Source organism: Pinus tabuliformis, chromosome 2_1 (assembly GCF_031772625.1).
Source record: "Pinus tabuliformis cultivar Carrire ecotype Pingquan chromosome 2_1, CPIR1, whole genome shotgun sequence".
Classification (NCBI taxonomy): Eukaryota; Viridiplantae; Streptophyta; class Pinopsida; order Pinales; family Pinaceae; genus Pinus; species Pinus tabuliformis.
In genome coordinates, this window is record NC_142299.1 from 782,595,905 (window position 1) to 782,667,993 (window position 72,089).

General features: G+C 39.2%; 1 protein-coding gene across 1 annotated transcript; it reads right to left on the reverse strand.

Moving 5' to 3' along the window:
- Nucleotides 1-17,313: 17,313 nt before the first annotated feature.
- On the reverse strand, nt 17,314-18,937 carry LOC149202900 (acid phosphatase 1-like). Its single transcript, XM_089401722.1, has 3 exons — nt 18,411-18,937; nt 17,843-18,052; nt 17,314-17,491 (listed from the first exon to the last, which is right to left on the reverse strand). The coding sequence occupies exons 1-3, from the start codon at nt 18,935-18,937 to the stop codon at nt 17,314-17,316; spliced, it is 915 nt and encodes a 304-aa protein (XP_089257848.1).
- Nucleotides 18,938-72,089: the final 53,152 nt, after the last annotated feature.

A 72,089-nucleotide genomic window follows, 5' to 3' on the forward strand; every position in this document is an offset into this window, starting at 1 on the left:
GTGTTGTTCCTTTAAAAAGGAACAACAACAGCGTAAAAGTGCAGAAATGTTGTTCCTTTGAAAAAGAACAACAAAAATGTGAAAGTGCAGAAGTGTTGTTCCTTTAAAAAGAAACAGCAAAAACGTGAAAATGCAGAAGTGCTATTCCTTTAAAAAGGAACAACAACAACGTGAAAGTGCAGAAATGTTGTTCCTTTGAAAAGGAACAACAAAAACGTGAAAGTGTTGTTATTTTTTTGAAAAGGAACAACAAAATGAAAAAGTGATGTTCCTTTAAAAAGGAACAACAAAAATGTGAAAATGTTGTTCCTTTTTTGAAAAGGAACAACAAAATGCAGAAGTGTTGTTCCTTTTCAGTTGTTCCTTTGAAAAGTAACATCAAAAATGCGAAAGTGTTGTTCCTTTTTTTTAAAAGGAACAACAGAATGCAGAAGTGATGTTCCTTTGAAAAAGAACAACAAAAATCAATGGTATTTCATTGGCAGCTACAAAGTACAATTTGAAATCATTTCAAACTATACTTCTAGAAGCCATGAAAATCTTGCTCAAAACATTTGTTATAAAACAAATTTTACTTGACCCAAGATCAAATTTAGCAAGATTTTGTCAAAAATTTTGATTTTAAAAAATGATAAAGATATATGCCTAGTTGGAGGGAGCACATGTAATATTCCAAAAACAAAAACTCATACTTTATATATCTAAATAAAATGAGTTCTCATTAAACAAAATGTATCTTTCGTGTTTTAGGTGCTAAAAGTATTGGTATTCAAAACATTTAAAACAAAATAAAAGAAAGTTAATATATTGAAACTGTCCTTGTAGCCCCTTTATAGAAAAAATAATTGCTAAAGTTCTATTATTGTAGCCTAAGTCATTTAAACTTGTTGGAATGTTTAGCCTTCAAAGTAGCAAACCTAGTGGGTTTAGTGAGAGCAATGCTAGTTGAGCATATATGCTCTATGTATTGTTTGCGTGACTTGAACCCACGTGCTTTCAAGTCCTTTGGCGTGATTTTGGTCATTTTAACCATAGCATCAACATTTATCTTTTTTGTTTTCTGTGGAAATTAAAAAATTATCAATAAATATCAAAATCCACATAGATATAATGAAAATATGCGGACCATGTAATGAATATGAAAAGACAATGCATTGACTAGCTATCAATAAATATCAAAATCTATATAGATATAATGAAAATATGGGGAACATGTAACGAATATGAAAAGAAAATGCATTAACTAGTCATAAAAAAATATGTCAATGTTATTATGAGCTAAGATATATAGTATATAACTTACCTCTCTTAATCTATCTTGAAGTCTAGGTGAATGTCGCAATGGTTGAGGAGAATGTGATTTTTGCTGAGTATCATGTCCTCCATCATACATGTGCAAAGGTGTTTTAGGAGATGTATATTCACTACTTTGAACATTAGAATATACATAGATATAAGTATGTGACTCAAATAGAATTAAATGTAAAAATATGATAAAATTATAAGAGTATAAATAAATATAATCTTACCTTGCATTGTGACATTGGACGTGAAGATGGTTGTAGCATTTGAACCATTTCATTTCCATTCTTCTTAAGGCTTTGACAATCTTCAGGGGTTTTCATTGATTGTGATGGTTCCAAAGGGAACACCTGCACCATAAATAATAAATAACACACACACACACACACATATAATCAAAACAAATCAAGGATAACAATATAGAATACAGAACATCCGTTTCTCATCCCATCATTATGGTAAAACATAACAATTTATATATTAATGTTTTTTGTGGAATAGGTTATATGGATTAAAAACTTACTAGCCCAATAACCCCTTGAAAACCTTGAAATCTAGGCGAGCGTTGTAATAGTTGGTGGCTTGAATTTAGGGAATTTTGTTGATTAGGCTATGCATATCAATAACAATGAGAAATCAGTATACAATTATAATAAATATAAATATTATTTAATGTTAAAATGTCTAAAAAATTAATATATGGAAAAAAATGGACTCAACTGTGTTGTCATTGTCATGATTAGTTTCATCAAAGTTTAATATATGGTTGTGCCCATCTAATCCTTCTTCCCCCACATCATCAGGAACCTCAGTCCTTACTTTCTCTTTTAAAGCAATATCTATGTGCTTCATTGTCTCCATACGTCTACGAGGTAGACTCTGATCCCAATGTTGAATTTTTTCACAATTTTTTTGCTTTGAAGTATCATTACGCTGATCAAGTGTAACAACTGACTGCGAAAACAAGTTTCAATGAATTTAGTCCACAACAATAAATTCATATTAATAAAAAACATATACAGATAGATACTAATAAATACTTACAGCTGAAAGAATTTCTTCATTGACAATATTAATAAAAAAGCATATACAAATAAATACTTACAGCTGCAAGAATTTCTTCATTGACAAATCTTTTATATGCTTGTTGTTGTGCACGACATAACCTTGCATCTAAATCATATTGCATTTTTTCATTTTGCCTTTTAATTGCACTTGTTGATTTGACTACCCATGTAGCATTTGCATCTTTCTCGACCTCTTTGACGTGGAGGAATTAGTGGGAGATTGTGCGTGGTAGCCCGATGATGATTAAGGCCAGATAGCTTAGATCGACTCAAGTTCCCCGCACATCCACCAACAAGACAAGTGAACACTTGCTTGGTGCCTTTGATAGTTACCTCCCATTCATGTCTATTTTCCTCCATTTTCTTACTTCCTTATAAATGAATATGTAAACAATAGTGTTGTTAAAAACATCATAAAAACACTTTAAAGTAAAAATCAATATTAATATCTATTTCTTTGTGGTTACCATAACTATCAAATTTTATAAATTATAGGCCAAAATATTTAAAACAACTCTTCAAGATTCTTGTTATATCAATTTTCAGGATTTGTAAATGTTACAGTTTTAAGTTCTTGTTAAATCAATTTACATGCTTGGTAAATCTAACAGTCTTAAGTGAACACAGGTTGGGATAAGTGGACTCATTGGATTGCCTCCATCAAATGGTGTCCTACCTCAATCCCTGATATATTTAAAAAGTTATATATAATATGTTACTGGACAGAAAATATATCTATTTGTTGCAACTCAACTTTTTCTGTAGATGATAAAAACTCAACACAGATCCAATATATTGAATAGAAAAAGACATAAATTTCATGCAACTCAAATCCACTGCAGACTGATTTTTATTTTTTATTTTTATTATAATATAATACAGATTGAAAAAAGAAAGTGAAAAATTTATTTATTTCTCCTCCAACAATTAAACAACAATCTTTTTAATAGCCAAAAACTGTTCTGTAAACAGTGGACTTATAGCCTGTCCATTTCACCAACACAAATTTCCGAACAATTTACAATCTGCTGCAATTTCTGTAGGTAATTTCAAGACTGAGAACTTAGAAGCATAATACAGTAATAAAATATATCTGGTTGCTTGTTTTTGGATTTTTCTGCAATGCAAGGCTTGAATTCTGGAGTAACTCAGCGCAATAGCCACTTATTGCTTTGGAGATGATTCCCCTTCCAAGTTTTCTCCATTTATAACCAAATTCAAATTCATTCCAAAACCACTTGCTAGCATACAAGAGATAGACATCGGTGACGGTTTCATGAGATGGTGGCAAGAATATAAAGAACACAATGCAATATGCATTGGTCTGAACACCATTCATATATTGTGCTCCAATTTTTTTCCACTCGCCTTTCAAAAGGAGAGTGTGAGACCGATGGCTACATGTGCTGCCATGGAGTGATAAAATCCAAAAAGAAGAGTGAGTACCCGATGCAATCTCCACATGTGTCGCCCAATTGTTTATTGTGGTATGAGTGCTTTAATAAGCAAGATCTGATATATATTCTCTAGTTGTTTGCTCAATTATTTCGTGCGTTATATCATTAAATTTTAACACAAATGAGATTTGATCCAGCCACCTATATCATGATCTTGATTTCCACCCTATTCAGAAGCAACAGTTCTACCGTATGGTGACGGGTATTCTAAAGCATCAGTTTTAACTTCTAGTCACAGGTATCCATAGATAGTATTAGGGTATCATTTTAGTTCTTTGAAGCAAATAGGACTTGTTTATTCATACTAAAATTTCCACCATACTAAAATTTTTATTATTTTCTAAACAAAAGTATAACCTTTTTAGACTACACGCTTAAAAATTCTTTTAGGCCCACAAATAACAGAATCACTTCATCGAAACAAGTCACCAAACCAAACCAACACAATAGACAGACATTTGTGAATGAAAAGACTTCTCTGTAAATGATGGCCGCGCTAACACAACTTTTCTTGTGTCGGGATATATCTGTGGGTTCTCGGTTTTTGTCACTACTGCCTGTTTCGGTATGGCGTGCTCTGTACTCTTCCCTACCGCCTGTCACCGTCATTTGGCATGACTGTTATTCGAAGGATATCACCACAGATGAAGTTTTCTATTTTTGTTAGGTGGTTTTAGATCATGAAAAAATAGGAATTTAGCAGTAAAAAATAATAAATTTTAGATTTTTATTTGATTCCAACATCTCCTTACAATAATTTCAATAAAAGGTTGTTTGCTATGCGTAGAGGTAGATCTGCAATTCAGAGTTACTGCATGTTGGTTGAAATTTCTGGAAAGTTTATAATTTCATGTTTAATTATTCTGCCCAGGTTATACTCTTTTGCGTTTTATCCCATACATAACCAGATGGCGAGAGCTATTTCCACCTCAATAATTTAAATCTTCTTCATTACAGTTTCAATAAGCTTTGAAAATTTCAAGGGCAATCTTGAATTTTGAAAATTTCTACTTAATTTACGAAGAAAAAAGGGCATTCGAAAAGATTTGTTATCTACTACACGACTACTACACGATTAACTTATTCCTGCCAGTATTGCTGGCTGGCCGGAGATGGGCATTAGGATGGTCATGGGTTCAATCCCCAAAGCATGTTTTTCATGCTTAATAACACTACGCACAGACAACAGAATGAAGAACAACTTAAAGCTCTGAGAGGCCAACTTAAGTATAAGGCTACGGTTTTTTGGCAGGTTAAGCCTATTTTGCAAACAAACAGGCAGATTAATCGAGAAATACCTGTTTCAAACTAGACGGGGAGGCAACGCTGCATGCACTGCGGGGGATCACCCTATGTAAATTATGTTCGTTAGAGCTCCTTGGGAATTTGTTCAATGGTTCGATTGCTAGTGATGTGGGGACGAGCTCCAGGATTTTGGATTTGAGCAGAATATGACGGTGGTTGGTAACACATTTAAATTCCATTAAATGCGATTAATACCCATAGACCATCGTTGTAGTGGAGGCAGGCAGCTAGATTGGTAGAAACACAGCAAACATCAGGTCGTCGGAGCTTGGTGAGATGTAACATGCGATGGATGCATGGTCGGGTCGCCAGAGCTTGGCGAGATGTAACATGTGATGATGTAAGGAGGAGCTATAAGGACGCGCAGTAATGTTTCTATATAGGTGGAAATAGCTCTCACCGTGATCAAATATGATCTTACAAAGTGGTCTTAGGGTGTCAAAGTCAAATTTTGTCATTTCAGTGAGTTTTCAAGTAAAATTTGGTTACTAGGTATTAGGTCTAGGATTTGTTTTCACTTCTTTTAAGGTTGTTCAAATGTCGGTCCATGTCACCATTCAGATGAGTGTACCATCATTCAGAGAGTTTTCATCATCATTTCAGGTTCCAATGGGTCATTTTACACCTTGTTTGTGCTTCAGTTGTACTTGGGTAAGGCTCATTTCTCTCTCCTAGGGTTTTGAAAGTAATTTCTCTTGGATAGTCAAATCATCAAAATCCCCTATCCTTAACGTACTTTCTTAAATACTTCTCATCACTGATATCCTTCAAATTCATCATTTTCCCACAAACCCTAGCTTCTTGCTACAATTTGACAATTTTTTAAGTTAGGCCTATGTTTTGCCCTTTTGGACCTCTTCCCCTCACTCAATATTTGAAATTCCACTTTCCCTTACTTCCTAACATCCCTCCCTACTTTCAAAATTTTTTTCAATAATTTAGAAGCCCCTTATCCCCTTCATTTCACTTCATTTCGACAAATCCCTTGTTCCACACATTAAGATAGGTTTTACTCAAATGATGTTTTTGAGCATGAAAAAATAAATTTGGAAAATGTGAGAGAATTTTTTGTCCATAATAGGCCAAGGAAGAAACACCTCCTTCATTTTTTACACAGGTGTCATGGTTTTAGAGAAATGTCAAAAATACAAATTGCCTCAGGAGAGTTAATGCACCTTTGCAGTGACCTTGGGAAAATCAATATTTCTCCTAGCTTGGTTGGCCAAATGACTTGTGTGATGAGTGAAATGATAACTAGACGCAAAGATCTTTCCAATGAGCTATCATGAGCTCAATTTGGAGTTGAGAACGACCTTCAAAAGTTGACTGCAACAGTGCTCTGCATTTAGGCAGCCTCATTTTGCACATTTTGACCAGTTTTGGGAGATTTCACTTTTGACATGGGCAAATGAACTCCAAATTGAAAACTTTCAAGTTGTGTTGGAAATTAGACTCAATAATATTTCCAATGAGCTATCGCATACCCAATTTGGACACTAGGAAGGCCTCCAAAAGTTGTCTGCAAAAGGCGTTGTGTACCTGGCAAAGTTTGACAATGTAAAATTACAATGGCGTTGCGCATACAAAAGGCACTGTGCACCTGTGTGAGGGCACTGCGCACCTGTCAAACTCTTCCAAATCACTCCAATTTGCCTCAATTCTCCAAATTTTCCTCTTGACAAGCAAGTAACACAATTATTCTTGTTTGAAAAATGGTTTTTTGCATCACTCTATGGTACTTGTGTTTATCAAAAACCAAACCCTAGTTTTCACCAAACCCTCTCATATACTTTAAAGCTCATTCATAGATTGTTGTCATATCTCATCCATTGGTTGTCCCCCTAAAACCCTATTCCCTCATATAAATTTCCCTAGATCTCATCTCTTCATACAAATTTCCTAAACCCTATACTTCCTCCCCAAAACCCCACATACTTTATTCACATACATCCCAAACCCTACACTATCCCTAAACCCTACTCACTCCCTAAATCTTATCCACACTCCCATTCACCCTCACCTACTTTCCTATTCAAAATCTCTTCATACTCATCATACCCTCACTCACCAATCCATCACTCCTCATTGACCATAAAGACAAACAACAGTACAATAATGGAGAGGGACAGTGAGTATGAACTTGAAGAAGAAACCCTTAGTGACAGTTCCATGGAGAGACTTGAGAAGCAAAAAGGAGCAAAACAAATTGGAAATCCTAGCTGATGCCTCATTAGCTCATCAAAGCAGTGTTTGAGGGTGTCTTGTGCCAATTTTGGGATAATTTTGATAAAATTCTGTAATTTTCAAATTTTGAAACACAGGAAATACCAATAGGTGCGCTGCGCTTTTGTTGGGGACACTTTCTTACAAAAAAGTTTATATTTTTGGAACCAACATGGAAAAGTATGGAAGCTCAAAAATGGCTGAGAATTTTGGACAAGTTTTAAGTCTCCAAAAGGACCAAAAACACCCAAAAAGTGACCTCTCTGCCACTTTTTTGCCACACAGGAAGTAGTCTTGGGAGAATCAATTTTTGGAGGGGCAAATGGACTCCAAATTCAGAAATTCAAGTTGTTCCAGAAAGTAGACTCACCAAGGTTTCCAATGAGATATCTTGCACTTGATTTGGGCTTCGTGAAGCCTTTCAAAATTGGTCTTGAAAAAGCGCTGCACATAGGATGAATTTTGCCAGTTTTGCTTGATTTTCCAGATTTTGCCTAGTTTTCTCTACAGTTGACAGTTTCTTCCTCTCTTGGTGAAATTAGCATGGTTAATGATGTAGCATGATGTAATTATGGATATAAAACACTTAATAAGGTAGATACATCAATTCAAAGGTGGTTTTGAACTAAATGAATTGGTTTCCTTGGTTTTAGAGGCAAGCTGTTCCACTGCCTATTTTTTTGTTCCTGTTATCACCCCAAGAAACTCTCATAGGTTGTATCTCAGAGATGCTTGGGAACATTACAAACTCAACAAAATGTTGGAAATGGATGAATGGAAGGAATGATTCTTGTCCAAGCCAGATAACCACTTCTACTATGCTTAACTCCAGACATGGGTGAACACCCCCAGACTACAAGGCTTTAGACCACCAATTACTCACAGTTTGAGGATTAGGTGAACATGGAGAATACTGACCACACCAAAAAATTCAAAAGACCATGTGATGGTCGGTTGCAACCAGTAAAGAGGTCTGCAAATCTATTTCCTAATGCACAGACAGGATGACCGCTCTCTGGCACTAAGTAAATAGAAACCTGCATAACACATTCAATGATACATACTAGACTTCAACACAAAGGTGGGATGATAGCACCTCTAAATGATAAATATCAAGAGCACATGAACAAATGCATGACAAGCACAGTCTAGAACAGAATAGAAGTGGAAAGTGAGCAATTAACAACAAAATAAGCTTGTATTAGCTGAAAATGAAGACCAGACGCTGCAAGTATCACAGTAGTTACAGTCTCCAGAAGTTGAACCTTACATCAAAACAACAACCATCAACCCTGATTACATCTGTTTTTTGGGTATATATAGAGTTTCTTTACAAAAATGCTCTGCTACTTTATGCGTGGAGGGGTCATAATGGACCACCAACCACCTTAACTCTTTGAAATGGACCTCTGCTATGACCTGCTGCTTCAATGAATGAATTTGACATTCTCTGGTATTCTGTTGTCCTTCTCGAACAGGTGGAGTGTAGTATAGAAGACATTCCATGACTGATAAATGCTTGTAACTGCTCGAGGCACATCCTTTTCTTCTCGGCCACTCTATTTGTTGAATGCGGTGGTTGAAGATTTGATACAAACAGTACCAGGACTGGTTATGCTCGTCCTTCAGATGCACAGAGAAATTAAGGAGCTTGGACTTCTTGGCGGGCGGACGAACTGAATGGAGGAACGAGGCTGACCGTCAGATTGCGTAATTGAACGACGGAGATTGGTTCACAAAAACTATTGGGAGACATGAGATCGGGATGGACGAGGGCCATTGGATCTCATATGGTCATATCCAACGGTGATCGGGGTAGAAGCTACATGAAGTTTATCGGGTGCGGAGAGCAGGGCTAAGCAGTAAGCGGTATTCCCCGCACCGCTTTCGGAGGATGGTGATATTCGTACAACGGGCGTGCGATCACAATCATCGCTCGACACGTGGCAGATGTGATCGACGGAAAACTGCTTTCCCTGCGAGTTAACGAGTGGTTAGGTTATGGCAGCGGGGGAAGCGGATGCCATCGGATCTGGGTGGTAGGTGATCAGATGGCAGAGAACAAACGGGCAAGTTACGCGGTAAGGGACTGTTGGATCCGGGTGGAGCGATCAACGGTTGTGATCAACCGACGATGACGGGTTACGGTGAAGGCTTATGGAGGCGTATAGAAGTGTGAGCGTGGGTTATATGGGTTTAAACTTTGCGCCCGGGGACCCGAGGGGATATGGGTTTATAAAGGATTTTGGAGGAAAACAGGGACAGCGGGAGTCAAGAGAGTATAAGGAAAATGAAGGGGAAGAAGGAAACAGACTGCTGCGAGCTCCCTTTTAGCATAATCACACGGCCAAGCTAGTATTTGGTCCTCCAAATGCTGAAGCATGTAGCAGAGCTAACACTGGCTCCTTCTGGGGATGAGATCCTCCCTGTGAGGTCTCAAGAACTGCAGACCAATGCCTTCATACAAAACAAGCTTAAAAACATTGCCTAGTATTCCATTGGGCATGGAGTCTAATTAAGTCTACGCTAAAACCTGTAAAAGAAAATGCTTACAATCATTAAGGCCTGAGAACCTTAAACAACATAAACATTCAAAAACTGGCCATCCGCAGGACCATCAAAATTGTTTCCCTTCCTCTCGGCCGGTTTATCAAAGAGCTGCAAAACTAGATTTATTTGATCATCTACCTTGAAAAGTTTAGGGAATTTGGCCTTATCAGGTATAGATGATTCAAATTTCATTCCCTCTCTGTGTGTTCTCATCCTCGGATGTTCATCATGGGAGCCTTTGTACACTTGATGAATAACAATGGTAGCTGTGTACTTGTTTGTGTCATCTGTGGCCTGCACAATTAGTATGAATGGTGAACCAATGTATTCTTGTGCGGGGGACACAGAGACCTCATCTACTCCTTCATCTTTCTTAGAACAATCCACATCCAAGGAGGAGTCCCAAGATTGTGCACCCTCTTCCTCTGTCATCTGACAAGCTGCCTTTTCAATCTGTGTGGAGGCCACCTGAGCAGGCATCAAAATATCAAGACTGAGATGATCAGTATCAGCCTTGGGCTTTGAATCATGGCCTGCCTCAGAGCCTAGGAGGCAACTAAGAGGGATTGTCACTTGAACAGACAGAGAAGCATAAGATGATGGGGAGCTTTCTCCTCCCTTTTTGATCACTGGACTGGGGATATCAGCAGGTTGGTAAATTTTCAGATCTTCATAGTCATGTGAGGATGGGTTGGCTTCAAGCTCAGGGTCTTCGAGGATGGTAGGATATGCTGTTGGTTGCTTTTGCTGATGAGCTTGTTGTTCTGCAGGTACAACAAACTCACGAGCAGTGCCTCTGGATAATGCTTCTTCATAGGCAGCTCTAGTTAAAAAAGGAGCACAACCCTTATCTCCCAAACCATGAACCTCCTCCTCTTCTTCAGACTGCTCTTCCTCCATGACTATACTCTGAAAAAGGGTTTTCACCCTTTGATCTTCGTTTGCATTTTTGCTTTTCTGCAAAATCTGCAACTGTTCCTTTGCTCCTTTATATGGATTTGAAATTGAAAGAGTAAAGGTATAAGGAGCTCCTGCTACCTCAAAGTACTGATCAGCTTCTAATCTGGAAACTTCAGTATGATAATAGAGCAGATCTCTCTTATCCCCCCAATGCTTTAGAAACAAATCATCTAAAGCCTCAATGTTTGTAATAGACCTAGGGGGTAATTCTCTGAACCATTTTCTAGCTTCCCCATCTAGGCTTTGGATAAAAACCCTCATCCACACATCCTCTTCATAGATATCCAAGTTATCAGCATAACAATAAAAATACTCTAGATGCTCTTTAACTGTTACTCCTTCTGTACCCATAAACTTAGGCATATATTCCTGATAATCTCCTGTAGGCATGGCATTTAAAGCAACAGGCAAGACAAAGGATCCATACCTATCAGCTACGATTCCTTCTATCTTTGTGAGGGCTTGTTGGCCTGCCATGACTGGAGTTAGGTGTAAGGATACTGGTAGACTGAGTGGTATGAAGCAATGCAATGGATGAGAGAAACAGAGGAATATGATGGACTGTATGGGAGGCTTTCTTTGGACTGAAATCTAAAATGGAAATGAATGACTAAGGAGCTTTATGAATCTCTAAAGGTGACTTTCACTAGCAGAGATACATGGGATTTCAAAGGCTTACCTGGTCCTGATGCTCCTTTCTACGATGCTTTCTTCTGCTTAACGATCTTCTTAGGATTAGGCACTGGGTCAGCTGGCGATTTCTGAGGATTTCTCTGAGCATACCTCACAAACTAAGCTAGGAGTGCAATGTGGAGTCGCCAAAGGTTGGTCTTCCTCTAGTGGAGTCACCAGATAGATGATTACAACCAGGAATGTGCCTAGACTTTGTCTATAATCAAAATATGGAACTGTGTCGTCTCCCAGGGAAGTTGAGATTCAATCTCCTCTCCCCGGATATGACGCCAATTAATGTTATCACCCCAAGAAACTCTCCTAGGTTGTATCTCAGAGATGCTCGGGAACATTACAAACTCAACAAAATGTTGGAAATGGATGAATGGAAGGAATGATGCTTGTCCAAGCTAGATAACCACTTCTACCATGCTTAACTCCAGACATGGGTGAACACCCCTAGACTACAAGGCTTTAGACCACCAATTACTCATAGTTTGAGGATTAGGTGAACATGGAGAATACTGACCACACCAGCAGATGCACAAGACCATGTGATGGCTGACTACAACCAGTAAAGAGGTCTGCAAATATATTTCCTAATGCACAGACATGATGACAGCTCTCTGGCACTAAGTAAACAGAAACCTGCATAACACATTCAATGATACATACTAGGCTTCAACACATAGGTGGGATGACAGCCCCTCTAAATGCTAAATATCAAGAGCACATGAACAAATGCATGACAGGCACAACCTAGAACAAAATAGAAGTGGAAAGTGAGCAATTAACAGCAAAAGAAGTTTGTATTAGCTGAAAATGAAGACCAGATGCTGCAAGTATCATAGTAGTTACAGTCTCCACAATTTGAACCTTACATCAAAACAACAACCATCAACCCTGATTACATTTGTTTTCTGGGTATATATAGAGTTTCTTTACAAAAATGCTCTGCTACTCTATGCGTGGAGGGGTCATAATGGACCACCAACCACCTTAACTCTCTGAAATGGGCCTCTGCTACGACCTACTGCTTCAATGAATGAATATGACATTTTGTGGTATTCTGTTGTCCTTCTCGAACAGGTGGAGTGTAGTATAGAAGACATTCCATGACTGATAAATGCTTGTAACTGCTCGAGGCATGTCATTTTCTTCTCGGCCACTCTGTTTGTTGAATGTCGTGGTTGAATATTTGATACAAACAGTACTGGGACTGATTATGCTCGTCCTTCAGATGCACAGAGAAATTAAGGAGCTTGGACTTCTTGGCGGGCAGATGAACTGAACGGAGGAACGAGGCTGACCGTCGGATTGCGTAATTGAACGGTGGAGATTGGTTTGCAGAATCTATCAGGAGACATGAGATCACGATGGACGAGGGCCATTGGATCTCATATGGTCAGATCCAACGGTGATCGGGGGCGGAAGCTGCACGGAGTTTATCGGGCAGGGAGAGCAGGGCTAAGCGGTAAGTGGTATTCCCCGCACCACTTTCGGAGGATGGCAATATTTGTACAACGGGCACGCGATCACAATCATCGCTCGACACGTGGCGGATGTGACCGACAGAACACCGCTTTCCCCATGAGTTAACGAGTGGTTAGGTTATGGTAGCGGGGGAAGCGGATGCCATCGGATCTAGGTGGTAGGTGATCGGATGGCGGAGAACAAATGGGCAAGTTACGCGATAAGGGATCGTTGGATCCGGGTGGAGTGATCAATGGTTGTGATCAACCGACGATTACGGGTTATGGTGAAGGCTTATGGAGGTGTATAGAAGTGTGAGTGTGGGTTATATGTGTTTAAACTTTGCACCCAGGGACTCGAGGGGATATGGGTTTATAAAGGATTTTGGAGGAAAAGAGGGATAGTGGGAGTCAAGAGAGTATAAGGAAAATGAAGGGGAAGAAGGAAACAAACTACTGCGAGCTCCCTTTTAGCAGAATCACACGGCCAAGCTAGTATTTGGTCCTCCAAATGTTGAAGAATGTAGCAGAGCTAACAGTTCCTAGTTTAGATGTTGTTGAAACAGCTCCTTGACTCATGGATTCGACCTCTGATGGCTAGCATAGGTGGTTTGATGCCTATATTATGTACTTTCTTAGTCATTTGTAAAGGTTGGACTCTTGTGGATGCTTTGAGCTTCATTGTAAATCACTTCTGCAGTTTGGCAAGGAAATGAACTAGGGTTTTGCAGCATTTTGTGGGATTCTTGTGGTAATGTGTCTTGGCATTGTTTCTTCCTTTGTTATTTAGTTTCTCTTATGTGTATACGTGTCAGCATCTATTTCTTTCTTCATAACTAAATGAATCAAGATAAATAGGTGGAATCCATTGATATTCAGTGCTCTGCCTTGATGATACATTTAGTTTTTAATGTTTTTTGTTGTTTGAGGAGGACTCATGAACTTTGCATGCCCTCCCCAACTCCTCACTGGTCTTAGACTTACCATCACACTCAATTCAAAGTGCCAAAACACCTACCTACCTCGCCCCACAGAATATCCTGCAAATCTGAGTTGATTTCCTGGACCCAAAGCTGCCTTCTTCATTTAATCTAGCAACCAACTATCAAAATCAATCAAAATCCTCTGACCTAATATACCTAGCCTAAAATCAACATTTCATTTCAATCATCTCAAGCCCTAGTTGCCATATTATAATTTAGATTGACAAGGAGAGAGCCCTCTCCCGACCTGGAAGGGCTAGCTACCAAGTTAAGCGTGGTTTGATGTTACCCGAGACCTGCCTTCCTTCAGCCTAAGGTCAATCTAGGCACTAACAAAACCCTAGGATGATGAACTTTGATATTAAATGTTATGAAACTTAGACCTTAGAAATGATAAGAAATCAATAGTTACAGTCTTGTTCAAGGGAGAAATCTCCTTCTATATTGAATACAATGTACAAGACGAGATTTGACTATCCTAAGGCTATGTCTCCTTAGTATATATTGGAGACAAAAGGTACAATTATAATAAAATGGGATCATGAGAGGCTATAACCTACATAACAATATAACAATAAGAATGAAATCACTTAATATATAGGGCTTCATAAGGGGTTTAATTTATGGTTAACATGGGGCTTATATAGGAATTAATGCATTATGTCAAACATTTTGCATGCATCCTTGACATAAATATAATCTTGGGCCAAGAGGCTTGGCATGGTTTTTCTTGTACACCTCCTTTCACCTATCCATGCCTCTTATCATTCTCACACCTGTTGATCAAAATCCATAAATCTTCTCTCTCTACTTTGAGCTTAACATTCCATTGGTGCAAAACCCATTTCCATAACAATCCATTGATCCATGTTCACCAACAAATCTTCCATTTTGAGCTTCTATGGCTCAAATATTTGGCCATTGAATATCTTGTGTTTTCATTTGCAACCTAATTTTAATAATTGGTAATTGGCATCTTAATTATTTAAATCTATCCTCATTGAGTTGGAAACCACCACCTAGAGAACCTATGTTGATTTCTTGACATGGACCAAACCATTATGTTTTCATTTGCAACCTAATTTTAATAATTGGTAATTGGCATCTTAATTATTTAAATCCATCCTCATTAAGTTGGAAACCACCACCTAGAGAACTTATGTTGATTTATTGACATGGACCAAACCAACCCTACTCTATTTGTCATTGTCTCCTTAAGATAGATTGTTATGTGCATTCTTAACTTTGTCATCACTTATGCTTATTGCTCTTCATCATGTCATGTCACATTGGATAAAAGTACGTGATATGATTAAATCATGTCAAGGTAATTACTTGCTCTTATATATTGATCTTAGTTATCACATCTCATCTTTCCTTTTCATCATCCAACACATTATGTGAGTTCCTCTTCTTCTTAGTCCATGCTTAAATTATCTTGCACCATTACATGGTTGCACTTTGGTTCAGCTACCACAATGCCCATGTGTCTTCTTGATTTTTACTCTCCATGTCACAATCGTTGTACATTGTATATAGGCCTCCTATCCCATCAATTTGATGGTACACCTTAATTGTTTGTTTCATAAATATCCACTTTAGCGATTTAATCATGTCCCTCTCTAACCTTAATGTTCCCAAACCAAAATTGCTTTGTAATCTCACTTTACCCTACATGTCTTGATAATGGCTTAACACATCTTTGTGTATCCTTTGTTCATCCTTAATAACTCACTCTTTCTCTTTGCAAAATAATTTGGTATATTAAGAATATTCTGGTATTTTATGATTCAATCCTTATAGTTATGTTTTTAACTCAATTATATTACTCCTATCTCTTTATGTGTAAATTTAATTAAATCAATGATGTTATGAATTTGTTTATATTTTTTTATAATTAAAATTGATGAATTTCTCTTTAATATTATAAATGTCATTATAACATATATATAATAGTTTTTTTCCCAAAAAATAAATTGTCATTTCTTTTAAAAAATAGAAGGCAAATTGCATTTATTATCTGCATATTATTTTTACTAAGAAAAATGACTATTTGTGTTTAAATATTAAATGTAAATTACACTTATTACCTACATGTTACACTTATTAAATATTGTAAATACTAAAAGAGCATTTGTAAAACCATACAAGTGTATACATTTTCCTCATAAATTAAAAAAATACCATTGATCTTATACACAATCTAAACATATTTATTTATTTATTTTCTTTTTTGTAAGTTTGGTAGGACTACATCTTCATCGTGTCCAACTTTACACAATCTAAAAGGATTTATTTATTTATTTATTTTCTTTTATTTAAATTTGGTAGGACTACATGTTCATCATGTCATCATGTACAACTTCTCACTGTGAGAGATAGCACAAGATTTGAACCCAAGACTTCCGATTCGTGAGACTTTATTTCCAAGATTTGAACCCAAGACTTCCGATTGGTAAGACTTTATTTCCACCACCATTACCAATTAAACTATCCAAAACAAACATTTATTTATTTATTTATTAAATTACAATATAATTTCTAATTTTATAATAAAATTTATATAGTTTATTTATTTATTTTATAAATAAATTTTTTAAAACACCTTCTAAAATTATAAATTCAATCAAATTTAAAAATAAATATACAAAAATTATTACATAATAACACATTTTCTAATAAATAAAACAAAATAACCTTATTAGAAATATTAATCATATACATGCTTCAGAATGTTATAGATTCAAAATGTCATCTTATATCACAGCCAAAACTAAATAATTGTCATGTATTTAAAAATATGTGTTTGTACAGCTATAAAGATGCCTTTTTAAAGAATGCTTATACATTCCCAAAATTTTCTTATGCATTTAAAAATACTTTTCTCGTGCAACAATATAGATGTCCCTTTAAATAATTATTATACATTCCCCAACTTTTCTTATATAAGAACAAATATATGCTTTAAAGAATGGCTATATATATATTCAAAACCTTTTGTTATGGAAGAATAATTTAATCACCGACTTAATTTTTAATACAAATCCATGTTGGCACTTTAATTGCAGAGGATCCAATGCCTTGAAGATAAATAAAGAAATTATTTTATATGAGGACAAAGTAATTCTTTTAGTTGAGGACAAAGTAACTTTTATAAAAGAAAATATTATTGGCTTTTAGCACAGAGTACCGCATATCAAAGACCATGTTATCTGAATAATAACATTCTGGGTAAAATATGGTGGACATTCCAAAAGACAAGATACATGAACACTTTCTTTTCCACGCCTCAAAACAAACAAAACAAAACAAAGCATCAAGATCAGTCCACGTAACACATGGGATTGGACAGCTTGAATGTACTCTCCCCAACAGAGCATCCAGTCAAATCACTCCACCGATCACCAGAGTTCCCTCGGATTCTGAACCCATCTTGCTCAATCTTCAATCTCTTCTCACACTTATAAACCGTAGCGCTCTTCCCATAATCTTCCAGGTCCCTGCACCACAAATTGTCCATTGACCTCATTCACACAATGCTTTTCCATGCATTATTCAGACATTTTTATTTAAATCGCAGATTTTAAAAATATCTAAAAATTTCAGTACACAAAATGCATGTTAATCAAATTAATATAGTTATTATATGTTTGATTCCAAAGTATTTTTAAAATCTATAATCAAAATAATTTCAACAACATTACTCAGTTCAACTAAAATAAAAGTAAAAATTTTAGATTTCAAAATATTCCTAAAATCTATAATCAAAATGCTTTGAACAACATTACTGAGCACAACAAAAATACGACTCGAAACTTCCCAAAAAAGACATGGATGGTCGTAGTGATCACCTCAATAAAAACGCCTTCCATGAATGATAACCAGCTCGGGCAAGATTCTTCTTAGTTGCATTCCTCTCGTAGTCATACCTGCCTATCAATAGGAAGATCTTAAACCTTAATCCAAGCAGATGGGTGTACAATCTATAACTGGTAGGCAATGGAGGGACCACTGCCAGCGCTGCCCATGCTATAAAAGAAGCATCGTCAATCCCCTCTCCTCTGCAAACCAAAGGTGAAGAGGAAGTAAAAATCATAAAAAAGTATGTTGAATTTGTAATTTGTTAGAATAATTTGGCCAAGGCTAATATTAAATCGAGGGATTATAATTGTAATATTAAGGGTAATTTAACTATCTTAAATTTAACCAGAAAATATATCCAACAGAGTATGTCTAATTAGTCTAAAGCTAAATATACCGATAATATATCCAACCATTAGTAAACCAAACATACCTAATTCATTTTAACTGATAAACTACAAAAATCAAACCTACCAATAATATATCCAACCATCCATAAATCAAATATATCAGATTCATCTTACCCAATTGATGGGCTGCGAAATAAGCCAATCTTACCCAAATTGATGGGTTGCGAAATAAGCGAGATTCGAGAGGAGTGTCTCGTCCACGTCGAAAACCCAGGCATCCTTCCCATCGCGTGAGAGTTTCAGAGTGTTAGTGTAGGCTATGGATTCGTGGGCTACCATGTGAAAGTCTTTCAAATATTGGCTTCCACTTTCGACCATATATTTTTTCACGTATTCCACACCACTTCCGACCATATATTTTTTCACGTATTCCACGTATTGAGCAGGCACCACGGTCCAGGAGCGCAGAGTGTTTGTTTCTACACCGAACCTCCAGGCTTCGAAGTCGTGTTGCAGGGTCTCTTGCTTCACCTCCCACATCTCCTCATGGTCCGTGGATTTATCTGATATTACCTCGCTATAACTCTTAGCTGTGGGGGAGTGGATATTACTAGGATATTGGTTGCCCAAGAGTGAGGGCGAGTCATTGAAGACCTGGGTGCCAGTGGTGTTGGGTTGTAGAGTGCACATGAGATTCACATAGGTGTGGTGGTGGATGAGCGGAAGAGAAGCCATGGAAGATGAGGATCAGATCCTGGCAATGCTAAAATGGCAACCCAGAATCCCAATATCCCAATGGCAACGCTAAAATGAGTTTTCTCACCAGCAGAGGCAACGATAGCCAGAACCACCGTAATCGCGATCAGCACCGAACTCGTCCGGAAGCTCATGCTGAGCAAAGAAACTATAACTGACCAAAGCTTCTTTCAATTTCAACAAAATATGGCAGCACAGGTTCTGAGATTCAAAATCCCAATCTGGAGTGCCCATTATACAATTCAAAATTTGGTGGCAATTAATATCAGATGGTAGATAACATATGATACACGACATGCCATGATACACATGCCGCTGGTTTCAATGGGAATCAATACAAACAATGAGATGGATGATGGCATCATGCATATCTCCATCACTATGGAATCAGAATCTGTTATCTGGAGAACGGAGCCGATGTCAGAACCCATCTCCCAAGATTGTCCTTAGAGTCTCTTAAGAGGGCATTAATGGAGCAATAGAGTTGGAAATAGCTCTTGCCTGCTTAAACCACATGTGACCAAACCAAAACAAATACAAACCATAAATGAATACGTGCCAACCGTTTAATGCAAAGGTTAAAGTTGGTTTATAATAACCAAAAGCACACATATATATATATATATATATATATATATATATATATATATATAGGTTTAAAAATGTTTGGTTAAAAAAAAATATCAGGAGGTTTGTAAAACAGAAGTTTTGATATTTGTGGAGGGGCAAGATTTGAACTCCTAACCTCCTCCACAATAAATTAACCATTTACCAACTATGCCAAACCAATTCTTGGGTAACTCCACCAACCAAGTTATTTAAGAACTCAGTGTTTGTAGCACTGGGAGGAGAAGGAATGCACGAATTTCGAGACAGGAATGGACACGCAAATCAAAGCAATTTAATAATTTTTAACGCAGGCACTGTGAATTTTGCAGGAGGGCAAAATTTTCAACTTCTCAGAAATTGACAAATTTTATATGGATTTTACACCTCTCGTCGCCATGAACACGATGACGCTATCTATTTTTCAATATGAGTTCTGCATCTTCCAGTCAATTCCAGAATGCATGCGGAACCATGATTTCAGCAAAAACAGGGAGCAGATCCATGAGCCATGAAAATTTCCCAAGGAGGTAAAATTTCACTTTGTCAGAATATGGTCAAGTTTATACTTGTTTTTCATGGCTTTCTGTAGGGATCCTAATGGTGAAATCAGATTTGACATCTGAGCAGCGGATTTTCAGCTCATCCCTGAAACAAAATCTTTGAGGAATCCTGAGGGAATCTAAAAGACTCCTTGAGCTCCGAAGTTTCGAATTATCAGAATTTAGATTTTGGACAGTTTGTTTCAGCACTACTTGATGCCACACATCTGATGGTGTATTCAGATTTGTCTTTCTCCAATTTCTTCTTTTAGTCACTTTTCTAAGTGCTAGTGCATATGTCCATCTTCATGTGCAAACAGTCTTCTTCTTGCGATTGATGCTGTGAGATCGATGTTTCAGCAAGCTTCAACACTTTGATAGCCTTTGCTTCAGATGGCCCTTGGTGGTGAGGTATATGATTTGTTCATGTACTTCTTCTTTCTGCATTATGTTGTACATATCCATGATTGATGTTGATGCAGGATCTTGTTTATTACATGTTGTCATGATTCCTTGCTTGATTTGATGCAGAATCTTTCTATGTGATGTACTTTTTGTCATAACTCTTTATGTTATGCTTTGATATCCCTTGTTGTATGTTGTTGGGATACTCTTGTTGTCATCATGCATGTGTTTTTCTTTGACATCCTTTTTGTGCCATGTTGGCGGGATGCGCACCATGCTTGTTTTTGTGTCATATTGATAGGAGTCTTTTGATTGAGAGTTCTAGTTGTGGAACATCTCTTAGAGCCACTCCTGCGTGAGGGCATTCTTCCTTGTATGATCGAGACACCATCTTTGTGTACATCACCTTATTGACAACACATAATGCAGCGGCCTACACCATCTTGACACCGGGGTCCAGAGACGTAGTCCCTCCTAGACGAACTCCGTTATCAACGACTTTTGTTTTCCTGTGCTGATGATTTTTATGTTCCTCTTCCTTACAGTGTACAGCTATATTTGATAATGTTCTTTTAAAAAAATAATTTTAACACATCACAAAATAAAGGTCTTGGAAGCGTCCTTCTTCACACCTGGACATGGATCAAGTGGTATCAGAGCGGTCTTTACGTGTATGTGAATTGCAGTGTGAAAAATGGAACCTGCAACGACAGAGAATGAAAGAGCAGTGTACGAGACCATGGTAAACATTTCCAAGAGAGTGGAAATCGTGTATGAAACTCTACAAAAAGAGACAGAGGAAAAGGAGCGATTGTAGCTTTAGTTGCAAGCCACAGAGAAGGGCATGGAAGAATTGAAGCAAAACAAACATAATCTTCAAATAGAGAATGATGAATTGAAGATGCGCCTACATGAAGAGAAAGAGGAAAAACAAAGTTTTCTACAACAGCTGCAAGCAAAGGACGAGGCCTTGGAAAAGTTGCAGCGTGACTCATGTGAGGTAAAAAGTAGTTCTCCATCTTCATGTATGTTTCTTGATGATGATTTCGTTGTGTTTGAAAATCACACCACAAGAATTGGCTCCAAACTGTTGAAGAGAATGGGGTATGAAGGAAAAGGCTTGGGCGTTAATGGCCAAGGCATTGTCAACCCCATCAAAGTAGAGGAATTACCCCGTCAAGCAGGACTTGGGTATGTCAGGAAAGAAGTTAGGGAATGCACTGAGATAGTTAGCGCACCAACAACGACGGATGATGAGCAGCCCTCATTAGTTCTTTCCAAATTGAAAGAGAAGGTAAAAGATGTTGATTTCATTTCGATTTCATCTTATCATAGTATGATGTCTGTTGGAGATGTGGAGAGCCCAGTTATGGGGACAAATATGAGGCTCCTTACAAAGACAAGGCACAAGGAGAAAGAACTTGGTGTTAATAACCAAGGCATCACTCAACCTTTGGAGGTTGTGCATGAGCATTGATTTGTAGGATCGAGATACACTAAAGGAGAGTGCTCAAAGGTGTCAGAGTCGTCCGAGACATCATCGAGGAAAGAGAATGATAGGAAAACATCCCCATCATCCCATGGTAGTTTCCATCACAGGGAGAGAGCCGAGGCAAGCTCTCATTGCCATGCTGACATCAGAAACAACAAAGGAAGGTATAACCATTTTCGATCTTCGAATGTTCATTTTGGTTATGATCATGTTGTTAATGATAAATGAAGATTAAGGCATCAGAAAACATGCATCTTTTGTGGTTTACCTAACCATACCTTTTCTAAGTGTTGGAAAAGAATGGCAGCCCTCATGAGGCGTGAAAGACCCTCTCAACAGCATGAAAAGAAACAGGTTAAGCAGATATGGAGGAAGAAAGCCTACTGCAGTCATTGTGATAGAAATGGCCATCAAAGAGCCACTTGTTGGAAGCTCCATCCAGAGTAGCGCCTTAAAGACAAAGCATCGGTGCGTGAAGCAGGAAGAGAAGTTGTTCAACAAGCAAAACCACCTCAAGGACGTGACCCATTCACATTGATCAGTGAAAAATGGTTTCTAGACATGTTGTCATTTCATGGTCATGCTTTTGTAAATCATTTGTTGCATTTTAAAGTGTAAAAGTGATGATGTGTTTTCCATCACTTAGTCAGCAACAATGATGTCTGATCATGTTTTGAGTCGTATTTTGAGTTGCATGTTAAAACTTTGAAAGTGATGTTATGTTTCCATCACTTGTCAAAACAATAATGTTTGGCCTTATGAATGTAAATCATGTGTTGCAATGATGATGTGTTTTCCATCACTTTTTGAAGCAACCATGATAGGTTGGCCTTATTGTCATAGCTGGGGTATTACGTCCATCTTGTTGTAAACTTGACCACCGAGTATGTGTTATAAACTCGTGGCAAGTGTCGGGACGTTTGGGTCTTTAGTTTGGTCATGTCATTCAAATCATGTCATTTGCAAGCAATGCACTACAGGTTGCAGAAGTAGCAGGTGTCAGCTCGTCGCTCTGAAGAACATAGGTGAAAGAGATAGAAGCGAGACCTTTTCAGGATGCTTGCGATGCAGACAGGGTACAGAGAAGTGACAAATTATTGTTCATGCTTTTGGAGGACCAAAAGCTCCCCAGTGGGGAGGATTGATCCAGGTGGCTCCAGAGAGACACAGGACAAAGAGGGCTTATGAATGCTCAAAAATCAAAGTCATCAGAATGACTTCAACTCAGGATTAGATCATAGATCTCGTCATCTTGATCGTGGAGGTGCGAACGATTTGTCAAACCGAGCTCGTATGTGAAAGATAGAGCTCTTCAAAGTTTGACATGACAGTGGAAAGTGGGGCCCACAGTGTGTCGCATGGCATCCCAGTGAGCGAGTGGAACCCACATGGCAGCCCATCAGCCATTGACACATGGCTGTCCGTCATTGACCTCCTAAACCTACACAAGAAACAAAAAAAATCATTATTAAAAATCATACAACAAAAAATATTTTTAATATAATTATTAAAATAACTATATATAAAAATAATTTAACAAATTCATATAAAAACAAAACTAAAATAACCAAAGTCATTTATATATTAAAAAAAAAATAAAAAGTTAATATATATAAAAAATGGTTATTGAAGTCAACGGATTGATATGGTCGTGGTCCGTGGATTTTTAACATGAAAATGGTTATAAATGGTTTGCTATTAATAGGCCTCCAACCACCATACCTTAAACGGATCGTTAAATGCGATGACCGCCACCTCCATTAAAAAGTACGCCGACAGCGCTGACAGCACAGGATTAAGGGACCGGCACGGGTCGAACCGCCGGCCCACGTGGCCGGCCCCCAAGTGGGCGGCCCCAAATACGCACAACTCCCATTTAATGCGGTGTACGCTTAACCCACATGCGACCACACCAAAACAAATACAAACCATAAATGAATACGCGCCAACCGTTTAATGCAAAGGTTAAAGTTGGTTTATAATAACCAAAAGCTATATATATATATAGGTTAATAATGTTTGGTTAAAAAAAAATATCAAGAGGTTTATAAAGCAGAATTTCGATATTTGGGGAGGGGCAAGATTTGGCAGTTAACTTCTTCCCCAATAAATTAACTATTTAGCAACTATGTCAAATCAATTCTTTGGTAATTCTACCAACCAAGTTATTTAAGAACTCAGTGTTTCACAGCGCTGGGAGGAGAAGGACTGCAAGAATTTCCAGATAGGAATGGGGACACAAATCGAGGTAGTTTAATAATTTTTTAACGCAGGAACCATGAATTTTGCTGGAGGGTAAAATTTTCAATTTCTCAGAAATTGACAAATTTTATATGGATTTTACACTTCTCGTCGCCACAAACACGATGGTGCTACCTGTTTTTCAATCTAAGTTTTGCATCTTCCAGTCAATTCCAGAATGCACGTGGAATCATGATTTCAGCGAACACAGGGCGCAGAACCATGAGCCATGAAATTTTCCCGAGGTAAAACGTCACTTTGTCAGAATATGGTCAAGTTTATACTTGTTTTTCATGGTTTTCCACAAGGATCCTAATGGTGAAATCATATTTGACATCTGAGCAGCGATTTTCAGCTCATCCCTGAAATAGAATCTTTGAGGAATCCCGAGGGAATCTAAAAGATTCCTTGAGCTCTGAATTTTCAAATTCTCAGAATTTAGATTTTGGATAGTCGTTTCAGCACTACTTGATGCCAAAAATCTGATGGTGTATTCAGATTTGTCTTTCTCTCATTTATTCTTTTAGTCACTTTTCTAAGTGCTAGTGCAGATGTCCATCTTCATGTGCAAACAGTCTTCTTCTTGCGATCGATGCTGTGAGATCGATGTTTCAGCAAGCTTCAACACTTTGACAGCCTTTGCTTCAGATGGCCCTTGGTGGTGAGGTATATGATGTGTTCATGTACTTCTTCTTTCTGCATTATGTTGTATAGATCCATGATTGATGTTGATGCAGGATCTTGTTTATTACATGTTGTCATGATTCCTTGCTTGATTTGATGCGGAATCTTTCTATGTGATGTATTTTCTGTCATAACTCTTTATGTTATGATTTGATATCCCTTGTTGTATGTTGTTGGGATACTCTTGTTGTCATCATGCATGAGTTTTGCTTTGACATCCCTTTTGTGCCATGTTGGCGGGATGCGCACCATGCTTGTTGTTGTGTCATACTGATATGAGTCTCTTTGATTGAGAGTTATAGTTGTGGAACATCTCTTAGAGCCACTCCTGAGTGAAAGCATTCTTCCTTGTATGATCGAGACACCATCTCTGTGTATATCACCTTATTGACAACACATAATGCAGCAACCTACACCATCTTGACACCGAGGCCCAGAGACGTAGTCCCTCCTGGATGAACTCCGTTATCAACAGCTTTTGTTTTCATGTCCTGATGATTTCTATGTTCCTCTTCCTTACAGTCTGTAGCTGTATTTGATAATGTTCTTTTAAAAAATCAATTTTAACACATCATGAAAGTAAAAGGTCTTGGAAGGGTCCTTCTTCACACTCGGCCCTGGATCAAGGAGAGATAGGAGGTAGTGATCACATAGAGGATATGTGTACTATAGCAGCCCACGGGCAACAAGCATTACTTCTTTGTATGTGTAGCCATATTTCCAGATAGAGAAAGACAGCAAAGCAACCTCATCTTCCAACTGGGTTTTCTCTCGAAAGGGTTTCCTAGAGAGAATATCTTGTGTCTTATGTGTGTGTGAGATTATTTTATCATTCTCTGTTTTTCTGCATAATTTCCATTTGCATGCATGCACTAATTATAGTAAAATCTACAGATCTAGAAATTAAATAAAACTGTAATAGTGTAGAATCTCAAACTTTTAATATAATATTATCAAATATGTTGTAACGAACTATCCAGTGGAATGTCCATGGAAGTTTATAGATCATTTGGTATCAGAGTGATTTTGTCTGGTTATTTTGTGGATATTGTAGGGATATAGATCAATGGGGTCGAAAATCGTAAAACCCTAATCATGGGCGACGAATCTGTAAACGAACCTGGTGATCCTACAAAGGTGAGGTTTTTGTGGCTTGAACAACAAGTCGCAAATATAAATCATAATGTAAACCTCCTCATGGTAGCCCTAAGCAATAATTTGGTGTTATTTGGAGAAGATGGGGGTTCAAATGCAGATGAAAAATCAGAACAAGGATCAATAGATAGGGGAGACACAAAGAACCAAAGAAATTGGAAAAGATCAACCCATTTCGAGTGCCCTAAATCAATCCCTGTTCAAAATGGAATCAAAAGTTGATATCAAGTCATACCATGGCGAGGTCGACACTCTGAAGCTGAACCACTAGTTGTAGCAACTAGAAGTTTATTTCAACGTTCATCAGATCGAGGAAGGGAAAAATATCTCATTCACACGACTGAAATAGAGGTCCATGCACTGACTTAGTGGGAGAGCCACACAAAAAACCTAAGGTTGGAGGGAGAACTTCCAGTGACTAAGTGGGAGGATTTCAAAACCCTCACTAAGTCACATTTTTATCCCGTTGGGTACGTGGAGGACCGGTGGATCTGGTGGCATTACTTAAGGCAATGGTCGGGCCAAAGCATTCAGGAGTACACCACAAAATTAAGAAAGATGGCTATAATTCTAGGTATCTCTCCAAAGAACCCAAATGTACTGCTCAAGTATTTGGGGGGTCTGCACCGCCATTTGTGTGAGCAAGTGATGTTGTTCAAGCCCAAATTGGTGGACGAGGCTTGTGTATAGGCACAATACCTGAAAAGAGCATAATCAAGTGGATCAAAGCAGAAGGAGAAACATGAAGCTTCGAAGGAGGGGAAGAAGAAGCAAAAAGTGGGAAAAGATAAAAATACGACAACCACAACACACCAGTGCAAAGATCCTAGAAACCACTGCAACATTGATGGCCATACAGAGGAGAAGTGTTGGAAGTTGCATCCAAAGCTAAACTCAAAGAACAAGAAGAAAGATAAAAAGAAGAAGAATCTCACGACCACTGATTTGAGCAACCGAGTTGAAAGAAACTCAGACGTGGGTGAGAAGATCGTTTGTACATCAGTGCAGAAGGAGGTGAATCTAAGTAACCTTCAACAATAGGAAGAGAAATAAATGACCAAACTCTTCCATACAAAGATACATGTTAAGAAGACAAAGATTGACGCTATGTTTGACTCAGGATCATAGGTGAATCTCACTGCAGCAGATTTGGTCAAGATGTTGGGGCTAGAAGTTTGTTATAATCCAAACCCATATCCACTGGGATAGGTAAATAAGGATTCAAAGTTGAAGGTAACAAAACAATGCAAAATTAGATTTTCTACAAGTGTTGATTTTATTGATGAAGTAGATCTGGATGTGGTTCCCCTTGATGTATGTGGAGTCGTGTTTGGGAGTCCATACATGTACACGTGTGATGCAATATTCATGAGGAGAGCTAACCAATACCTGTTACAGATCCATTTGGGCACTTCACTCCCATCATTCAGATCAGTGCTACTGGGGCTCATCAAAACCTAATCCAGTTGCTACATGCCCTAGACAAGTCATCACTTTGAATGCCTCCTTCCCTGAGACTTTCTTGGCTTGAAGCCATCCATAAATGCCTCCTTGAGGGACCATCGTTGCCTTGGTCAGGGGTAAGTGCTATAGGATAAAATGCATGGTGTATGGAGAATGAAGATACCCTTAAAGGTCTTCCTTGGACCTTCGGCAGATTGTAAGATTATCTGCAACCGTCACAAAGTTATATGCATGTTCATAAACATTAACTAACTATCAAAGTAGGAGAAGTAGATTACCTCAAGTCTCCGTGTAGATTTGCTGGAGAGCGCAATGCAGTTAGGTGGAAATCCCCTGAGCCGGATCCAGATCAAGTCCTGCACATAGAAGAGACAAGCATAATCACAACATACAACTCTAATAACTAATACATGAATACATAAATGAACATCTAGTTACACATAACTAAGCTACTCATGCTAAAAGGTATTGGACAAACAACTGAATGATAGTACCAACACCACGGAGTAGACGGTACAACTGCAGTTCTATATTAATGTTGGAAGAGTGATTACAACTATCTGTTGTATCAGCCTTCCCTTACCCCTCCAGCTTCTCTCTCTCTCTCGCTTCTTTCCAACTTCTTATGATTTGATACAATGCTCAACAGTCAAGTATGCTATCCTTTCAAATTCTCTAACCTCTATCACCATAGCCCTAGCTTTGCATATGTAGCTATTGAGTTAGGGTTGCCAAGTTCCTCCTTGAGTTCCCTAGGGAAAAAGCAATGAACTTTCCATGCTTTTCAGCACTTTCCCATTTGCCTCCTTCATTAGGATTAGAAATCCTCCAAATAGGTCGAATCTAGATGTTTCCCTACTTTTATTTGAGTAAATCTAGGAACAAATATCTAGATATTTATGAGTCAATTCATTCCTTTGACCCTTAGAACTTCACTAGGATCCACTAACGTTTTTCCCAAACTAGTAACTTGAGTTAGTTGGGTCACTAACACACCATTAGGCTTGCAGAGAAGCTTTATAAAGCAGGTTGTCAGTGCATAGCCAGCGTTAGTGTGGAAACAAGGCATGTGATCTTGGTCTTTGATTTAGCTATCATGTCTTTCCCCTCTGAGTTGATGAGGAGGTCAATTTGCTATATAACAGATGCCCCCTAAAGTATGAGATCAGAGGCTACAATGATGGCTGAAATACTTTACTTAACTATAATTTTCCTTCAAAAAGAGAGAGAGGATCGGAGCTTCGGGTGGCACAGGAAACCTGATACAATACATATATATAAAACTTCTAAAATCATGTCCTGAGTCATGCATTCCCATGCTCAATAGCTATTTCAAAGTGATCTTCTCCAAAGAGATATAACGATGCTAGGCGTCGATAAGCACAATGCGGATCCGATGTCATAATAGAATCATCCTGATAAGGTGTATCCAAAAAACAATTTACGCAACTTGGGAGAGGAAACAAGGCTGATTGATGCAAGCCTCTTCCCATGGTCTTGATTTCCGCTTCACCGAACAGCATAGATCGATACATGTGAATATATGCATTGATGTCAAACATGCACGAAATAATCTGATTACCAGTCAATAATGGAGACCGTTAACAGATGTGAGGAAGGCCACCAATAATGGTGATGGTCTCCAAGATGCACAGTACAATCTAACGAGTGTGAAAGATGTTTTTTGTCGTCAAACACCCGTAGAATCGCTTAACTAGGAGCCAATAAGGAGAACCCCTGATCAAACAAAAGGCAACCTGCCACTAGTGTCTGCAAGTACCGAGGCACTGAATGTGTTTCTGGGTTGTCTTCCTAGATAGAGTGTTGAATTCGATAGGAAGATACCTGTCGAAAGGTAGGAAATAATGTGTCCTACATCAATCGACATGAAACAGGACAAGAATGATTTGTTTTTTGAGGAATCTTTGAGCATTGGGTCTAAAAAACAGAGGGCATGATGAAAGGATATGCTTGATGGGTTGATGGAGGAAACAAAAGGTTAACCCTTGAACAATAGAAGGCATGACAACGATTTTAACCATGCAGCACTAGACTCATGAACACCAAAGAGTGTTAGGATACAAAGATGCAAGAACATCGGGGTATATAGGCTAAGACTCATAGGATGGTAGGATTCATATTGAGAGGCTGTCACAAGGAAGGTTTATCTAAGGGAGTGCCATGTTCAAGGGTACGACTGCTGCCAAACCATGCTTTCTAATATTGAATGCAGTGGTATTGTCTACTTTCTGTCTGATTATTTTAGTGAGTCCAGACGGGTAAACTCGTTGATCTTTTCATATTTTAAGAGTCTAAAAAGGACCACAAAAAGAACGACTCTATGCCCTATCTGATTAGTTTAATGAGTCCAGATAGGCAAACTTGTCGATCTTTTCATGTTTTGAGAGTCTGAAAAGGATCATAAAAAGAGCGACTCTATATCTTGTCTGTGTAGTTTAATGAGTCTAGACTAGACAAATCGGTGGTATTTTCATATTTAGAGAGTCTGAAAAGATCATAAAGAGCAACTCCATGGTGGTCCCTTTGTCATAGTTGTTAACCGGGTGCGACAAAAGGTTAATAGTATACCCGGATTGGTTACTTTTCCGTAAGTTAATCCATTGAATCTGGATAAAGAGAAACCTATGTTCAATGGATGTCGACCTCATTTTATTACGAGTACGAGGAGATGGACTAAACTCATTTTTCTTCGTGAATTTTTAATGAGTCATGCGTCGACAAACTCAATACCTTCATCAAATTTTAACGAGTCAAATGAAGAAAACTCAAGGTACCTTTTTTAGTTTAGTGAGATAAGAAAAAGAGTTAAAAGAACTGCTCATTCCTCCTTCATAGATTTAATGAGCCTGAAGGAGGGGAAAAACTCGAGGATTTTTCTATTTAAGAGCAAGAAATGGTCCCAAAAATAAAAGCGCTCTTGTTGTTGCCGTAGATTTTTAACGAGCCCGGTGACAAAAACTTGGTAATTTTCAGTTTAACGAGCGAGAAAAATACCTAAAAGAAAGCTTGGGTCATCGTTATAAATATTTAATGAGCCTAAAGACAAAATTCAGGATTTTTTTAGTGTAATAAGCGAGAAAAAAGTGCCTAAAAAGAATGCTCTAATGGTCTTTTTCAGTTTAATGAGCTAGAAAAAGAGTGAAAAATACTTGCTCAGACCATCGTCATATATGTTTTATGAGCCCAACAATGACAAACTCGGGTCATCGTTATAAATATTTAACGAGCCTAAAGACAAAACTCAGGATTTTTTTAGTTTAATGAGCGAGAAAAAAGTTCCTAAAAAGAATGCTCTAATGGTCATTTTCAGTTTAATGAGCTAGAAAAAGAGTGAAAAAGAGTTGCTCAGACCATCGTCGTATATGTTTTACGAGCCCAACGATGACAAACTCGGGGATTTTTCAATTTTTTAGAGCAAGAAAATATCCCATAAAAGAACAATGCTCTTTTGAGAATTGCATGCAGCTTTTACTGCTTTTCATTCCTGAAGGTACTTTCATCAAAAAGGCAGAAAAAGTATAAAAGGCAGCAATTCCTATCATATGGGTTCATGCATGATAAAAAATCATGGAGAATGGACTACTTCATCTTTAATGATTTAAAAAAATCATGTCTCCAAAAATAAATATAAGGAAATGTTTTGAGCTTTCACATTCACCATTTTTACTATTTGAGCTTTGTGAAGGCATTTTGGAGCTAAAGAGGAGCAGATTTTCCACGGACCATTGCAGGAGATCCGAGCGACCATTTGACGTGCCGTCAGTCCTAGGTAGTGGCTAAAACCTTGCTCTATGCATTTCTTAACCTTTCTTGACAGTTTCAGTGGTGGAATTTTGTAGATCTGAGGTGCCCTAAAGCCTTGTTTGCGCACTAACGCCCTCCAAATGGCCTGTAGGGAGTGTTAAACGCTCTGTACGAGCTACTGGAGGGCGTTAATCCTCCCTGTGTATCACTGGGGGTAGCGTTAGAGTTGAAGGGCATAGTTAAAAACCTCATGCAAGGATTCCTGAAGCTATTTTGCCCCATTTTGACTGTTTTTAGGGTTATTTTGTGCAGATTTCAGGGCACAATGACTAGCCTATGGACAGAACGGGCCCATGATAGCCAGGAATTGCTGATGTGAAACGATCCAGCATGCATACTTGCATTGTGCCACTGTAGTTTACTAAAGTATCCAAAGTTGGAGCTAATGAAAGGGCAGGAGGATTTATTGAGATGGATTATACAGCGCTGGGATGAACATGAGCAAGTGTTCAGGATTGGAGATCAGGAGTTGGTTATTGACCGTGATGACATATACTTTTTAACTAGTTTGTCGTGTCGTGGGGCATAGGAAAACCTCACCGGTGGTAGGCCAGATCCACGATCTACCCTAGAGCTGGTGCAATCCTACTGCATCCCTGAGAGCGGACTAGTCAGCAACAGAGTCCCCATAGAGAGGATAAGGTCCAGGTCTATGAGGGAAATTTTATGGTTGATTGTGCGGTTGGTGGGGTCAAAGAGTCCCCACGTTGTGACAAAGGCCCAACTGTTTCTTGCAGTTGACTGTGTCCAGCCACAGATGTTCAATTGGTGTGAAGCAGTGCTTCGCCAGTTGAAGGCAGAGTTAACGGCATGCAAGACTCGTACCCAACACAGTTTTGGGTATGGCACTATCATAGTTTCATTCTTTCTTGAGAGGGTGCCTGTTATGTGCCTAAGGATGAGCTTAGGTCCCCTTGATTCGAGGGAGCCGAGGGAGGGTTTCTGGTCATCACTTGATCCTCGCACAGGAGGAGGACCAATTCGACATTTCTTCGAGGAAGATTTCTTCCAATGGCTTCATGGCCAAATTGTGATGATAGATGACTATGTGTATGAGGGTATGGACTTTACTGGCGACCCGGACTTGATGCTACCACCCGGGATCAACTGGGGTCCTCAAGGTGAGAATGAATTTAGACAGTACTTTAAGTATTTTTTGGCTTTTGAATGTTTATGTAATGTTTTTATAGGCGAAATAAGTACTGACATGAAGTTTTTATGCTTAACACAGATGTGGTGCCATTATGACCTATAGGCAAACCCCACCATATGCGACGAGGAGGCCAACTACCTGTTGGAGGGGGTGATGTCGATAGTCTTTGCGAGGTTCTGAGGAACCTAGAGGGCTTGACCATGGGTGTCCCCCCCTTCCTATGAGGGAGATTCCCGCTCATATGTAGCGACACATAGTCGGTGTACCTGAGCAATTTCTAGTTCCTCTTCGGAGGATAACTAGAGCAGTTTTAGCATTTCAGGAGCAATAGGCTCTTTTTAGCAGGTGTTTTGGCGTAGCCAATGAGTGTTTGTAGCTGGGATTTTTAGCCATTTTGTACTTAAAACATCCAAGTTTTGGAATATTTCGATGTAAAAGACTGGATTTTGATATATATATATATATATATATATATATATATATATATATATATATATATATATATATATATATATATATATATATATATATATATATACAGATATTTTGGTATTTTGATGGCATAAATGTGTTTTAAATGTTTTTGTCAAATTTTTTAACTCAGTAAACTTTTACTTTTCATGCATGCTTCTATAAAGAATGAGAGAGATGCCAATCTAATACATAGTTATCTAATGAATCAGCAACCGCATTAAATTTTCGAGGAATGTGTTATGTGATTATTTCAAATTGACATTCCAGGAGTTGTACCCTTAGATAATGACGTAATAAGGTTGGATTACGAACGTGATAACGATTTGTCAATTGCATAACGACTAGTTGGGAGTCTAACCTTACCACTAGATTGGAGATGTCCCTTGATGATGCTTCTGTGAGAAGTGAAATTATGGACATGTACTCGGCAATATTGTTGGTGGCGGTACCAAGAAAGACTCCTCTGGAACAAAATAGTTCTGACTCAGGTGTGTAGATGACCCAAGTAGCTGATGCAATGTGCTGTGTGTGACGACTAGCACCATTCGCATATCCTATGTATGCTAAGGGTAATGAAGACATCTGCATTGCGAGAAGAATGTGTGATACAAGTACTCCAATAAATATCAAAACAATCCAATCACACCGAAAAGGGAAGCAAAACTTATGAATACATAAAATTACAAAGCACATGCCTAGTGCAATACTAGGCATAATACTTTTTCAGATAGAGCCCATTGCTGGGCTCCGTGAGCGGACTCCTTCCCAGTCCTGATTGTGGTTTGGGCGAATGAGTAATTTCCTTTACCTTATCAGGATCAACCTTAATCCTGTACCTGGAGACAATGAATCCAAGTAAGCGTCCAGACTTGATGAAGAAACCACATTTATGTGGATTCAGGCAGATGTTATGAAACTAGCACCTTAGAAATATTTCTCTTAAATGGTTTAGGTGTTGCGTTCGATGCTTGGAATAGGCTGGAAGGTCATCCAAGTAAGCTTGAAAGATATGCCTGATATCGTGAAATGCATGGTCCATGGCTCTTTGAAAAGTTGCTCCAACATTCTTTAAACTGAATGGGAGTTGTCGATAGGTAAAGATGTCCCATGGGTAGACGAAGGTGGTTTTATGCTGGTTTTTGGGTTTTATAGCAATCTGGTTGTAACCTGAGAATCCATCTAGGAATGAAAATGATTCATAACCGGCGCAGTCATCGACAAATTGGTCGATGAACAGTGTCAAATAATTATCCTTAGGACACGCAATGTTCAAGTCTCGATAGTCGACACACACACGGATGGTTCCTTGTTTTTTATCGACAGGAACCAGATTGGAAACCCATTCCGTTAAAGGAACAAGATAGAAAAAACTAGCATGTAACAATTTTTCTACTTTGTTTTTTATGGCTATTGTTTTGTGGGGATGGACCGGTCAAAGTCTTTGACAGACAGGTTTTGCATTGTTGTAAATCTTGATCTCATGCTCGACAATATATGGATCTATGCCAGCCATTTCCTCATAAGACCATGCGAATACATTACGAAATTCCTTAAATAGGCAGGTGAATCTTGCAATTTGCTTAGGATTGCAATCGGCTCCAATCTGGATGTTTTCCACGATGCCTGTCTTGACAAAAATATTGATGAGCAATGTCTTTGAAATATTGCCCATGTTTCCTTCCGCTTCCAAAGTTTGGATGGTTGTATAGGGTGAGGAAACGATTTCTGGTATGTCAAGGGACAGGATTTGAAGAGGCATTGTGTCCAAATCAGATATCGAAACACGATGACGCTAATATTCCCAACGTCGCTCTTCTAAACTCACGATTTCTCAATTAGCTTCGTCTGTAGGTAGGACTTGATTGAGAAGATTGAAAGAAGGAGTGTTTATGGAAGGGGCAGTGGTACCGTTGGTTGGAACCAACGTGACTGGAGATGTGGGTGCAGATTGAATGGCTTGGTAGGCCAATTTAGCTGGTGACAGTGACATTTGTTCTCTGTATGTGTCAAGCTCTGAAGGAGCTGGGAGGATCCATGGATGGGTCTGTTCATGAGAAATAGATGAAAGCATGTTGACCATCTGTGAATCCTTGGGCGATTGAAGAGGAAAAAACCCATGAGGGAAGAAGCCTTCAATAGACTGGTACCGAGACTGACGTAAGAGTTAGGTACACCACCTACTAGGGGTATGGAGCTGCTTGGTAATGGGGAATAATCAGGGGTGCAGAAAGATAGCTAATCTACTGTAACTACCTTTCCATCCAATGGAAATAGGATGATGTAAAAGATAATAGATACGATGGCCATCATGGCATATGTCCAACTGCGACCCAGCAAGAGATTATAGTCGAGTTTTTTTATCTACGACTTCGATGTCCACTGTTACCATTTTCCCATACAAAGTGATGGGGTAGCTAGCTAGGCAACCTTTTGGGATGAAAGTGTGGCCGTCGAAAGCTTTAAGGGAATTCGACGACGAGGATAGGGTTAGAGAACCCAGGGTGAGCCAACATGAAGCCGCCATGACGCAGGTAGAAGCACCTTCATCAATGACAGTTCGATGTATACTTTTACCTTTTGAGAAGATTTGCACTTGAAATGCAAGCTGGTGAGAAAGGGGAGGTTTACACTTTTCCATGTCGAAAATAGCAAGCATGGAATCCTGTGGGTCGATACCACCAATAGTCAAAAGAAAAGCTTTCTTTTGTGCTGGGCATGTTTGTAATACTTCGAGCGCTAACATAGTCGACGGTGCTTGCACCAAGTCTTCTACAATGCTGTAGTTTTGGGCGGCACGTGCAGATGTATTATGTGTTGTGCGTCGAAGTGCACCTTTGAGGGGGTGAATTACAAGGTCAGCAACTGGCCTTTCAATATGCAAATCATTGGGCGGTGGTGGGTTTTGACTTGAGGAAGGTTCTTCTGCATGAGCAACAGGAGCTCCATAAGATTTGGCTCTTGTTTGTAGATCTACCGTTTCAAAGGTGTAAACGGTAGAAGATCCTTCACTAGCTGAAGGATGTTGCAAACCATCGTTGCCCCCTTGTGGGGGTTGGGATTGGTTTGCAATAAGGTTTTGCTACTGCTGAGTGGGAAAAGGATTTTTAAGGATAGTGGGGGTCTTACCAGTATCCTTTTTAGCAATGTATTATGTGCATTCTTGAAGATGCAGACAACAATAGGTCATGTGGTCTTTAGCTTAGATTTTGTAGGGAAATCTAGCGGGTTTATCCTTTTCATTGCCAGGAGGCAAAACAACCTTTTGTTTTTGGTTTTTTGAGATTGCAACAAGATGATGGAGCTTAGTGAAAAGAGTTGCCTTCACTAAGTGGGCCCGCAGGCTATTTTTGGCGCAAGTCTATTTTTAGACTATGTCTATTTTTAGACATATGGATCATGTCTATGGATTGTAGGTTGCTGTTTATGGATGATTGATCAAGTTTGGAAAAAATAGATGGACTTCTATTTTTGATGAAAGTGTGAGTGATCACAGTGTGACTGATCAAAGTCAAAAATAGAAAAGTCAAATATTATTATCTCACAATAATATTTGGACTATAAACTTAATCTTATTCTCTTGGAGCACTTCAGTTTGAGCTACAGAAGTGGCACATGCAGCTGTCAGAAGGAAATACGCTTTTCTTATGAGTCAGTTGAGTTGTTGCATGCATGACTTCAGTTAGAACTCAATCAGTTGAGTTTGGTGGAGTTGATTGTGGAGTTGATGGAGTTGTGTTCAGTTTAGCTTTGTTAAACTGGTTGTATTTAGTCTAACTGACAAATAGACTAGAGATGAGTTGGGTGAATTAGTTATTAATTAATTCACAAGTTATTAACTCATAATACAACTAATGAATACATCAGTTAACTCAGTTGCATGTCAGTGCATGTTCAGTTCAACAGGGACAGGTGGTAGAGAATCAGATTGCTATCAGTTGTGACTATAGTTGTGCACCAGATCTTGCACAATCAAGGGATTGAGTATGCCAATGAGTTTGCCCACACATTTGTCCACATTATAGCTTGTTCTCATGTCCAACAAAGTGTGAGTGACTATTTTGCAAGTGAAAAACGAGTTTGGTAAGCCATTCTCATCAGTTCTTGAGCAGGTATTGAGCAGTGGAGGCAGACAAGCAGTGGAAGAGATTTGGAGATCAGATTTGAGCTGTATTGTGTGTAACAGAGGTGGAGATACTTGTGAGAAGTATTATGCTGTGTAATGTTACATGACTCAATCATTAATATACATATAGTTGGGGTTTTTAGCGAGATGCTTTCCCCGGGATACATACTGCGTTAATGTGTGAATGCTCTTGATGTTTTATTGTTATTGATGCTGCTATATTGATGATCAACGTAGAGGAGCTTATGTATTGTGTATGTATTCCGCAATAGTACATGATCAGGATAATCTCTGTGAATATGTGTTAAATTATTCAAAATTTCTACATGGTATCAGAGCTGCTTGATTTGTAGAAGAGATTTTTCAGGATATTAAGCGAGGATTGATCATCAGATCTACTATTCAGGAAGTGTTTACATTCTATTTCTTTAGGCAGAGTCTATAATTGGGCCAGGTAGCCTCTGGATTCATCCTTCATTTGGAAGGTGAGATATCTAGTGAATTCCCATACAGTCAATCTCTGTACGAGAAATATTGTGTTCTCACGAATTCTAGATCCGAAGCGGTTGAGTTGGTTGCTGGTGGAATTCGAATTTGCAGCAGTGTTGTTGAAATGTCTTTCAACGGATTGCGAATTTTATTCCAAAGCAAGAGCGACCTGGCACTCAAGGATAAACTCAATAACAATAAAGGTGAGAATGGATCTTCATCAAAGGTATCTGATGAAGAGAATTGTGCTTTGGCTGCCAAAGCAAAGAAAGGGAAGAGAAAGAAAGCTTCTCAGTCTGGTGCGAAAGGCAAGAAGCAGGATATGTCCAAGGTGAAGTGTTTTCACTGTCACCAGCACGGACACTATGCCACAAATTGTCCGCAGAAGAAGAAGAACAAGCAAGCTGCTGGATCTGCAGGGGGAGAGGCCTTAGCTTCTCAGTTTGAGCTTGATTTTTCATTGATCGCATGCTTGGTTTCAAGTGTGATGGGATCAGTGTGGTTCTTGGACAGTGGTGCGTCTTTTCACATGACGGGAGATAGAGATTTGTTCTCTGATCTGGAGGACAAGGATCTTGGAGTGTACATCGAGATGGGCGATGATGGTAGATACAGTGCGACCGGTATCGGTACCATTTCCTTTGAGAGGGAGTCTGTTAAACCCTTCGTATTGAAGGAAGTCATGCACGTTCCAGGATTGAAGAAGAATCTTATCTCAGTGGCGATGTTAGAAGACAAGGGGTATGATGTTGTTTTCAGCGAGGGAAAGGCTTTCCTGCGCAGCAAGACAACTGGTGAGACCCGGAAGATAGGGGTTTGAGTGAGGAACCTTTATCAGTTGCATGTAGATGGATGCGCAGCAATGGCAGGCAAGGCAGAAGGATTGGTGAGCCGGGATGATGGCGAGTTGTGGCACAGGAGATTGGGTCACCTTCACCATGGAGCCTTGAAGATACTGCAGCAGATCACTACAGGGCTTCCTAAAGGCACACTTGCGCAGTCAAATCAGTGCAAGGGGTGTACTTTGGGGAAGTTTGTGAAAGCCACCTTTCACGAGAAGGATAGTCGCGCCACGACGATCCTTGAGAGAATTCACACAGACGTGTGTGGACCTTTCTCAGTTGCTTCGACAACAAAACACAGGTATTATGTGATTTTTGTTGATGATTTCTCTCGTAAGTGCTGGATCTTCTTCATGCAGAAGAAGAGCGAGACATATTCAAAGTTCTGTGAATTCAAAGCACTGGTCGAGAAGGAGTCGGGGAAGAAGGTGAAGGCTCTTAGGAGCGATAATGGTGGTGAATACATCTCAGACGAGTTCAAGGATTTCTACAAGGCAGAAGGGATTCGTAGAGAGCTCATAGCTCCCCATAACCCACAGCAGAACGGGGTAGCTGAGTGGAAGAACAGAACGATCGTGGGTGCTGCACGGGCAATGTTGCATGATCAGGGCCTACCCCTTCACTTGTGGGCGGAAGCATGCAATACAGCAGTTTATGTGCAGAACCGTTGTCCTCATAGGATACTTGGCATGAGTACACCCGAGGAGGCTTATTCTGGTAAGAAGCCTGATCTTTCTCATTTGAGGATTTTTGGTGCTAACATTTACATGCATGTGACGAAGGATGCCAGGAAGAAGTTGGAGCCGACCGCAGAGGTTGGGATATTTGTGGGGTACACTGATACGCCCCACAACTATCGTGTGTATTTGCCAGACAGTGGTAAAACTGTTGTGCGACGGGATATAAAATTTCAGGAGGAGAAAGCCATGAAGTGTTCGCTTGAGAAGGAGCTACACTTGCATGCAGATGAGGAGCTATTAGTTCCTAAGGATGAGCTTCAGGACGTGGATTAGCCACAGGACGTGGATTAGCCACAGGACGAGGTTCATGGAGTGGAAGAGACCACTCATGCAGCGGCAACCATCAGAGGGCGAAAGCGCTTGACAGAAGCTGAGCGACTGGCTCAAGATGCAGAGAAAGTTGTAGGACCACCTACAGCCCAACGCAGGCAGAGACAGTCACCTGATCGGTACACTGGATACATGGCTCTTATGAGCAAGTGTGTTGTGACTGAGCCATCCTCTTTCGAGGAAGCTGTGGAGGATCCCGCATGGGTAGACGCCATGGTGGAAAAGTATGATTCTATTGTCAGAAACAGTGCATGGGAGATTGTTCCTAGACCGGAAGGGAAATCAGTGGTGGGTTCGAGATGGATCTACAAAGTTAAGCAGGCAGCTGACGGGAGTGTGGAGAAGTATAAGGCAAGATTTGTTGCCCGAGGCTTTTCACAGATTGAGGGGATCGATTATGAGGAGACCTTTGCACCTGTCGCAAGGTATTCTTCCATACTGACAATTCTTACTCTCTCAGCGCAGATGGGATGGCACATTCATCAGATGGATGTGAAGATTGCGTTCCTCAACGGAGTCATTGAGGAGGAGGTGTACATTGAGCAACCCGAAGGCTTTGAAGTCTTCAGCAGCGAGTCGCATGTGTGCAGGCTCAAGAGAGCACTGTATGGGTTGAAGCAAGCACCACGTGCTTGGTACACACGGATAGACATCTATTTCACAGGACTTGGATTCTCCAAGAGCGAGGCGGATCCTAACCTATACCAGATTGTGGTGGAGGGTAAGTTGCTTATCATTGTACTGTATGTTGATGATTTGATTCTAACGGGTGATGAGCTGTTGATACTGTCATGCAAGAAGGATCTTGCTACAGAGTTTGAGATGAAGGATTTGGGCCTCCTTCACTATTTCCTGGGATTGGAAATATGGCAGCGCAGTGGTGGACTGTTTGTTTCTCAGGGCAAGTATGCTCGGGAGATACTGGAGAAGTTCAACATGCATGGCTGCAAGCCTGTTGATACTCCTCTTCCTGGAGGTTGGAGGAAGGAGGATGCCACTTCGGGAGAAGAAGTGGATGCCACTGTTTATCGACAGTTGGTGGGGTCGCTGATGTATTTGGTCAATACACGACCTGATATATGCTATGCAGTTAACCAGCTTTCACAAGCTATGGTTAAGCCTACCAAGCTCTTTTGGAAGGTGGGCAAGCATGTATTGCACTACTTGAGAGGCACATCGGGATATGGTTTGTGGTACAGACAGGAGGATGAGGTGAAGCTATGTGGCTTCACGGATGCAGATTGGGCAGGGAGCCCAACAGACAGAAAGAGCACATCAGGAGGGGTCTTTAGTATTGGATCGACAACAGTTTCTTGGTACAGCAGGAAACAGAGATCCGTGGCACTCAGTTCAGCGGACGCCGAGTATATGGCAGCAAGTTTGGCTGCATGCGAGGCTATATGGATGAGGAAGATCCTGGTTGGTTTGTTCGGTTCTCATTTGGATCCTACTGTGATTTACTGTGATAACCAGAGTTGCATTAAACTCTCGGCTAATCCTGTATTTCATGATAGATCTAAACATATTGACATCAGGTACCATCATATCAGAGATTGTGTGCAGCAGAGGATCATGTTACTTTCGTACATTCCAACGGAGGATCAGGATGCTGATATTCTGACGAAGGCTCTCACCAGGAGAAAATTCGAGTACCACCGAGGCAGGATAGGGGTTGCTGATAATCCATATCTTGTCGAGAGGGAGTGCTGAGATTGCAACAAGATGATGGAGCTTAGTGAAAAGAGTCGCCTTCACTAAGTGGGCCCGCAGGCTATTTTTGACGCAAGTCTATTTTTAGACTATGTCTATTTTTAGACATATGGATCATGTCTATGGATTGCAGGTTACTGTTTATGGATGATTGATCAAGTTGGGAAAAAATAGATGGACTTCTATTTTTTATGAAAGTGTGAGTGATCACAGTGTGAGTGATCACAGTGTGAGTGATCAAAGTCAAAAATAGAAAAGTCAAATATTATTATTTCACAATAATATTTGGACTATAAACTTAATCTTATTCTCTTGGAGCACTTCAGTTTGAGCTACAGAAGTGGCACATGCAGCTGTTAGAAGGAAATACGCTTTTCTTATGAGTCAGTTGAGTTGTTGCATGCATGACTTCAGTTAGAACTCAATCAGTTGAGTTTGGTGGAGTTGATTGTGGAGTTGATGGAGTTGTGTTCAGTTTAGCTTTGTTAAACTGGTTGTATTTAGTCTAACTGACAAATAGACTAGAGATGAGTTGGGTGAATTAGTTATTAATTAATTCACAAGTTATTAACTCATAATACAACTAATGAATACATCAGTTAACTTAGTTGCATGTCAGTGCATGTTCAGTTCAACAGGGACAGGTGGTAGAGAATCAGATTGCTATCAGTTGTGACTATAGTTGTGCACCAGATCTTGCACAATCAAGGGATTGAGTATGCCAATGAGTTTGCCCACGTATTTGCCCACATTATAGATTGTGCTCACGTCCAAAAAAGTGTGAGTGACTATTTTGCAGGTGAAAAACGAGTTTGGTAAGCCATTCTCATCAGTTCTTGAGCAGGTATTGAGCAGTGGAGGCAGGCAAGCAGTGGAAGAGATTTGGAGATCAGATCTGAGCTGTATTGTGTGTAACAGAGGTGGAGATACTTGTGAGAAGTATTACGCTGTGTAATGTTACATGAATCAATCATTAATATACAGATAGTTGGGGTTTTTAGCGAGATGCTTTCCCCGGGATACATACTGTGTTAATGTGTGAATGCTCTTGATGTTTTATTGTTATTGATGCTGCTATATTGATGATCAACGTAGAGGAGCTTATGTATTGTGTATGTATTCCGCAATAGTACATGATCAGGATAATCTCTGTGAATATGTGTTAAATTATTCAAAATTTCTACATGGTTTGGCTGTTTTGTTGACTGCTCCTCAGAAGGAGCGGTCTTTTTCTTATTCTTCTTGTTCTTACCACCAGGTTTTTACGTAGACTACACAAAGTTTATCGTGGTAGTAGGAAGAGTAGTCGATTTGGTAGAGGGGTCCACTGTCATCTGGGCAATGTGACCGCTAAGTTGTTTTACAGCAGCCCCATAGGTTGCGCCGACAATCCCGTCGGTGTGCACCCAGGGGTGCTGAGTAGCGGAAACATTAGTGTTACGAGGGGCATTGGGGATTATGTCGTAAAGAGTGCCAGACTATGAATATATCAGATCTAAGTGCTGGGCATGACATATGGATTGGTCTTCTGTGACCACACCACCTAGAGTAACATCTTTAGTGATTTGTAGGAGTAAGGATTTGTAGAACCAGTCTACTAAGAGATAGTCTGGGAGGGGAGCTTTGACTAACCTCCGCCTACGTCTCCATTCATGTATATGATCGGAGATGTGGGTGGTAGTATCTTGACGTAACGAAGTGAGGAGCTCTGTCCCAGTCTCATAGCAGATGGGTAGCTGGACATGCTTTAGGAATTCCATCGCTAAAGCGTCGAAGGTGTTTACTGACATGCGTGGTAACTCAATGTACCATTTAGCTACTTTGCCAGTGAGGGTGTAGGGAAGAAGATGTAACTGGACACTATCATACACCATGGAGTTTGAAACACACCAAAGATGGTATAAGGTGGTGATATGGGTGCCCGGATACTTTCCCTTGCTTTCCTTCGAACTTGGGGATGTCTATTGGTATCTTATGCGGGATTGGCGACCATTGTAAGTTATGATAGATGGGGTCGTTTGTGAGTTTGTACAAGTCGGGTATATCCAACGTTGCCAAAAAAGGCAAAGAGTTTGGTGCCCCCGACTCGGACCATGGCGATGACATATGACTTGAGGAGCCTTGTGCTCCTCCCATCGTTTGAGTCCCAATATTATACATGGGTTGCGTGGTATAGTAGTTGCCTTGAGGTATGGTGTTGTAGTGTGGATTTCCATGGGGATTTTGATTCTGGGGTATAGAATTTCCCCCAGGATAAGTGGTGCCCCCTTGACTCATTTGAATTTGTGAGTAGGGTGCCCCCATGGATTGGTTGGGACCTCCTTGAGGATTCCCGCCTATCATAGAACTAACCATTTGTCCTTGATTGACATAAGGAATGCTCATGTCAATTAGTGACTGACCATGCATGCCAGAGAGTGGAGGGGGAACTGTTACGTTCCCTACCAGCATGTGCATATTGGAAATGCCCACAGATATTTGAATCTGGGGGATCGAATTGTACAATGGCGGCTGACCATATTGTTGGTGGATGGGAACTGTGCCTGTAGTGCCATATTGAGAGTTATATGGAGTGCTGTATGTAGCACTTGTCGAAGGTATGCAGTTTGACACTAAAGGGGTGGAACCCGGCATTGGCTGGGTTCCACTTGTAGAGGGTGTCATGTGAGTGGTTGTACCTAGGACAAATGGGATAGCGGGGTTTTCCATTAATGATGTTGTGGTGACTGTCGACTGGGGAAGTGGTGGAGGACCAAAAGTGTCCCTAAAGTCCCACGACCTGTTAGTCATCGACGGGATAGATGGAAATGTTCCAACTATCGAAGCAGGAAGTACAGGTACCACGGGAGCCAAGACTGGTTCCAACAGATTCATGAGTGGAGGGTTAAAGGGAGGAAGGAATCCTTTGGTAAAGAAATCCTTCGCAAACTTGAATCGTCGGTTGTCCAAACAGATCCCGTGTGAGATCTGGGAGACTGATCCCCTGAAGATGGGGAATCCAGTTCACTAGAGCTCGGTGGATCTTCCACAATGAGTGGAGGAAGTCCTAACAATCGTCTAGAGTGACGACAAGGGCTGGATGTAGCCACGGTGACCATTAATTTTTATCAATAAATTTTATCATGATATTCATTAAAGTCTCAAATGATAGCACTCAGGTACCTAAAAAATATAAAAAATACTCTAAGTTGATTAATCAGCAAACAGAGGGAAATGACCCTGTCTAATAAACACCAATCACCGGAGATGGAACCCAGTATCACAGTGAATATCAGAGAGGGCTGGCCAAATGTACAGTTACGGTTACTCTTGAGCTTCACTCGAACCTTAGATTGAGGGGCCAAGTACTCTCGTGAAGATGAGCACCCTCCCAAAAACTAAAGACAGAGTAGGTCTGTCTGTGTTAGGTACCAGGGCAGCCCACCCCAGTCACCTTGTGTAAGTCCCTAACAGCTTGGCCACTAAGGATACCTCAGATCACAGACACCACCGAGGGGGACATAGTCATAGACAACACATTGTGTGGGCAGGATACTTGAGTCCCCGACTTAGCCCCGAAATCCCTGAAGGGATCCCCAATACACAAAATACCCAAAGGAGTTGTAAGAGAAGGCAGGCTACCTTCACTTACAGTCCAATGTTGTCTCGTATTTATCTCCGCTTTTACTAGAGTGGTCCCGGTAGTATGAGTGTAGAAGGAATTTTCTCTCTTTCAATTGCACTAGTTTGGTTTTTTGATCTTGGGCAGTTTACTCACATTGCCTATCCCAAGATCCTAGCCTAAACTAATGTTCGTTTGCTCAATAAAAAGTTACTGATTGATTTTAGGTAAATTTTATGTGTACTTTTTTATTGTCTTCGGTAGGGGAGTTGACGTATGAAATGTGGTGAGACTCTGACTCAATAAATCATGCACAAGACAATGCTTTAAAATTTTTTCAATTCAATGAAAACAAGTTGTATTCTACAGGTGAGAGTCTTTCACATATTCATATTCTTTCCATGCATCCTAGTCATTTAACACATGCATAACCAAAGGACTTCTTTCCAATGTTTCTTAACAACTACTTGAAACCAAAATAGAGCAGCTTTTAACCAGCTAAACAGAAGAATGAATAAAAAAATGTGGATCTTTCTTTCAGAAAAATGCTTTTAAGAAAGAAAAACAAAACTTTTTTCCTAAAAAAAACTTTTAGGACACCTATTTTTCTAGCAAAATGCAGTAACAGATCTTCTTTCAGTCCATAAGAAGGCTTCCTATCCCTTTTGGCTTACAGACACTACTGGAAATCAAGTTATTGGGAGACTAATGCTCTGTGACAGTGGCCATAGAGAGTTAATAGGTCCACTAACGCTCCCTGTAAGCAGACACAGTGCTTTATAAAGCTCTGTGTAGTCTGCTAACCTGCGTTAGTGTGGGAAATCAGTCAAAAATAGGGCTTTCTAGATCAAATTTAGAGATGAATACATGTAGGCAAGATGCAGCAAGATTTTTGGTGGGTCAGAAAGGGAATGCAGAAGTATAGGGAGCTCTTAGAAGGAGGAGAAAATTGAGATCTGTTCGGGTAAACCGGGAACTAGATGTATAGTCCCTAGCGGAGTCGCCAATTCTGATATAGGATAAAATGCACAGTGTATGGAGAATGAAGATACCCTCAAAGGTCTTCCCGAGACCTTCGACAGACTATAAGATTATCTGCAACCATCACAAAGTTACATGCATGTTCATAAACATTAATTAACCATCAAAGTAGGAGAGTAGATTACCTCAAGCCTCCGTGTAGATTTGCTGGAGAGTGCAATGCAACTAGGTGGAAATCTCCTGATCCGGCTCCAAATCAAGTCCTACACATAGAAGAGACAAGAATAATCACAACATACAACTCCGATAACTAATACACGAATACATAAAATAACATCTAGTTACACATAACTAAGCTACTCATGCTAAAAGGTATTGGACAAACAACTGAATGAATGATAGTACCAACACCACGGAGTAGACAGTACAACTGTAGTTCTATATTAATGTTGGAAGAGTGATTACAACCATCTGTTGTATCAGCCTTCCCTTACCCCTCCAACTTCTCTCTCTCTCCCCCTTCTTCCCAACTTCTTATGATTTGAGACAATGCTCAACAGTCAAGTATGCTATCCTTTCAAATGCGTTGACCTCTATCACCATAGCCCTAGCTTTGCATATGTAGCAATTGAGTTAGGGTTGCCAAGTTCCTCCTTGAGTTACCTAGGGAAAAAGAAATGAACTTGCCATGCTTTTCAACTCTTTCCCATTTGCCTCCTTCATTAGGATTAGAAATACTCCAAATAGGTCAATTTTGGATGTTTCCCTGCTTTTCTTTGAGTAAATCTAGGAACAAATATCTAGATATTTATGAGTCAATTCATTCCTTTGACCCTTAGAAATTCACTAGGATCCACTAATGCTGTTCCCGAACTAGTAACTTGAGTTAGTTGGGTCACTAACGCACCCTTAGGCTTGTAGAGAAGCTTTAGCGTGGAAACAAGGCATGTGATCTTGGTCTTTGCTTCAGCTATCATGCCTTTCCCTTCTGAGTTGATGAGGAGGTCAATTTGCTGTATAAAAGTAAGTGCACTTCAGTGTAGGTAGGCCCATGTCAGGGTGCTTTCCAGAGCACTTACGCTCACTTTGACCTGCACTGGGCAAGATTGAGCAAAATCATCATATGGTTATGGGAATATTCTTATCTTCTGGAGCCATCTAGAAGATTCCCACACTTATCATCTCCTATGAGCTTGAAATTGGATAGGGAATGAGTTAAGTAACCTCCTATCCTCTCATCCCTTCCTCCATGGAAAATAACTCTAAGTTTGGAAGGCCATTCAATACCCTCATTTACGACCAAGCCACCATCATTTTCCTATAAATTGAGCACTCATATAAGTGATCAGGGCCTGGAATTTGAGAAATTGTAAGGAGATACTGTTGGTGTGAGGTTTGAGATTGTAAGGAATTATTGTTATGCTTCCAGAGTGTTGTGTTTTTGATGTGATGTTCGTTGGAACCCAAGTTGGAAGAGTGACAATGGATTGGACTTCATGGTTGTAATTCTTCCTTCTACTTAATAAAGTTTTTTACACATGTTCCCATATTCTTGTCCTTATGTATGATGATTATATGTGTAAATGCTTTCAATTCCATTTGCTTATAGTAGATAGATCTCTTTATTTGATTGGTTTTTGTCCTCTGTTTGTGATTGCAGGTACTTTTCGAGCGGATTAAGTTTGAGAAGGGGCAACAAGAGCCAAACAAAGGAGACAAAGGGAAGTGAAAGATAACAAGTAGGTCCCTTGTCTTATTTATCTTCTATAAAAAAGGTTAAACACTTTAAATTTGTTGTTCTAGGTGTAGCTACCGACCTAGGGAAATTGTATTTATCCGTAGATGCAAAATTACACATAGAAAATTACAACTCCGTTGGGGAACGATCATCATTCTAGGTATTTTACCTTCATCCTAGTACACACTAGTAGACTTTACTTGCTTCCATTGATCTTTTTTCAACCTTTTTTGAAGTGTTTTTTGGTAGAAATTGTGCTTGCAAGCCCCTAGGATGGCTTCTCTGGCACCAGTGCAGGTCTAGTCAACAGACTGAGCGCTGCAGAGCACCCCTGGCTTGATGATATTGCTTTGAAGCGCATTGTTTCCCACTCAAGGCTACGCTAATCCTCCTTAAGACAAAAATCCCACCTTTGACCTGATTTTTCCCAAATTTCCTTCTATTTCTGCTTGTTGAATGATCAATGATGTTTTTCTCTCTGAAATCAATTTGTGTTTCCTTTGCCAGCCCTACTTTGGCCTTGATTGTTTAGTGTTTCTTAAATGATTTCTTTATCACTATCAATTCATTGTCAAAGTTAGTTTATAGTCGATTAATCTTTGTTCAAAATAAAGTGTCGTAAAAGTCTTCATTTCTTTTGAAATGGAACTATCGTAAAGTCTTCATTCTTGCAAAAAGATTGATTGATTGTATGTGCATTAGTTTCCTTTTGTTCATCACAACATTAAGGGAATTGAAAAGAAAAACTTGCATTGTGCATTAAAAGAGTTTGTGTGTGCTCATAGGAATAGTTTAGGGAAATTGCATTAGATGTGTTGTTTGTTCTTTGATTAAAAGAATCTGACTACTCTATCCCTACTAGCTAAGGTTTTCATTGTCAAAATTGAATGAAAATAATGCTTATCATATTAGTTGCATTCTATGAATTGAAAAATACATCACGTGGTGAACCTTGAAAGGCAAATTCTTAATCAAGATCAACTTAAAATTAACATCAATTAACCTAATGGAGCATTGTCACCTAACGCAAAACATTTAGAGGTTCTAGGCTAGAGATGTGTTCCAACGTCGTAAAACATAGCAGCTGTCGCTAACTTGTATGCGATACATTTTGAGTGTGATACCTCATTCCACGTACGTGAGTATATCATAGCTCGTCCACGTACCTTCGGGTATATAGGGCAGTGTTACAGTACGTAAAGTATAACGAAATGCTCTCACTGTGCGGTTTCACATTAGACAACGCTAATACAGATTGGGCTTCCATGTAATTTTAGGTATATATGGGAAGACAACGCTAGGTTGCTATCCATCCTTAGGTAACCAAGTTGGCTACCTTGTACACTGTGATACACCGAACACAACATTTGGGGAGATTGCCTGCCCATACTTCTTGGTTCGCCAGGAGGTATTCTGCAGTTCATAGTTGCTTGGTAAACCTTTTTTCCTAGCTTACCCCTTTTTGTTTATTTATTTTTTGTAATAAAATCAATCAGAAATCGTGGAGGAAAATCAACCCTTACCCCATCGTTCGTGGAGAGCAGCGAGTAAACTGCCTTTACCGCCCGAAGCTACACCCATCCGGTCGAAGCGGTCTCATTTGACTGGATCCAATACTTCACAAACATCTAGTTCTTCATCTAAATTACCAGAAACACCTATTCTGGTAAGTATTGTGACCCCAGTTACTCCTACAGTTAATGGTACATTTGTTACTAAAGTGGAATCTCCACAATTACATGAGGAAACTAGAACTGAATCTAGTGAAATGGTAACCCAAGTTGTTCAACAACAAGTTGATTCTCAACTTGAAGTTGTTCAACAAGAAATTACTTCTGAACCTGAATTTGTTCAACCAGAAGTTAATCCTAAACTTATCACTGTTCAATTAGAAGTTACTTCTGAACCAAAATTTGTTCAAGAAGTCCAACCTGAACTTGTTCTTTTACCAAAACATTTGGATCTTGAGGTTGAACAATCAGAAGTTGTTACCTTATCAGAAGAAGATCGATTGGTACATCCTCAGACATCTGTAACTTTCGAGACTTCCTCTTTATCTTAGGAACAAATACCAGAAATCTATTACGGACTTGATGGTGAAATTATTCCACCTGGTTTGATTTCAATAGAAGAGGAACCTGAGGTAGAATCACCCAGAACTCCATTCCATTTTGGAACTATACTGTATTTGTATCCTTATACTCCTCATTTTACTGCTCCTTTTGATCTTGATTACTTTCAGACACCCATTGATTCATTAGGAAATTTATTTGGACATTTGACTATGGTAGAGTCAACACCCCTCACCGTACCATCTGTTACGGCTACGACAGAATCTTCTGTCCCAACCTCTTCAATGTTTGCTATGGCACCTGAGTCACACTTGTATGGTGTTTCATTCGTCCCATAGGGTTACCAATATTTATCGAGAACCCACTCAGGTGTTGCTTCTATCCCTTGGTCTTCACCAATGTCCTCTACTGGAATTTTATTTGGTTCTTCATTAACGGATACCAAACAGCTGGAACCATCAAGTTCATATCAAGCTGGTTCATCTGGTTACCATCCTATGTATCCGCTTTACACTGGACTACCCCCATATGGAGAACAATATGCATATTCTCCTTATCCTCCATTTTCTGGGGGGAAACCATATGTCAGTATGCTGTCGTCTTTAGGTAAGCTTGGAATGACTGTCTGTCAGTGGTAGCCAACAATGCCCGTTCAACCTAGGCTTGTGTATCCATCACAACCTATGCAATCTATCTCATCCATACCTACAACACATGTTGTTACAACTTTACCACAATCACAAGCTCAGTTATTGTATCTCAACCTGTGCAAGTTGGTCCTTTAACCTCAGACCCCCAAGTTTCAGGTGTACAGATTCAACCTTCTCAGGCAGTTTTACAACAACCTCTTGCATCTGGAGTCCAACAACTTTAGGCTAGTTTACCTTTTACTGGAATGACTTAGACTTACACTGGTTTAGTGTATTCACAACCTGGTCAACCTTACATTGGTGGGAAACAACTGTTAAATCAGCAACTATTGTATCAACAACAACAACAGTTGCTTCAATAGCCCTAGAAGCCCCAATATCAACAGTAGCAATTCCAACCATACCAACTTCAGACTTGGACTTTGTCAACAACTCCATACTGGGTTTGGTCAGCAACAAGTTTATATAGGTCTTGGTAAGCAAGCTTATGCCAGATTTGCTCAACAAACTTACCCTTATCAAGGTTACCAGCAGCAAATGCCTTATGCTGGTATGCAAAGGCTATTGCCCAGGCAATCCCATCTTACCCTGGATATGCTTAACCTGACCTCAACAGACAGTTGCCTTTCATTGCGACACTTGAATTACTAGATCTAAACTGACTCACCAATGACCCAATTCTTTATGCACCTTGGTGGCCGGTGATTCCTCATAAATTACCTGTCGATATTCCAAAATTCAATGGAAACCCTGGAGAAGACCTGCCCAACCATGTCATGAATTTTGATTTATGGTGTTCATCAAACTCCTTGAATGATGATTCAGTTAGAATATGACTTTTATAGAGAATGCTTATTCGTCCTGCTGTGAAGTGGTACATTGAGTTACCATGAGCTTCTTTTAATAACTTCACTACCTTAGCTACCATGTGTTTAACCCACTTCCAACTACCCATATGATATGAGACTGGAACGGAACTATTAACCAACTTTAAACAGATTACTGCTACTCATATCTTTGCTCATATTCATGAGTGGCGTCATCGTTGTCGAATGGTTAAAAATTATGTTCATGATTAGCTTTTGGTTGAGTGGTTTATAAAATCCTTGCTGCCATCTATCATTGAGGATGTGATGAAAGGTCGAGTTGTCATTGAAGAGCAAGTAATTGCTCGTGCCCAATATTTGGACTTGATTTATACACAGTCTAGCACACTCTATGAAAATATCCCAAATGCACCCCGACCAACTTTCACTGTTCCTCCTCCACCATCGAGTAAGGACTCTCATGTCGGTGACAGTGTGATTGGTTCTTCGAGCACACAAATGGCAGGTAGACCATTTGGTCAAACACTTGCCATTTCCAATCAAACTACAAATGCACCTGATAACACTCTTGCTTCCAAAATCAATGTCGTGTCATCTGGCAAAGGCAAGGATGAAAAGCAACCACGAAGCAAGAAGAAGGGGAAAAACAAGAAGAAACAAAATAATTCCCCTCAAGAGAAATCATCTGATTCCTCTCCTTCGGCTAGGAAACCTCATTACCCATGTTTGATCTATAACGATGAGCATTTTACGCGAGATTTTCCTCACCACTTTGAAGTCTCAAAGCTTCTGAAGACTTCTAATACATCCGCGGTATTGACTGATCCGTTTCCAAAACCAAAGACAAATATAGTTGCTACATACCATGCTTCTACTTCCCAAGTGCTTATGCTATCCGCCTCTAAGCCTAAAATTGAAGTTTTGGTGTCAACACAAAGTAAATATTATGGAAATCAATTGTCGTCATTGAATAACTAGGCTGATCAACCTAACGCTTCGACTTCAATTTCGTCTAATCTTATTCCACCACCTATTGCACTAGAGTTAACAATAAAACCACCTAAGGGAGTTGTACATAAATCGACATTTAATCCTTGAGCTCGAGTTGCACAAAATTATAACATATTAGAAGATTTGGCTTAGTCACCTTTTGCTATGTTGACACTCGAGGTGCTTCAAAATTGTCCCTCCCAAAAGAAGTCTTTGTTGTCGGCAATTAGTCGAATTGATCCAACTGATCCCAATCTTGTGGTTTTTAACCATGCGGGTTATACACCACAGTTACCAGTGCAATTAGCATTCTTGATTCAAGTAAATGCCTTGAATAAACTTATTCACTGAACCATTATTGACAAGGGGGCATCTACTTGTATTATGTCTTTGAATTGTTGGAAAACACTTGGCTCACTGCCTTTGTCACATTCACCAAGAACGTTAAAAGCTTTTGACGGTCACACATATACGCCTTGTGGAATATTGAGTAATCTGCAAATCGAACTAAGAGGCAAAAGAATTACTGTTTAAGTTGACGTTGTTGACAGACCCCTTGACTACAGCATCTTGCTAGGAAGACCATGGGTTTATGTTATGGCTGCTGTGGTTTCTACGTACTTTCCTACGATTTCATTCCCTCATAAGGGTGGAATCACAGTTATTGACCAACTCGCCTTCTTCACCTCTAGTTCATAGGCTACTGGAAGCATTCCGTTAGTACATGGACCCCCGCTATCTCTTCAAAAAATTGGTGTAGGTCTCTTCAAGGATCCTTCCCTAATGGGTACTTTTTCACTACTGTCACCATCCAATTTAGCGGAAGTGGCAAAATTTGAGACTTGCAACATGATATCTTCCTTCATCTGACTTAAGGGAGATTAGCAATAGTTTTGAAGTTGATAGTAATATTGAAATAATGCCATTAAGCCCTATTGAGCTTGCATAGCAATCAATCTTTTTGGCTTGTGTGACGAACCCAGATCCATCTTCCCCAATTGTATGGTTAGATCATTAATTAGAATATGGTACTTCCTCCACTCCTTTTTCACGTATATTTTCTATGGATGAAGGAATCGTCAAATTAATTATGACGGGAGAAGAACCATGGGAAGATTATCATCATCATTCCCATCTTCTAGATCACATAGAAGACTTTTCAAATGAACTTAGTCACCCTTCAGTTGTTGATTTCCTTTTGAATTCTGTTTTCATAGATAAAGTAGATTCTGAGCGAAACTTGTTAAATATCGAAGAAACAATTTCTATCAATATTTCGACCAAACCTAACATTGTAGAAAACATTCATGTTGGAAAATCTTGTTCTCCATCAGAACTTGATATTTATTGTGCTCTCTTTCATGAATTCCGAGATATATTTGCATGGTCATATGAGGAGATGCCAGGAATTGACTCTAGTATAGTTGAACATGAAATCAAAAAGTATCTTGATGTCAAACCAGTGCGATAACGTCTCCGTCCAGTTCATCCAAAGAAGGCTACTGCCATTAAAACAAAAGTTGAAAAAATTTTGCATGCTGGTTTCATTTACCCTGTTCCTCTTACTGATTAGATTCCCAATACTTTCCTGTCATGAAGAAACAAGGGACAATACGAGTGTGCATCAATTATAGGGATGTTAATCAGGCTTGTCCAAAAGACAATTATCCCACTCCCTTTATCGACTAGATTATTGATGAATGTGCCGGATGTGAAATATTCTCATTCATGGATGGTTTTTTCGGCTATAATCAAATCAATATCTGCCCAGAGGACCAATCTAAAACTGCTTTTATTTGTCCATGGGGCACATTCACTTATAGGAAACTCCCTTTTGGTTTGAAGAATGCAGGGGCAACATTTCAGAGGGCAATGAATTATGCCTTCCATGACATCAAACATATTGTTCAACCATACCTTGATGATTTACCTGCTCATTCACGAAAGTGGATTGATCACCCGCAACATTTGAGAGCTATATTTTTACGGTGCCGACACTACAAAATACAACTCAATCCACACAAATGTGTGTTTTGTGTTGGTTCTGGTCATTTGCTTGGATTCATAGTGTCTAAGGAAGGAATTCAACTCAACCCACTTAAGGTTCAGGCAATTCTTGACTTGCCTCCACCTTCAAATCTACTTTAGTTACAGAGACTCCAAGGGAAGGCTAACTTTCTGAGGAGGTTCATTCCCAATTATGCTGAAATGGCTAAAGGATTTACTCGTTTATTGAAAAAGGGGATACCCTTCCATTGGGATTAGGTTGTGCAAGTTTCCTTTGATGCTCTTAAAGATACCTTGATTAGAGCCTCATTAATATATTCCCCAAATTATCAAAACGACTACTTCCTGTATCTCAGTCCTGCAGATACAACCACCAAAATGGTTTTAGTCCAATAGGAAGATGGCATTGAACATTCGATATATTATTTGAGCCGCAGTCTCAATGATACAGAAGTTAAGTACTCTTATGTCGAAAAGCTAGCTCTGGCTGTAGTTCAAGCTGTATAGAGATTTCATCACTATATCCTGCTTCTAAAGACCACTACCATTTCAGATTGCAACCCTATGACATATATTTTGTCACATCAATTGCTGGGGGGAAAATACTAAAAATGGATCGTCATTTTGCAGGAATTTGATTTGGAATTCATTAAATCCAAATCAAAGAAATCTCTTGTTTTCGCCGAGCTTCTTTGTGACCTTCCCTCCATAGAAAATTTTAGGGGCGAATGTTCGCCCTTTGGCGAAATTAAGGGATTTTAAATTTTTAGTGGGTGAATATTTTGTATCATAGTACATTTTTACAAATCACTTCAAATAGCCCACCTTATTTTAAGGGAGAGGGTAAAAAAGGTAAATTTAGCCCCTGAAATTAGGAGTTACAACCTTCCATTCGCCCATTTTCAAGAATAGGTTTTATTTAAGTGAATCCATTCGCCCATTTTCAAGAATAGGTTTTATTTAAGTGAATCCTATGGGCCAAAGGCCCAAATACCATATTTATAAAAAATGTATGGTAAATTAATAAAAATATAAATAAATGAGAGGTATGGTAAATAAATAAAACATTTTTTATATTTACTCCAGAAGTCACCTTATATACATGCAAGGGTGTAAACAAATAAAAATATAAGTAAAGTGGAGGTATGGTAAATAAATAAAACGTCTTTTTATACTTACTCAAAAGGTATGGTAAATAAATAAAAATATAAATAAACTAGACGCATGGTAAATAAATAAAACCTCTTTTTATATTTAGTCGATAACCCTCGTTCTATTTATGAAGGCTCAAGAAAGAGGTTTTATTTAAGTGAATCCTATGGGCCAAATACCATATTTGCAAAAGAGGTATGGTAAATTAATAAAAATATAAATAAACGAGAGGTATGGTAAACAAATAAAACATTCTTTTATATTTACTCCATAAGTCACCTTATATTTACGAACACTCAAAAAATGCGTATATTTAGGTGAAACCTATTGGCAAAATACTATGGGACAAATACCATGGACTAGATTGTTATTAATACCATGCAAAAAAACATTATTAACCCTAATATTAGTATTAATAAAAATAAAAATGGCACATGGTATTGACCCATGGTTTTCACCAAAATGGCACATGGTATTGACCCATGGTATTCACCAGGAATGTAGCCTATTTAAATGGGGGAATTAAAGGAGCATAGATCCATATTTACTCTGGATCTACTAACCCCCGAGAGGTATCAAATATCGTGATATGCAAACTAGAATAGAGTGAAAAAATATTTGATCCGATCAAGAGTAAAAATGGATGTTGTAATTTAATGTATGTTAAACATTTTAGCTTGGTTAAAATAAAAAATAAAATAAAAATCAACTATTAATTTTATTAATTTTTATAAATTACTAATAGTAATTTTTAAGCTCCAGGTTTATGATAACCCATGGTATTGACCCATGGTAATACCATGGTATTCATGTGAGCATAGACTATTTAAAGGGGAAATTCTATCATCTTAGATCCATCTTAATTCTGGGTCTACCAAGTGCTCAGAGGGATAAATAGATTTCATCCCCCTAAGAGTGGTAGATGTGGAGTTAAGATGGATATAGGTTGGTTTTTATGATAATGAAGATATTAAATAGACTTAGGAAATTATATTGTAAAAACATCTTAAGGTGAATGGTTAAAGCATAGACATTGGACAAGTATTTTTGTATACTTTTGTTTTAAATTGAAACAAATCCAGGGCTAAAAGGAATGGATTGATTGCGCTAGTCATTCTTCTATAACTTTCCAACATATGCTCGAGTAAACATATTGTAATTTGGGTAATTTTTCTAATTGAAAATAGGAACATACTTGTGTATTGGCAGGGTGGTTACGAGGTCCCTAGAAGTGATGAATTTGAATTTTTCTTGGTTTTATATATAGTATTAGGTTTTTTCTCATGCTTTTTGTGAATGGCACGGGTGAATTTTATCCTACACCCACTAGGTTATTAATATGTGATTTCGGTAATTTTGATTTCAAAATATATTTTAAAGAAATGCAATGATTTTATTTGTGTATTCAATAAACACAATATTTTATAATTGAGTAAAATATCCGCCATGCCTGGTGAGAGATTCGCCAAAAAATTATATATACATATCATATTATTGATAAAATCGCCTTCCATTTTTCCTATATACCATGGAGATTCGCCCATTTATTATACATGTAAATTTAGGGGGGGTTCTTAAAATTTTCCCTGCTTCCCTCAAATACCATTGATTCAACATTAGAACCTTCAATTCTGGATGAGTGTCTATTCTTGATTTTGTCATCTGACCCGTGGTATGGAGATATACTGATTTATCTCCAGACCCAAACTTTCTGGCCTGATACCTCTCGCTCGCAACAACGATGTATCCGATACCAAGCCAAAGATTATATGATCGTTGGCGACACTCTTTATCATCATGGTATTGATACGATTTTACGAAGGTGCCTCACTCATGAGGAAGCCGAGAAAGTTTTGAATGATTTCCATTCAGGTGCTTGTGGTGGACACTTATCTGGTTATGCTACCACGTAGAGAATTCTCCGTGCTGGTTACTTCTGGCCTTCCATATTCAAAGATTGCATTATTGCCATCAGAAGCTGTCATGCATGCCAGATTTATGACCGTAAAGCTAGATTACCACCTGCACCATTGCATCCTGTCGTCGTTGTTGGACCATTCGCCAAATGGGGCATTGACTTCATGACATGTAACCCACCTTGACTGGGGGGCATGGGTATATTATAGTCATCATTGACTATTTCACAAAATGGGCCGAGGTGATGCCAACATTAAACAACGGTGGCGAGACGGCTGCACTTTTCTTTTTCAACCACATGGTTGCCCGATTTGGTGTACCACAAGCTATAGTTACAGATCATGGGTTTCACTTTTGCAATCACATGATGAGTGAGTTAATTACCAAGTTAGGAATTTCACATGATAGTTCTACTCCTTATTATCCACAAGCGAATGGACAAGTTGAGGCCATCAACAAAGTCCTAAAGTGAATGCTTCAAAGATTGATAGGGGTTCATAAATGAAACTGGCATTTAATCCTATACTCTGCTTTATGGGTATATCAAACCTCGGTGAGGAATTTAACTGGATTCACACCCTTTCAATTGGTGTATGGTCTGGAGGCAATCTTGCCAATACAATGTGAAATTTCATCTCTCAAACTCGCGATTGACTTGTTACCTGACACTTTTGATGAAGAAGTACATTTCTTAGAACTCATCCATCTAGATGAAACCCATCGTGAAGCTGCATTGGCTAACAAAGCACATAAGAAACGAATCAAGGCGCAATACGACAGAAATGTTAAGCCTTGCATTTTATCGGAAGGAGACCTAGTCTTGCTTTATGATCAAGAAGTTGATAAACTTGGAGCAGGAAAATTTGAACCACTATGGATGGGTCCTTACATTGTCAAGCGTGTTTTGGCAAAAGGTGCCTATGAGTTGGTGGATTATGATGGAATTCCATTGTTGCAGCCCTGAAACAGGTTGTACCTCAAATATTATTATGCTTAATTGAGTGTAGTAAAACCACTGTATATATGCTTTAATTGCGTGAGTGTGTGTGTCAGTGTGTCTTTTAGAGTTTTTCTATGGTTAAGTAATCTAATTGGCATTTTTTGCAGATGTCAGAATCTTTGGAACCATTTGTTGGTTACGTTGATGGTGCTAGTCATAGTACTAAGAACTTATCTTCTGCATCATGGGCCATTTTCGCTCCAAGTGGCGAGTTAGTGAGTTTTCGAGGGATTTGTATCGATTGTTTGACGAAAAATATCATTGAGTATAGTGCATTGATTTAACTTCTCTCTGATGCCATTTCACTTGGCATTCGCTGAATCATCATCAGGCTGGACTCACAACTCGTCGTACTACAACTAACAAACATTTATACTATCCGAAACCCAACAATTCTTCATATGTTCCTTAGAGTTCGTATTTTGGAAAGAAATTTTGAGTACATTCAATATCAACATATTTCCATAAACTTTAACACATTAAGTGATTCATTAGTGAACTATGTGTTAAACAGGCATTTGGGACATAAGTGAAAGTAAATTTTCAATTCACATCATTAGTTGAATAGGATTGCATATAACCATATAAAGTAAAATAGATAGATGTTTTAAAAGTTTTTACAAAATTTGTGTCCAAGACGTGTTTGGTCATCTGACCTAAAAACTCAAAATGCATGCAAAAATCATCCTAAGTTGACCTCGTAATGCTCATGATAATAGGTCACCACCTGAGCTATCATGTGCAAGAGCTGCATCCAACGGCCATGAACACTAATAGTATGGCGTTGCAGCCTCATAGATAACTTCTTGATATGGACATCCGGAATACCAAGGCTTAATCCCTCTACATGATCCTGCAACTCTGCTAGTGTCTCAGCCAAATCCAAATCCTGGAGAACTACTCTTCCAACATTTCTCTGCGCTAGTTCACCTGCCTCTTGTTGGAGTCTCATAGGTCGAACAGTACCAACATCTGCATGCATGAGAACAATTTTAGTTTAGTCTTGGAAACATAAAAACACAGAAACATGTAGAAACTGAAAAATAAAAAAACATTTGGTCAAAAAACAATTTGCCTATAGCTCCCCATTGAGCACCCATGAGTAAAATCAAATCTATATCTCCACAAAAATCCATCCCTGCGTATGGATGCTCCTCGATGACAACGTGTTGTCGATCGAGCCAACTGAAGAATGCAGTAGAAAATGTAATCGACGATTAACCAACATCTCTAGCCATCAATTCAATCCACCTCTGCATCTGTGGATCTCTAGGACTAGCTACACCTAGTGTTACATGCTGGGGTTGCATCAATGGAATTCTATCTAAGGTAAAAGAAATTAAGAGCGATCCATAGCTAAAATTCTTGGTCTTATTGCTCTTTACCTTTGTCAACTACTCTTTCAGTGAAGAAAGTAATACCTCACACCAGTTGAATAAAGTTGGCTCAAGACACTCAAGTGCATACTGCATGTATGATCTGTTTGCCAGATGGAGTGTCACACTGCCTACCAACTTTGCGATGGTGAAAAGGATTGTTCTCAAATGAAAATCATAAATATATTTGATGATTATCCTTCCGTCCTTTCTAGGATGTGTACCTAGCCGACAAAATTGTCGAACATAGTCCCTCACTAATTCCCCTCCACGGGAGGAACCTGAAAGAGATATGGGGGCACCATGTCTCGACAACCCTATAAGAAAATAAACATCATTGATCATAATAGGGACCACTTTGTCCCTTATGTGAAAAGCCTGATCTATTGGATCCTATGCATGAACTAGGAATTACAATAGTTCTGATTGTTGCCTCATTCCAAACAACCTGAAGTATTTGAGCAACCCATAGTTTTTTAGGGCGTCGACTGTACCCGGATTATTTAGGGAAACCATGTATTATTCTTCATGCTCTCTTTCTCACCAAGTAATAGATATTCTAATCCGATGAAAGCTTGAAAGCAAACCATTAGCTTAGTTAGGATCCTTTTCATGCAAAAAACTGGAGAAATTTTAGGCCAAATTGGTGAAACAAGTTTGTGAAACTCGCCCAACACAACCTAGGCAAGGAGACAGTGCACTGCAGTGTAGCTAGCCTTCTATCTGGGTGCTCCCCAGTGCAATTTTTGACATGGAAGCCTGTGCTAATCCCAGGGCGAAATATTCAAATCCCGGGGGCGCTAAAAAACCTAAAAACTTGCATGAAACTGTAAAAGAATGACATGAAAAGAAAGAGGAGGGGTAGATCTCCTACCTGGTCTGGATGAAACGAGAAATGATCTGCAGAATCTCTCGCAATCAGTTGCTGAAGATCGAGGTAAAAATAGAGTCAGAGCCCAAACTGAATTGTAAATATCAAATTGTGAAAATAACATGGTAAATTCTTGCTTTTATGTTTATTTTATGAGCATTAAATGAGTAAACTTTAGTATTTACCTATTTTTACCAATGAAACATGTATGTTTAATGCGTTTAGTGTTGCTTTGGGCATATTTACAGCTGAATTATAGAATTTGATGTGCATGATCGTGAATTGTACTTTGACCATAGAGCATACTTTTATCTCTTTTTCGAGCTTTGTTAAACATCGAAAAAGGAACCCCATTGGAGTCCTCTTTAAGCTCTTTTCAAACTCTCTAAATATCAAAAGATTGTCGAGAACTTGTCCTTTTCAGCTTGTTAACGGATTGGAAACAACATCTACTCAGTATAAGTTTAACCCTTTTTCGGGCTGAGATAGATTATTTATGAAAAAGGAACACATTGATCGAACATGGTCAATAGGTTCTCTCTTGTATTGTTTTAAAATTTTTTGAGAGACAAACTTATGAAAAAGAACTTGTGGAGTTTTCTTTTTGTCCCTTTTCAAAATCTTTAAACATGAAAATGATCGAGTTATCATTGTCGTTAGACTTGTTAAAACATCAAATAGCGACAAACTTATCCTTTATGACAAGACTGAGTTTCACCTTCGCTAGACTCGTTAAAACATCACATAGCGATGGATTCACCCGAAGGGTGGAATTATACAACAATCATATGTTATCCTCCTCAAGCTTGATAAAAATAAAGAGGTACTGGTCAGCAATGACTGGGGAAAATGGGAAAAGGGGTAAACCACTTTATGGCAGTAGGTGGCTCTTGAACATGACACTTTCACTTCATAATTGTAACTATTTGGGTTGGGTTATCTACTTGATGGTCATCATACCTTGGTCTATCATACCATCCATTACTTTCATTTTGGGTCAATGCTGCCAATCCATTCAGTGTCACTGACATGTTCAAGAGAAGTCACTCAATTTAAAATTCATCCTTTGCAATACTCCTAAACCTTCATTTTCATGACCGCCATTCTTGAACCTTGTGTCGTCAGTCACATTCTGTCTCCAAAATCATTACACTTGTTTCGTGTCATTGATGTGGGATACATCAAGGCCCTCTTGCGATGAGTCACTTCTTGTCAAAATCAGTACATTATCCAAGAAGTTGACTTAGAAACACCCTTCCAATACTTGGAGGCTTGCATACATCAATGACATGTTTCTTACTTCCGGTGATAGGTTAAAATCACTAGCCTTTGATCGAAAGACTTTGTATGGTTTTTGACATCAAAACATCCATTCACACCATGCAAAATGTACTGTAGTACCTTGAGGATCATTATCATTATCAGTGATTTCTCTCACGTCTGTTAACGACTTACATCATTGGTTGGTAATCAGATGGTGTCTTCCCATGTTCGACTTCAGATCACATATTCACATGGTTAGACTCGTACTTGAGCGAACGATTGAACGAGATAGAAGACCCCAGATCTAGTTTCATCCATCCAGGTTGCAATTTCAGGGAAATTGTACCAAATCATCCGTATAATGGCTTTACATTGATGGTCATCCTATCATGGGTCTATATTTATAGACGACTATCTATGTACTTGTAATGAAAGTTTATATGCTAAGCATGGGTATGCCTTCCCTCAGAAATTCATGAGAAAAAATCAAAATATCATGATATTATGTATTGTAATCGAGGCAGGTCACTGTCCACTTCAGAATTGTTGGGTTGTGTTATATACTTTCCACGACTAGCCCACGTTGTTAACCATGGGGTTAGAAGGGGGGCGGAGCCCCCCTTTTGTTGTGCTGATTGCGTAGCGGGGGGGTCATAGGGGGTTTGAGGGGTGCAGGTAACCCCACTCTATGGGGTCAGGGGCAGTGCCCCAAAAATTTTTGTTTTTGGACCCTATATTAGGTTGGGCGGACCTACCTATGATTTTATGCATGATTTTTTGCACATGGTTTTGGACGCGATGGTTTTCGGTCTATGGTATTGGATGCTTTAGCATGTATAAATATGTATTGTAACATTGGAAGGAACATAATGAAAAATCAAGCTGGTAGTCTCGGTTTTGGGATCCAGGGGAAAATCTCTGTGTATATGTGTTTTATGTGTTATGCTCTCGCATTGTTTATTTTCTGTGTTTTAAAATTCATATGCAGGTAATTTTTGTATGGGGTTAAAAACTACATGTAGTATCAGAGCTGTTTTGGCTTCAAGGGGACGCATTTGTTACTGAGGGGTTTCGCTCAAGCCTGTGGTAGACCCTGTTTAGTGGGAGATCTGCGGGATCGATTCTGGTGGTGAAATATGATGGCGAGTAGTGAAAATATAGAGATCGAGAAATTTAATGGTCAGAGTTTTGAGTTATCGAAACTCAAGATGGAGATCTGTTGGTGGATAAAGATCGGTGGGTCGCGGTAGATCCAGGTACTAAACCAATGGGATTTTCTGATGAAGAATGGAAGAAGTTGGATCAGAAGGCTAAGAGCACAATACGATTGTGTGTATCAAATTAAGTATTGTTTAATGTATCAGGGGAAGCTACGACGAAGGCTTTGTGGGACAAGTTAGGGAATTTGTACCAATCTAAGTCTCTGGTGAATAAACTGTTCCTACGGAAAAAGCTATATAACCTGAGGATGAAAGATGGAGACTCAGTGACAGAACATTTGAACGCATTTAATACTGTGGTAAGTCAGTTATTATCTGTTGATATTAAAATTTTAGATGAAGATAAGTGCATCTGTTTGTTGTGTTCTCTACCAGATTCATGGGATAGTCTGGTTATTGCAATAGGTAGCAATGCAACTGCCTTGTAGTTTGATGAAATAGTCTCATCCTTGCTGACAGAGGAGATGAGACGGAAAAATATGGAGTGCTAGAATGGTGATGCCTTGTCTGTATGAGGGAGGTCCCAGAACAGAAACAAAAAGAAGTCATTGAGTGGGAGGTCTAAATCTAGAGGGAGATTTAAATATCCAGGAAAACCTATAAAGGTGGTGTGTTGGAAATGTGGAAAGGAAGGGAAATACAAAAGGGATTGTAAATCTAAAGCTCCCGACAAAGGAAAAGGATTTGATGATGCTCCTTCTATAGAGGCAAAAACCACCTCAGATGAAGGTGGGGATGTGTACTTGGCTTCTTCAAGTACACATGTAGATCATGAGGCATGGTTGATTGACTCAGGTGCATCCTTTCACTTCACTCCCCATAGAGAGTGGTTTTGCGAGTATGAGAAATATGATGGTGGTCATGTCTTCTTGGGGATGACAGGAAGGCTAGAATCGTTGGTCGCAGAAAATTAAATTTGAAGTTCCAAGGTGAAAGGGTAAGAACACTTTATGGTGTTCTGCATATTCTTGCATTGGCCAAAAATCAATTTCCGTAAGCAAGATGGATGATGCAGGTGTAAAAACAGTGTTCGAGAAGGATACCTGCAAAATGGTTCGAGGAGCACTGGTATTGATGTGGGGAGTTCGGATTGGAACTCTGTACAAGTTGAAAGGAAACACTATTATTGATGGGTGCAACAGTTCAGTGGTTCCTGAAAGTGGAGTAGAAAATCTAGTGGTCTTTGGAGAGAAGACCATGCTGTGGCATCAAAGGCTTGGACATATTGGAGAGAAGGGCCTTTGAATAATTCATGGTAAAGGTATGGTAGAAGGTATGAGTAATAGCTCTCTGGATTTTGATTTCTGTGAAAATTGTGTATATGGGAAGCAGAATCGAGTGATTTTCCCCTCTCATGGTAAGAGGGAAAAACATATATTAAAGCTTGTGCACAGTGATGTGTTTGGACCTGTGAAGGTTCCATCACTGGGTAAGTCTGTGTACTATGTATCAATTTATAGATGACTTCTCAAGGAATACATGGATATATTTCCTTAAGAAGAAATATAAAGTCTTTGACAAGTTTAAAGAATTTAAGGCTCTAGTGGAAAACCAGATAGAGAAGAAGATAAAGGTGTTGAGGACAGATAACGGTGGAGAGCTTTGCAGTAAGGAATTTGAAGAATTCTGTAAGAAGTGTGGTATAGCATGGTAGAATACTACTCCATATACATCTCAGAAAAATGGAGTTGTAGAAAGAATGAACAAGAAGTTGATGGAAAGGGCAAGAAGCATGCTCAGTGGTGCCGAGTTAGGACAAGAATTCTGGGTAGAGGCTGTGGAGACTGCATGTTACCTAGTCAATGGATCACCTTCATCAGCGTTGGAAGACAAGACTCCACAAGAGGTATGGACTCGTAAGAAACCTTCTCTTTCACATCTAAGGGTATTTGGATGTGATGCATATGTACATGTTCCAAAGGAGAAAAGAACCAAGTTGGATAGTAAATCTGAAAAGTGCATCTTTATTGGGTATAAGGATGGTTTAAAGGGTTATAAGCTTTGGAACCCAGTAACAAGGAAGGTTGTGTATAGACGAGATATGGTGTTTAGAGAGGTGAAAGATGTTATTAAACATGAAGTCCAACCAAAGGAACCTGAGAAGATAGAGTTTGAGATAAAGGAGGAAGAATCAGACTCCACAATAGAGGAGGAATCAGAAGATGAAGAGCCACAAACTCCGGGTGTGAGAAGATCACTTCGAGAAAGGAGGCAGCCAAAAAGGTATAGTCCATATACTTTATGTTAAAATTTTGCTTTATCTATTACTGATGATGATCCCATAACTGTGAAGGAAGCAGTGGATTCAGAGGATGGAAAACTCTTGAAAGAGGCCATGGTTGATGAAACGGCATCTTTGCACAAAAATGAGGCTTGGGATCTGGTGGATTTGCCAGCTAGAAGGAAACCCATTGGCAACAAATGGGTGTTCAAGAAGAAGACAAATGCAGAAGGAAATGTGGAGAAATACAAAGCTCAATTGGTAGCAAAAGGTTATTCCCAGGTGTCGGGAATTGATTTTGGTGATAATTTTTCCCCTGTTTCCAAGATAACTTCTATTACATTAATTTTATCTGTTGCTGCTGGTTTTGATTTTGAGGTAGAACAGATGGATGTGAAGACAACATTTCTTCATGGGGATATGGAAGAGGAGATCTACATGAAGCAACTTGAAGGTTTTGCAGTGAAGGGTAAGAATGAACTGGGCGGAGCTCCCCCTTTTTTGCGTCGATTGCGTAGTGAGAGGGGGGGGTCACAGGGGGTTTGAGGGGTGTAGGTAACCCCACTCTATGGGGTCTAGGGTAGCACCTTAGAAAATTTTGTTTTTGGACCCTATATTAGGTTGGGCGGACCTACCTATGGTTTTGTGCATGATTTTTCACACATGGTTTTGGACGTGATGGTTTTCGGTCCATGGTATTGGATTCTTCAAAATATATAAATATTGTAACATTGAAAGGAACATAATGAAAAATCAAGCTGGTAGTCCCAGTTTCGGGATCTAGGGGAAAATCTCTGTGTATATGTGTTTTATGTGTTATGCTCTCGCATTGTTTATTTTATGTGTTTTAAAATTCGTATGCATGTAATTTTTGTATGGGGTTAAAACCTACAAGAACCTCCTCATCATATCGTAAAGCATATCACTCGACATTAACATTTTCAACTTCATGCTTTAGGGGGTAGCTATTACAGATCCAGTTGGGCACTTCACTCCCATCATTTAGATCAGTACTATTGGGGCTCATCAAACCCTAATTCGGTTGCTAGATACCCAAGACAAGTCATCACTTTGAATGCCTCATTCCCTGAGAGTTTCTTGGCCTGAAGCCCTCAATAAATGCCTCCTTGAGGGACTAGCGCAACCTTGGTCAGGGGTAAGTGCGCTTCAATGCAGGTAGGCCCATGTCAGGGTGCTTTCCAGAGCACTTAGGCCCACTTTGACCTACGCTGGACGATATTGAGCAAAATCATCATAGGGTTCTGGGAATATTCTTATCTTCTGGAGCCATCTAGAAGATTCCCACACTTATCAACCTATGAGCTCAAAATTAGATAGGGAATAATGAGTTAAGTAACCTCATATCCTCTCATCCCTTCCTCCATGGAAACTAACTCTAAGTTTGGAAGGCCATTCAATACTATCATTTATGACCAAACCACCATCATTTTCCTATAAATTAAGCACTCGTCTAAGTGATCAGGGGCTAGAATTTGAGAATTTGTAAGGAGATACTGTTGGTGTGAAGTTTTATATTGTAAGGAAGTATTGTTCTACTGCCATAGTTTTGTGCTTTTGATGTGATGTTGGTTGGAACCCAAGCTGGAAGAGTGACAATGGATCAGACATCATGGTTGTAATTCTTCCTTCTACTTAATGAAGTTGTTTACACCTTTTCCCATATTCTTGTCTTTATGTATGATGATTATATGTGTAAATGCTTTTGATTCCATTTTCTTATAGTAGATAGATCTCTTTCTTTGATTGGTTTGTGTCCTCTGTTTATGATTGCAGGTACTCGTTGAGCGGATTAAGTTCTAGGAGTGATGGGAGCCAAACAAAGGAGACAAAGGGAAGAAAAAGATAACAAGTAGGTCCCTTGTCTTATTTATCTTTGATAGAAATAGGTTAAATGCTTTAAATCTGTTGTTCTAGGTGTAGTTACCCACTTAGGGAAATTGTGTTTATCCGTAGATGCAAAATTCCACATAACAGTTGTTATCGGGAAAACTAGTGTACATTCAGAGTTGCTAGTCCCACTAAGACGGGTAGCTATCTTAGAAACAAACAAACCAAAGTTACTTGTTTTTTCCTTTATGAGAGATAGATGAGAGAGAAACAGAGAGTACCAACCTCAGTTTCGCTAGTCTCTTTGCTTGTTTCCTCTCTCCCTTGATAGAACTTTCACCACTCATTTCTCACTTGTCCCGCTTCAAAGAACACTTGTAGAGTCAAAGCAGCAAAATACCATCAAAGCATAGAGATCTATAACCATAAACAATATAGGATCAGATGTACATTAACCATACCAAATGCATATATAAATACAAGATTCAGAGATATACAAGTATATGGAGGAAAACTCAAATAGTTTTATTGATAGAAGTAGTAGAAGAGAGGATTACAACCAAGCTGTCTAATCCAGCATCATCCTCCCAGCATGAAAGCCCTCTTCACCTCATAAAAAGCAAGATCACCCAACAATACAATGTCTCAAAGAGAAACCAACAACACTTCCTTACAAATTACAAAATTCCAGTCTTTGTATCTCTAGGATGAGGGATTCATATATAGATGTTTGCAGGAGAGTGAGTCAGCTTCTGGGATTTTGATTAGTGTCATTTCACTGATAGTTCTTGGTTCCACTTGGAGATTTCATGATCTCTTACTCATCCCTGGGCGAATTCAGAGAGGCAAGTGTCATATGAGCAGTTTCTAGAAGATTCTATGGGTTTCCACCTAGCAAACTGCCTCTGCCATTTGTCTGCTCTCGCTCATCGCACCCTATAGAAGGGATTTTTAGTATGCATCGCACCCTCTATGTGTGGCAGGTGAGATGCATCAAACCCTTAGCATTGAGCAGTCTGTATGGTCCAGTTTTGACCAATTCTGAGCATTTTTTTAGGGAGAACTTCTGGGAAATGATGTAATTAGTTGACCTTGATCCTTTAGGGTATGAAACAACACTTTTAGGGGTTTGAGATCCCTTGGTTTATGGACATATGTGATTGGGGTTGCAGTGCCCAAATATGTCTATAACAACAATATCATCTCATCAAGGATGGAAAATCGTTCATCATCAACGCGCACAAAAGGAAAGTTGAAAATTTCATTGGTAAGTGCCAATCAAGCCAAGAAATTGATCAGTTCTAGCCAAAAGTATGTTCTATTGTTTTTAAGAAAAATTTAGTTTGAAGAGTAGTTAATAAGAGGAAAGGCATCCCTGGAGGGGTGTATTAAGAAACAAAAACAACAATTTGAGGAGTTGTTACATGCATAAAAGGATGTGTTTTGAAAGCCTAAAGGGTTACCACCTAAGAGAAAAGTGGAGCACGAGATCCAACTATTGGCAGACTGCCCATTGCCAAATATTAGGTTGTACATATAGTCTGTTATATAAGCAAGTGAGGTGAAGAAACAGTTGCAACAACTATTGGAACATGGTGTCATTTGACTGAGGCCATCACCATGTGGGTCACCCATCATCATTGTGCCAAAGAAGGATGTGACTTGGCAGATGTGTATAGTTTATAGGGTGTTGAATAAAATCACGATCAAGAACATATACCCCCTGCCCGGGATAGATGATCTACTAGATCAGTTGCAAAAAGCAAAGTATTTCACAAAGTTGGATTTGAAGTTTGGATACCACCAGGTTTGAGTCAAAGAAGAAGACACATGGAAGACCGCCTTCAAAACTAGGCAAGGTTTGTATGAGTGGTTAGTTATGCCATTTTGCCTATGTAATGCACCAACTACATTTATGATATTAATGAATGATGTACTGCACACTTTTATAGATTAATTTGTTATTGTTTATCTATATGATATACTAATATATAGTGCTACCTAGGAGGAGCATATTTCACATTTGACGCAGGTGATGGAAACATTGAAGAAGCACCAGTTGCTAGCAAATATCAAGATGTGCAAGTTTGCGCAATAGTCCTTGGTGTATTTGGGATATGTGATTGGTGGAGGAGAATTGAAGATAGATCCTTCCAAGATGGAGGCCGTCATGAAATGGGATGTGTCTACTAATGTTATTGAGGTTAAGAGTTTCATTGGGGTAGCACAATACCTAAGGAAATTCATAGCCTCGTTTTCAGTAGTAGCAGCACCGCTCCACACCATAACAGAAAGTACCAAGAGTTTCCTATCGGGAAAATGTTAGCAAAAGGCTTTCGAGGAGGTAAAGAAGAAGATCATTCAAGAACCAGTTCTGGCATTACCAAACTTGTAGTGACCCTTTGAAGTGGAGACATATGTGAGTGGCTATGCTATGTGAGTTGTCTTGATGTAAGGAGGAAGGCCCATTTTCTATCATTCTAAATTATTTCATGGGGTAGTTCTTAACTACCCTACTTAAAATAAGGAGCTCTATGCCATGGTGCAAGCTGTGAAGAAGTGGAAGCACTATCTGATGGTAAAGGAGACAATAATCCACACAAATCACTAGCTATTACAGTACTTGCAGGCCCAGAGTAAGCTACATCAGACCATGCATTACAAGTGGATGGGTTTTTAACAACAGTTTCATTTGGTGATCAAGTATAAGAATGGAAACGCAAACAAGTTGGCTAATATGCTTTCAAGGCAACCCACATCAAAGATTACAAATTTGGGGACTCTTATGCACATGGATCCATTCACCCTGATGCATACAAAGAGGCATATTTAGAAGATGAGGACTTCAAGGAGGTGTATCAACAGTTGTAGAGTCAGAGTCATGTGCATGATGGTGACAACACCGTTGACTACCATATCTAAGATGGTTTACTCTACAGGCTGGATAAGCTATGTGTTCCTAAAGGTGAGCATTTGCAGCAGATTAGAGAGGTTCACACCTCCAAGTTTGTAGGGAAATTTGGTGTAGGGAAGAGTGTGGCTAACTTACAGAGGTATGTGTATTGTCCCAAGATGCAAGAGAAGGTAGACAGGTTCATAAGAGGATGCATGCTTTGTTGTACCAGCAAGACTAGCAACATGAAACTGTAGAAAATCCTGTAGATTCACAAGCTCATGCAATGTATTAAAGCACAAGACAAGAATATACTTCTACTTTCAACCAACATAAGCCAATAGATCGATGAAAATAATATGAACAAGAAGAATATAAATCAATGGCACATAACACAAGATGTATCTAGGGAAAGCCACTAATCAAAACCCCGTTATCTGTATTGCATATATCAAAAATATGAGTGAAGATACAAAGATTGTTCTCATTGGAAAAATTCCGCACAAGTATGCTCAACGCTCTTAGCTCACAAGCTATCTGTTGGCCAACACTTAGCCAATTATGAAACTCTCAAAGCCCCTAATATATGACGTACTTCCTAGGATGAATAGCTCGTATTTAAAGGGAATTCATGCTTCCAAAATTGCCAATCCAAACATAGGATCAATCTTTGATGCATGCATGATATTTACACTCTAGTAAATAATGCAACTGATAGTACACTGTCCTTGCACTCTAGTGTCAACTGGGTCTTTCTCAGAATCGACATGCATGAGTTTCTGATGAGGGAATCTTCAGTTAACTAGAGTGACACTTGTGAATGCACTGGTGCACCAACTGACTGTTCGCAGCCATGCACTCTGCCTCTGCCAAACTGAGTGCAACCGATATTTGTTTCCTGATGTACCAAGAAACTACCTTTGACCTAATATTGAAGATCCCTCCTGATGTCATCTTCTTATCGGATGGACTCCCTGCCTAATCTGCATCGGTGAAGCCTTGAAGCTTCACTCCCTCTATCTGTCTATACCATAATCCATACTGAGAAGTTCCCCTGAGGTATCTCAACACATGTTTTTTCGCTTTCCAATACATCTTGGTAGGCCTAACCATCACTTGACTAAGCTAGTTAAATGCATAACACATCCAGTCGTGTGTTCACCAAGTACATGAGTGAACCCACAAGCTTCCTATAAACAATAACTTCCACTACTTCTCCTGAAGTAGCATCCTTGTTCTTCTAGTTACCTGCTAGAGGATTCTCCATGGGTTTGTTGCTCTCCATATGGAATCTCATGAATATATTGTTGGAATACTTTCCTTGAGATACAGAAAACTCCCCATCTCCCTGCCATACCTCCATGCCAAGAAATTAATGCTTGAGCCCCATGTCCTTCATCTCAAACTCTCTTTCAAGGTCCTCCTTGTAAGATTTGATTAGTTGATCATCACCTATCAGTATGAGATCATCAACATAAAGTACAATGATCAATAATTTACCTTCCACCTCTATGTGGTACAAATTCGCATCTGCTTCACTCTTCATGAAGCCCAACTCGGTGAAATAGCTATCTATCCTGGTGTACTAAGTACGAGGTGCTTGCTTCAGCCCATACAATGCTCTCTTGAGCCAACACACATGCGAATCACAGTTAAAGGTCTCAAAACCTTTAGGTTTCTCTATGTACACCTCTTCCTCAATCATGCTATTAAGGAAGGATGTCTTCACATCCATCTGATGTATCTTCCAAACCATTTGTGCTGATAGTGCCAATATAGATCTGATCGATGAGTACCTTGGAACAGGAGAAAAGGTCTCATAATATTCAATCCCCGCTACTTGTGAAAAGCCACGGGCCACAAATCTAGCCTTATGCTTCTCCACACTACCATCTATAGCTTGCTTTACCTTGTAAAGATAATGGGAGATCACCACTGACTTGTCCTCCAGTCTCAGGACCACATCCCAAACACTATTATGAAGTATGGAGTCATACTCGTCCACCATGGCATCAACCCAAACTGGTTGTTTCACTTCTTCCTTATAGGAAGATGGCTCTGTCACAACACATTCGCCTATAAGAGCCATGTATCTAGTGTACCTCTCAGGGGACCTCCTTTGCATGCACTGAGAAGTGGGTGCTCCCACATTCTCTCATGCATCATCCAACAATCTGTCAGCCTCTCTGGTGCGCTTTCTTCCCTCTATGGAAGACTTTGCCTAAATGG

Coding starts and splice junctions, on each gene's coding strand:
- LOC149202900 (XM_089401722.1), bottom strand. CDS start 18,937: ATGGCTTCTCTTCCGCTCATCCACCACCACACCTATGTGAATCTCATG. Junction 18,053..18,410: donor TTCGCAACCCATCAATTTGG/GTAAGATTGGCT, acceptor TTTGGTTTGCAG/AGGAGAGGGGATTGACGATG. Junction 17,492..17,842: donor TGGAAGGCGTTTTTATTGAG/GTGATCACTACG, acceptor TTTGTGGTGCAG/GGACCTGGAAGATTATGGGA.